Source organism: Chamaea fasciata, unplaced genomic scaffold (genome assembly GCF_029207755.1).
Source record: "Chamaea fasciata isolate MVZ Bird 193981 ecotype frontalis unplaced genomic scaffold, bChaFas1.0.hap1 SCAF_2, whole genome shotgun sequence".
Lineage (NCBI taxonomy): Eukaryota > Metazoa > Chordata > Aves > Passeriformes > Sylviidae > Chamaea > Chamaea fasciata.
The window spans coordinates 53,922,165-53,994,253 of record NW_027094087.1 but is presented as its reverse complement, the minus strand read 5'-3'; the positions used below and the strand labels follow the sequence as shown (position 1 = coordinate 53,994,253).

The 72,089-nt window shown below is 40.8% G+C and overlaps 2 protein-coding genes across 2 annotated transcripts in view; one reads left to right on the top strand and one right to left on the bottom strand.

The window, feature by feature from the left end:
* Positions 1-43,767: 43,767 nt before the first annotated feature.
* Positions 43,768-63,980, bottom strand: SUCLA2 (succinate-CoA ligase ADP-forming subunit beta). The gene is made up of 11 exons (XM_066176168.1): positions 63,845-63,980; positions 62,325-62,508; positions 53,923-54,022; positions 53,565-53,727; positions 50,762-50,890; positions 50,204-50,342; positions 48,651-48,812; positions 48,427-48,569; positions 46,023-46,143; positions 45,608-45,696; positions 43,768-44,576 (listed from the first exon to the last, which is right to left on the bottom strand). Exons 1-11 carry the CDS (start codon positions 63,929-63,931, stop codon positions 44,502-44,504), a joined length of 1,392 nt encoding a protein of 463 aa, XP_066032265.1. The 5' UTR covers positions 63,932-63,980; the 3' UTR covers positions 43,768-44,501.
* A 7,322-nt stretch (positions 63,981-71,302) lies between these two features.
* Positions 71,303-72,089, top strand: part of NUDT15 (nudix hydrolase 15) — a 4,190-nt gene continuing 3,403 nt past the window's right edge. The window contains exons 1-2 of the mRNA XM_066176169.1: positions 71,303-71,480; positions 71,575-71,765. Of these exons, the coding sequence (XP_066032266.1) occupies positions 71,326-71,480; positions 71,575-71,765 (346 nt within the window). The 5' untranslated portion in view covers positions 71,303-71,325. The remainder of the gene's footprint in view (positions 71,481-71,574; positions 71,766-72,089) is intronic.

Here is a 72,089-nt window from a genome sequence, read left to right as displayed (position 1 = left end):
ACGTGGTTTCTCCAAGTCCCCACAAGTCCTCTGTGCTACCATCACTGGGATGTGAGCTGGCCGGTTTAAGGCTGCAAAAAGTTACCTGAAGCAGACACAGTCACAAGTTTTGCTCATGAAGTCTCAGAGAAAAAGGGCAAATCTGAGGTAAAGAATTTTACCTGTTTTATCTTTTTCCCAATGTAGCTAGATTTGTGCTTAATCTGGACTGTGTACTCAGATGTGGAGCTATTCAGCTAACTCCTTTCAAAAAGACAAATGCAGGCAATCTTGCCAGCTAATTTCTTTTTTTATCAACCAGGTGGTTCTTAGGAGTAAGAAATTACCCACAGGGATGTCAGGCTGAGACAGAGGTAGTCAGAAAACAGAAATGGAGAGACTTTTATGATATATTGTACGATTTTGTTCACCACCTTTGGTAGAATGTGAACTTCTACTTTGTAACCTCCCTTTGCAGGCTGTTCATAGTTTGCTTCTGTTTTACTGTTCCTCTGTTGTGGGATGTTTAAAAGTTCCTGCCAAGAGGGAAGACCCCAATGAAACACACTGAGGTACAAGCACTAGAGAACGTTTGGATAGATGATAATCAGTAGTTAGAGGGCATCTCATGTATAAATAGAGGACCGAGGCACAAAAATTTAATGTTCTTGATGTTACAAATAAAGCTTCCAGCAGAACTGAAACAGAGTCCAAGGTCTTAAGCCAAAGCTTACCAGCTTAATCACAGCAATGTCTTCTCTCTCACTGACAAATCCATCCTGTGAAAGAGAGAAAAAATGATGTCGTTACTGCAGCATATCCTGGGGCTTTATCCTCTGATCCCTTTTCAAAACAACTGCTGAAGCTGAAAGATCATGTCTAAAGAGTTGCAAAGAAACCTAGTCAGTTTATCAAATATTCAAAGCGTACACTGAGAGCCAGAGCTACATCTTTACACCTCCTATTTCAAGGTATTGTCATAGGTTAAATAGTATAACTTAAACAGCACTAAGTGATCAGGTGCAAACCATCAGCTGAAGTTGCATGCTCAGAGCAAGCTGCCCTCATTCCCCTTAGTATGAAAAAAAAAGGAAGAGGCACCTAATCTAAGAAGGCCACTGGCATCCTGGCCTATATCAGCAATAGTGTGGCCAACAGGACCTGGACAGGGATTGTGCTCCTGTACTTGACTCTGGTGAGATCACATCTTGAATGCTGTATTCAGTCCTGGGCCTCACACTCCAAGGACACAGAGGTGCTGGAGTCAGAGAAGGGAGATGGAGCTGGGGAAGGGTCTGGAGCACAAGTGTGGTGAGGAGCACCTTAGGGAGCTGGGGGTGTTTAGCCTGGAGAAAAGGAGGCTCAGGGGAGATCAAATCACTCTCTACAAGTGCCTGAAAGTTGTAGCAGCGACTGGAGCCAGGTGGCGATTGGTCTCCCAAGTAACAAGCAACAGGAGAAAAGGAAACAGTCAGAGGAGGCTGAGATTGGATATTAGGAAAACTTTTTCAGGGAGGGTGGTCAGGCATTAGAACAGGTTGACCAGGGAAGTTGAGTCATCATTCCTGGAGGAATTTAAAAGACATGTAGATGTGGCACTCACAGACCTGGATTAGTGGTGGACTTGGCAATGTTGGGTTAATGATTAGACAGATGAGCTTGGACGTCTTTTCCAACCTAAATAATTTGATGATTGTATGGTAATCCCAAGCAGCAGCCCTTCTGCTCCTGTTTCATAAGGATCATATTATGCTACTCCAAGCTTAGCTCATCCTTCAACTGGTAACAACACTGCTGCAAAAACCATAAAAATCAAAGAATTGTGGAATGATTTGGGTTGGAAGGAACACTAAGGACGATCTAGTTCCAGCTCCTTCTGCTGTGGACAGGGACATCTTCACTAGACCAGGTTGCTCAGAGATCCACCCAACTTGTACTTCAACACTTCTAGGGATGGGGCATTCACAGCCTCTCTAAGCAACCTGTGTCAGTGCCCATGTGGGGCTACAGTCACCAAAGCAAGGTTTCCAGCCCTGAAATACTGTTATTATGTATTTTATTGCGTATGATATATTTTATTGTATATTACATATTTGTACTTTAATCATGTATTCAACTAGAGTAGGTCTGTACAATATCTTCTCTGGTTTTGCGGAGTGATTTTTGTACTTATAGCTCCAGGACAGAGGCTTGTCAGCTGGGCAGGAAAGAGATTTCTCTTGTTTTCCCACCAAGGACAAGCAGCTCTATGCCAGGTCATGGCTGGCCTGGGTGCCAGCCAGTACCACACACGGCTCCATCACATGGGCTCAGGGTTCACTGGGAAGCCTCAGTAGTGTCCACAGACACCATCAAGGCAAAAGGCTTCTTCATTCCAGGCATAAAGGACACATGGGGTCAGATTCAGGCATAAAAATTTTGCCCAGGTCACACTTGGGGTGTCTGAGATCTTCAGAGAATTTTGTGCTTGGCAGGTCCAGTGCTGAGGTGAAGAGGCATCTTTCTTCCCCTGCAGTTTGCTCAGCTTGTCCCAGTGCTGGCAGGGGGACTATTCACTAACCATGCACAGTTATTGTGCACTAAGCACTTTGTCTTTGGGGACATAGGACAGGGCAATGCACAGAGCCTATTGCTTAGAAAGTAGAAGTAGCTAATTTGGGGCTTTTCCATCCTATATTTCTATTCATTTTTTGTCATTCTGAGCCACAGGTGTTAAGTTACCTGAGCCATGTACATGAAGGTGATGGTTGTATGTGCTGGCAACTCAGGTCCTATTGATCCTCACAGCTGAAGGATGCTGCCCACGTGTGCCAGCCAGCACAGCTGTAGCTTAGCAACACTGCTTGCACCAAGGTGTGGACAGACAAAGTCCTGCTTGTTTTTTAACAAAGATAAATAGCAGATAGAAATACTCATGGTGTAATTAATATCCATCTGTCATTCCCCACCATTAATATCAGCCATTTCAACCAAGAAATGATGAGAAGTGATTAAAACTCATATTTACAATTAAATAGAGAAAGCGAGAACAGCTTAGCTGGGTCAAAAGAAATGCATAAAGCATGCAGACAGTGCCTACAGTAGTGTAATTATAATTAATCAATAAAAAGCTGGTATAGACAAGGAGGCCCTTTATTGAAACTATGGCACTTCACAGATCTTGAATTCCCAGCTCAAAAGCCCTCTCTAGTACCCAGCAGTATTTTACTGTGGAATGTTGTTTATCTTGCAAGGCACTTGGAACAACACGTTGTCAAAAAGCAGGCTGGGAAAATTACAGAGATAGAAAATTGCTTTACTGCATTAGCACTCCCCTGAACACTTTCCTTATTAAAGTAATTAGACATTTAAGACAAAGAAATGTAAAGCCCTTGAGGTGTGCAAATTTCAGATGCAGTTGACATTGTTTTGGTATGCAATAGGATTTGATTAGTAATTGCCACACGCAGACTCACTACAAAGCATGAACAACATTCATGATAACAAAATCCAAGAAAGAGAAGCTCTTGGCTTTAGTGGTGTTCTAAAATTCATAAGAAAAAAAATGATTTGGGAAATATTCTTCAGTGGATGCATCCTGGGAATTTAAACTGGAGTCATAATACATAATGGTAATTTTGAGTGGTGCTTGGCATGTTATAGTGCAGTGAATGTTGTTAATGTAGCTATAGCTGGAGAAGTGACCTACTTTGGAAACGTTTTCACCTGGAAATTTTCTCTCTGGAATTGCAACCAAAGGGCAAATCAAAAATAACAATCAGCACCCCTGTCAGCTTTCTTGTTTACCTTGGATATAGTTACAGTCTCCTAGGTACTAAGTGTGGCAAGTGGACCTGGAATTGGCCAAATTTTTGACAACATCACTTAAAATATTCAAATGTTTACTGCAATTTTCACTTGCTAGTAGCTAGTTATAAAGTGTGTAATTATATCCCTTGGTCCAGTGAAGTGAGAGGCAGTCATTCCAAGAAGACATTAAAACTATTCACCCATGTAGTTGCTGCACGTAAAACCAAAATGGAGCAGCAGCTGTGAATTGATACAAATTGTTCAGAAAATGACCAGGTTCTTGCTAAAATTTAGCTCCTATGCCTGTCAGCAAAGTGAAGGGCAAGTGCATTTGCAACTCACACACCAGTCCAACTGTTTGCTTCTTCCTTTAACATCCTTTTTGTGTTCCTGTAATCAGGTTTTAGCAATAATTAAAACCAAGCGAGGGCTTAGAAAATTTCCTGCTTTAATTGTATTTCTGAAGCATATAAAAGTACTTCATTTCTTTTTTAGAATGTATAATGAACCCATATTAATTGCTTACTGTATCACTTAATTATCCTAATTATTCCAATTAAAAATAAAAATCATTTTCTTTCCTAGAAAATAATCAGGTAAACTGAAAATGCCAGGAATAAATTGGTGTTTAGATCTACACTGATGAATCAGCCAGAGTTTTGGAGTTTTGATGTTCAGGTGTGCTCCCATCGGGAGATGTGGGCGTCTTCAAACACAAGCCATGATAATGTAAATACAATGACATATGCTAGTTATGAATACACAGATATTTCCAAAATTATGTATATATATTAAAGGATCTCTCTTCGCTTCACACTGAGCCTGCTGGAGACTTAAGTTCAGGAAAGCACATGGACTCACATGCTGAAATATTGATTCAGCCATATACCTTACCAGGTGCTGAACTGAGTAGTGCTCAGGAAGATACCTGAAGTTCAACCCACACTTAAAATCTTGCCACAGCTCTGTTCTTAACTGATGCCATCATAGTGATAGATTATCTGGGCTCTGGCAGGGGACTGATGAACTGTGAAGCTGTGAAACTCCAAAGGCTGGCAACTACTTTACCTGAACAAGGAGCATGGAAGTGCCTGCTGGATGTACATTTAAGAAACAAAGCTCGTACACTGAAAGGCATAGAAAATGCTGACGGATGTTTTTCTAAGTGTGATTTGAACATACCTTTTAAAAAGAAGATATACTTTTTAAAGTTAATTATATGTATAAAATTCAGAAGTAGAAGAAGAAATTTATCCTTTTCAATGGCATGAAGAGACACTGCATTTTATTGTAGCTGAAGTATTATTCTGTAAAAAGGAAGATTAATATTTTCCTGAATGTTAAGAAGTAAACATTCAGAGCATTAAAAAGAAAAGTGAAGATCAATGAAGTTCAAAATTGAAAGCTAGAAAATTTGCTTCTGCTTGTGCAGATTACATTTTCTTCGGTGCTTTGTTGCAAGCTGCAATTTTTGCAGCAACTATTTAGAGTTGCTCCTCTCACATCAGCTGTGATCTGGGCTCAGACAAAGCCCCTAGAACTCATGGCTCTCCACGCTGTGGTCTATACTGCAGCAAAAGAAACCCCAGCTTCCTCCACATACAGATGAATTTGTCAAAGTCAGCCCAGTTAGCTACCCCAGTGTGCTTGTAATCGTACTTGACTGCTTTCTATGTCAAATTATATCCCATTTATAAAGCTATACATTATTATAACACTTTATCTGCTAATAGAGCTGGGTGAAACACATTTCTCCTTAAAGAGGGTGCTTACCTTGAAATAAATTTTGAAGAAGGAGCCTGTCATAGCAGAAAAATATCACAAGGATTTTAAGAGACATCCTAGCTGCAGACAAAGAATAGAAATGATTATATTATTTCTGTTGCTTTCCCCCCTCTAAGATTACTTAAGACATCTGCTGAACACTTTTATAGGAGAGGGGAGGAGGCAACTTTACTCACATATGACTGCAATTATGTCATTACATTGAGATGGGCTTCTTAATACCTACCCAACCTCCACGCTCTTCTCCATTGTCTTCCTTTTGCCAAAAAAGAAACAAGTCACCTATACCCTCTTTCAGGCTGTTTATCTCATTTATCCTGATCTTCCCACTGCTATTCAAGTCCAGGCTGCCTCCAGTAAGGAGGTAAGGCAAAGCCAGGTGTTTTTTCAGGCATAGGACAATAAATTTAAATGAAGAAAGAGGCTGTTACAACTACTGCTTTCAAAAGTGCTTTCTCCTCCTTTTTCCCCTTGAAAATTCATGAACACAACATCCACTAAGAATTACATTCACTGCTGGCTAACTCAAACCTGTGATGTGTTATTTTTAATGTAACTGGAATGTTTTCTCTAATCTGGCTTTGAAGCTAGCCCTCCTTTTGAGCAGGAAAATGGACTTAATTCCTCCTGAAGTCACTTCCAACCTGAGATATTCTGCAGTTCTGTTTGTTAGAACTCTGCCATTAGAAACATCAGGAAGTGTCACGGTTTAACCCACCAGGCAGCTAAATGCCACACAGCTGCACACTCAATCAATCTCCACCTCAGCGGATGTGCCAAGAACTGGGAAGAAGAAAAAGTGAAATTCATTGGTTAAGAAAAAGGCAGTTTAATACAGAGAAGGAAGGGCTAATTCTAAAAATAATTTAAATATAAATTATTATAAAATAAATAGAGTATACAAAGCAAGTGGTGCACAATGCAATTGCTCACCACTTGCTGACTGATGCCCAACCAGTTCCTGGGCAACGACCAGATTTACTCCAGTCTCCATGCTGAGCATGAGGCAGAGCTGGATGCAGCACGGAGCAGGGCAGAGGGGCAGAATCACCTCCCTCAACCTGCTGGCCACACTACCTTTGATGCAGCCCAGGAAGAAGTTGGCTGTCTGGGCTGCAAGGACACATTGCTGGCTTGGCTTATGTCCAGCTCTCCATCCACAAGAATGTAGGAGAAAGCAAATGGTAACAAGATGATTAGGTGAAGGTTCATTTCTAGTTTGATCATTGTAGCAAAGCATGTATTTTGGAAAACAAGGAAACAGTTCAACAGCACTTAAAGCCAAACTAGAACAAATACCTGCTCAGTAATGCGATAAGGATGGATGAACAGAGAGACATGGTACAGAGCTGGGGAGGAAACCTTCGTCCTGCCTGTGGACTGGCCATATCAGAGCTTTGGGTTAGTGCTGGTCTTGCTGAGACCAGTGACAGCACTGTATTTCAGATATGCCTTTTTGTTGGATCAATTACGTGAAGAGAGGTTCTCATTCTAAGCAGGTCTGCATTAAGAAGACCTGGGAAGAAGACAAAACTGAACAGCTGCATCAACTTGTAAGTATTTGTGCTGAAACCTGTGTCAAGAAAGATAGCATGCAATGTCCAAAGTGGGACTGTTATGAAATATTTTCCAACCCAGTTAGCCTCTGGTTTAAATTCTTTTTGTAATAGCACAATTACATTTCATCCATGGTGCTTTCCTTTCATGCTTTTTGGTCTTCATGAAAAATTTGAGACCAAGCTCAGACATAAACTTTCTGATGAAGCAAAGCACTTTCCTCTCAAATTGTTCATAATAAAATAACAATACAGACATCACCGCCTATAATGAGATGGGAAACAAAATGATACGTGTCCCTCATGTCTGGTCTCAGTCCTTTTCAATAACTCTTGGCTGGGCTGCATGGTTTATGGTAGAAAGCACCATCCTGCCAGCTGGTCCTTTGCACTCCATTCACAGGCCCAGGCTCTCCTAAACTAAACTATTAGTTCAGAATTAAATTAATACCGTAGCCTCATCTTTGTCTTCCCCGTCTCTCCACATTTGTCCCTACTCTAAATCCTTAGACAGTGCAATGCCCAGCATACCAAAGCATTGCACAGCTGTCCTAAGGCAAAGAGAGAGGTGTTTTGTAATGTAGGCAGGCAGCACTGTGAGAAATGTGACACAGCTTGTATGTCCCCCGGGGACAGACATCATCTGTCATTCAGCTGCAAAAAGCACCAGCAGTAGCTGGAAGGGGGAGGGCTGATGGACTGTACATGTTAGAAAGAGTGTGCACCTGATGGTTCCTGCACTGAGAGCTTCTATAATTCTAAAAATTCCTTGGACCCTTGAAGGCGTGGACTGGCACTTTTTGAAGTCTACTGTGCGTGCTGTTTCTTTTCTGATGTGCCAGAATTCTTTCAAACCCACTTTTGAAACCTTGAATGGAAAGTATTGTTGTGTTGGAAACCCCCAATGTGAGAAAGGGAAAGTTCATCAGACCCTCTCCCCTCCCTGCCTCAGTTATGCCCTTGGCTGTAGATGATAGCAGAGGAACCCAGGATTTCAAAATCAAAAAGGTTCAAATACAATTCTGCTGCTTTTCTTACCATCCAACTCTGCAAAAATATCAGATGGGAAACAAGCCAGTAAATTGCTTTCCTGCTGTAGATACAAGGAAGAGGGGAGAGCAGACTGACAGCAACCATCACTATTTGTGTCATCAAACAACCTCTGCATGAGATGCAGCCTTCACACCTGCTCCTACCTGACAGTTCAGAATTTCTCCTGATTAGGAGACTCACAATTATTTTGTGATACAAAAACAGATCAGTGCATTGATACAGACTGATCATAATTAATTACTTCAGTGTGTGCTGCTTTTGACTGGGGTAGAGTTAATTTTCTTACTAGTAACTGGTATGGGGTTGGGTTTTGAATTTGTGACCATCAGAGAGCTGATAGCACAGGGATGTGTCTGTTACAGCTGAGCAGGGCTGACACAGGGTCAGGGCCCTTTCTGCTCTCACCCCACCCCAACAGCAAGAGGGCTGAGGGTGCACAAGGAGCTGGGAGGGGACACTGCTGGAACAGCTGACCCCAGCCGCACAAAGGGGTATCATCATAGTCAGCATATGGGGGAAGCTGGTGGAAAAAGGAGGAAGGGAGAGGATGTTTGGATTGATGGCATTTTGTTTTCCCGAGTCACTGTTACACATGATGGAGCTCTGCTTTCCTAGAAATGGCAGAACACCTGCCTGCCCATGGGAATTGGTGAATAAATTCCCTGTTTTGCTTTGCTTGCACCTGTGGATTTTGCTTTACCTGTTAAACTGCCTTCATTTCAACCCGCCGGTTTCCAGGTTTTTACTCTTCTGATTCTCTCCCTCAGCCACCGGGGGAGGTGTGAGTGTGTGGCAGCGTGGTGCTTAGGTGCCAGCCAGGGTGAAATCACGGCAGGAGAACCAAAACCTTTACGCTCATTCTTCAGGGTGTCATCTCCAGCACCACCCACAGGCTCTGCACTTCCGCAGCACTAAGACACAAAGACAGGTTGTCCAAAGACTGGGAGCTCTTGCTGTACCCTTGGAGAGGCCATTGGGCTGTGAGAGGTTTTAAAGTACAACATACATTATGTTCTGTTTCTCAAAACCAAATTATCCTCTTCTGTAAGGATGTAAACCTTTTGGGGGAAAAAAAAAAAAACACCAACACCTTTTTCAGTCTACAAATTTTTCCCACACACATAGTTACATGTTTATAGACAAATTCAACTGTTCACAACATAAAAGTAATTATAAACTTTGGATGAAAACACAAAGTACTGGGTAGCCAGTTGTATTAAATTCCTTCACTCCTCTACTCCCCCTGGAAGAACCACTATCCTATGTGGTTTCAGTGTGGCATATATGCCATAATGCCATGGTGTTTCTGCTTTCCCCTTTCAAGTCCCCAGGGAATAACCTACAGTTTTAGTACCTCCAAAGAGCTTGGGAGAATGCAAAACAGATGGGATGGGATTAGGATTGTTTATGAAATGAAGTGCTCAAAGATGAACCCTTGGCAGGGCAGAGCAATTCATGCTATTTGTTGGGTGAGTAAACTTGAAATAAAATGCTATTTAGGTCCTAGTCCACAAAATGGTCTTTCACAGAAATGTCAGCAAATATATTCATGCCAGGTTTTTAGCAGTCAGTTTAAACTACACCACAGAGCAAGGGACATTTCAAGAGTTACTCTGAGTAATGTCATGCCTTGTACCTGCATACTTTTGCCTAAGCTACTTCATTTGTGAGTTGATGACATGACATAACAGGAAACATATACAATATAAATCTTGCAAGGTGTGCACTAGATGTCTTCTGAATGTGAATGCCACTAAAATTTGCAAAGTAGATAAATGCTCTTAATAAAAGTTTGAAGGTCAAAAAAGGCCAGAGAAGCAGAGCACCAACCTCAGTTGCTTCCCAAACCCTGAGACAGAAATGGCTAAGGTGGTAAAAACGCATTTTCAGTTACTGCTGACTATACAGTAGGACAAACAACCAAGTAGAATCTGTTTGTGCCAATAAAAAAGTGTCACTTCAGGGGAGGTCAGATCTTTGTGCTATTTCTGACACGGCATATTGCTGAGTCATCTTCTCTGCTGCCCTCATTTTCCCTTACAAGCTCTGAATAGCTTTGCAGAATGCATTTCTTTCATCCAGTCAGAGGCTCTGCCATGTCTAGCTGGGCATCAGTGCTTGTTTCTCACTTCTGATGATTTTAGCAGTCCTCTCACTTGCATTTTCTTCTTGCTTCCAGCTTCCTCACTCCAGCCAATGGTGGCATGGGGTGAGGCTGAACAATACACTAATGTGCTTCATTAGAGTCAGCCCTCCTACTTTGCTCTGTGTTCAGCAGCTATCTGTCTGTATTACTTTAGGGCTTACAGTCTAGATTTTAGTCACTTCTGTGATGTCTAGATAACAATACTTGAATTTATTCTCAATAGCATTTGAGTCAAAAACACTTCATCTCAAGTACAACTGTCATTAGTTGCCTATGCTATGCAGCAGCTTCAAACTATTTCAGTGAGCAGGAAGAAATAAACGGAGCTATCTAATCAATATAGCAGATTGAACTTGAAGCACCTATCCTTTATTTAAGCTTCTTTGCTGACAGTCAGTGTTTTATTAATCTTAATCCTGAGAACTGTGGTAAGTTAAATAAAAGTAATTACTGACATTCACTACACTTAGCCGGGAAAGTATTTAGCTATTGGGAGCTCTGCAGGAATACAGACACAATTTGAGGAACAAAGGGTCATCATCAAAAGGTGTTTTTCATTTGAAAAAACCCTAAAATATCAGCAATGAAAACCAACATCAGGCTGCAAATAACCATGGAGAACATGGCCCATGTTTGGTGACTGTGTACAGCCACATCGTTGTTTCCACCCATACACAGCTCCCCATCTGGGAAATTGAATGAGAATCACATTGTGCAGGCGAAGAGAAAAATGCCAGGTGCTCAGATGTGTGACTTTTAGCCAGATGTTATGTTGGTGCAAGTTTCTCTGGAAAGGTATGACACCACCACCCCCAGAGGTGGCCAATCCTAGGAGTGAGCATTTGTGTAATTGCCAAGCTTATGTTTGAAAGTAAGAAGGCATTGTATCAGTTCTCTTCTTCTTCTCAACATTGCAAAAGCAGAGTAAGATCCCTTTCCTGACATTTCAGCCCATAGAAACACAGCCCACTCTGTTGTGGCTCAGCCTTGAACACGATGTCTCTCATAACAAGTGATGGAATTCCTGTGTGTGGGTACAGAACATAATAATTCTGCTAAGCAACTGTTTCCTGATCAAATCACACTGTAATTTATTTTCCTCCAGAATATTAGTCTAGAATGGTGTAGCAGAAATGCTTCCAAAATAACCGGTTACCTGCCATAGTAATTTCCACATGTAGCTCAGACCCAGGGTTAGGAAAAAGCTGAAGCCTGTCTGACCAGTGGTATCTTTTCCATAAACAAATAAGACTAAGTTGTCTATGGAATAGTATCATAAACAGAGGGCCACTGCTGTTACAGCACACCACCTCTAGCACTGTCTGTTTGGGATAGCTGGCTTTTTTTTCCTAGTGTTTCAGGGCACGGGTGCCAGGCAATACCTTTCCCATCTGAGTGCAGGCTGAACTTGCACTGGTTATGAGTGTATGGGGGTGGAATGTAAACCAAATACATTAAAAAATGCTTGAATTGCCTTCAGTTGTGTTTGTCTCATGCCCTTACAAATGACCTTTTTTACTTTCATATCACTGATTTTCCAGAGAAGCTGGAAGTCAGGTGGGAGAGGAAGGAAGGGCCCATCTTGGCACATCTATAAGCACAAAGAAGTACTGGTGCCCATTCCTCTTCATAGCAAAGCCTGTGGTACTCCATTAAACTGTGAGTGATGACAGCCAGAACAGAAAAGGCACTGTATGACTCACATTCCAAAAGGATCTTGAAAGCTTCCTTTTGGTGTGGATGTGTAACAACAAGCTGTTATCCAAGTGCTTGTCTCTCTGATAGTACTGAAGGCCACAGCTTGGTGATCACCTAGATATCTGGGACTGGGAAGCAGTTGATTTTGCAGAATTCAGTCCTAACACCATGGCTGTCTCTGCAACACAGACAAAGCTGGGAAACAGGGGACAAGATCATCAAAACTTACACAAGCTCACCTTTATTTCATTTCACTGGGGAATTCGTGCTTATGCATTTGAATCTAATGGACCACTTGTTCCAGTCCCTTTGTCCGGAACATTGTTCCAGTGATCTGGCAGCAACTTGAAGAAGTAAGACATTGGAAAGATTTCCATCACGCTGCAGCCAGCAGGATTCATAGAATCATAGCATAAATTGGGTTGGAAAAGACCTTTAAGAACATCAAGTTAACCTAACACTGCCAACTCCACCACTAAACCATGTCATTTTTATCCGTCTAGAAAGTAGGGGTTCAGTCATCCACATTTATCTAGACAGCAGGTTCTCATCTCATATCCCAAGACAGGTGGGAGGTCTTCTCACTGAAACTGCTCATCCCTGCCTTGTACTATGGAGGAGACGGAGAAAACTGGTAGAATGCAGCTGCCTGACCCTTACATAGAGCTGGCCAGCCAAATCTGATCTTAACTGGTCATTAAGTAGCTGAATGTTTCCCCATCTGAATGTTCTGTTCTTCCTGGCTATTTATTGCCATCCGTATATAGGAGCACAGCTCAAGCTGCTGCAAACTGAGAAATATGTGCTCATGCTGTGGAATAGGACAGGGAGAGAGGTTTGCTGCTATATTGGAAATACAGTTATGAGTGTTGATAAAAGCAACCTGGGTATTATCTTCAGCAGAAAGGTCTTATTCAGTGTCCTGCTTCTCCTGCCAAAGGCTGATAAATAAACCCCAGGGCTGCGTTGAAGGCAGACTCACAAAGGCATACCCACAAGGAGCTCAGTCCTGCAGTACAGTGCCATACAGCTCTGTTTGTGGAAAGCCAAATTCCTACCTTGTCTGTCTGCATACAGGGCTAGGAAAATCCTCCCTCCATGGGATGCTGAAGACAGAATTTTCTTCCTCTCCCTGCTCCAGCCCTCCACACGCTCCCACTCACATTTCACAGGTTGTCTCACCATCTCTTCTCCATCTTGCTGCCACTGGCTCTCTCAGACCAGTTCTAGTTTGCTGCCTGGTCACACCTGTAGAAAGAAAGAGTTAGGCTCTGCACTAGCACTTCCTGGGGCCAGATCTATGTGTTACAATGGGTGTGAAGCGCCTCTTAGTTAGGATAGCACATCTGTGATCCTAGAAGGATGAGAACAGCAGCAAAGACAGTTGTCAGGCCTGCAACCCCATCCTTATGTCTGTAGCCTTCTGGACGCCAGAAACCCAGCCCCGGAGCTGATCAGTCTTCCCTTTACCCATTACCCTAATCCCACAACCTTCAAAGAATAACAAGTCTCTCTCTCACTTTTGCTGTGTTAATAATTCTGTTTCTCCATATGCTGAATGTTTCACACCCATTCTGGGATCCAGGAACTAAGAAATGTTACACATATATAAAGTTTCACCCAAAAAAAGTTGGCATGCCACAGAAGCCAGAGCACAAAAATGCCCTACTTTGACTGTCGTGGGAGCCAGGAAGGAAATATGAAATTAATATTAAACTTTCCAAAGTCCCACATGGCACAATGTGAGCCAGTCGCCCTACAGGGCAGCAAAGCTAAATTTAATTGCAAATTACATGACTTTCTGGAGGAGAATGCGATCATACTTTACAGTATCCAGTGAATAAAACTGCCTGAAACACCCAACCTGATGCATCATTCCAGCATCAAATGTTGCAGCTGAACTGGATTCCATGTTGCAAAACATCCTATATCCTAAGTCACAGGATTTACCAACTTCAATTTTATTTTCCTTACTTTAGTGAGAGTGCAAGGTGCAAATCCATTCCAGCAAGCCTAAGTGTCCTCAATTAGGAGGCTAATGGAAAGGCATGAGGTTCTGTAGAGGGCAATTCAGACCTCCACTGAAGTGAACTGCAGTCCCTGGAGGAGCAGAAATAGAATAAGGTTTCATAAAAACTCCTGCAACAGATTAGGAGCTACTGTCTGGAAATCATCTAACAAAATCACCAAGAATTGTTGTCAGCATGAAATAGAAATGTGATAATAAGAAAAGCTACAATAACCTGTTTATCTTTATTTCTTACATTCCCACTTTCTGATTTTGTTTTTTATTCTAAGTTGTTCTTCCTTCCCTCACCCTCTTCTCCTCCTTTCTGACACTCCTTTATTTCTGTCACCAGATGCCTCTCCAATTTCTCATGTTCTCAGACATGCCTCTCTCCTCTCCTCCTTTTTCCTTTTGCCCTGAAAGCTGAAGGTCTCAGCTTGGTCTGGTGCACCTTTTCCTTAACAGTGGTTTTTGGAACAGTTTGTGGAAATGTGCACTAGAGAATACATAGTCCCCCTTCATAAAGCCTTCCATGGAGAAGAAATAGCAGTCACAGATAGAGTAGCAGGATGAGAGAAAATTTTCTGCCTAGCCACTGCCCCTAATGCACAGAAATTCCAGAGCTGATCTCCACAACAGTCCTTTTCAAAAGTATGAGGAAGCTACACAAACACTATCAAAAGAAATCCAGAGAAATTCAATTTTTCTGTCATCCTGTGAGGTTCAAGATAGGGGACAAGACTCTTAGGATTTTTTTCGCACATTCCTGCCATCATGCTGAAGCCAACAGCCCTCCTCATGGACAGCAACAGGGATCATTGTCCTATCAACTCACTGCCATTCACTCTCAAGCATGAGCCCTCCATAGTGCAGGATGAGTCAGCTTCTACATCTTTCTCTCATTCATGTATCACTTTTATCATCTTCATACTTAGACCATCACACTCAGAGACATCCTGCCATGGCATTACAGGCATGCACTTATGCAGGATCCGTACAGAGTACCACCATACAATGAATCCAGCTCCACTATTCATCACCAACACCTGGCCACACTGTGAGGATACTATCATTCTGGCAGGCCTTGGGCTTGTGTCAATACCATTAGCCCCTGTTTCTCTGTGACCCATAAAACTAAATCAGATGGGAAAGATCTTCAGCCTGAGGAATTTACAGACCACTTCAAGAAGCTGAAAGCAAAACAAAGCATCTGAGCGACAGTGCAGCAGTGCCGTGGAAAACAACATTTCTCATTTCAATAAGTGGGTTTTGATACATACAGGGCATCCTGGCAGCAGGCAGATCACACCAAAGGAGCTGAGACTGGAAAGTGCTCTCACATTGTAAACAGATGAGCCCACACCACAGAGAAACGAGAAGAAAGGCAGAAAGGCTGGTCATGTCAATGGTAAAAATGGACAGGAGTTAGGAGGAATAGGAAGAGGATGGAGAAGATAGAGACAGGCATATTGGTGGTGAAGCTCTCAGAATTGTGGCTTTCAAGAAGGTCTGCAATGAAAAGGAACTCTAGGCAAGGTCTATCCCACAGGAAAAAGGGTCCATCCACAGCACCACTGTGTGTTTGTGTTAATAGGTCCTGCATCACCTCACACAGAGTGGTGTGACCTTGTGCCACATTAATTACTACCCAGGTGCTACTGCTTGCAGTGCAATGGAGAGAAGAGATGAGGGCTGGTACTTTGTGGGGGAAAGACAACCATCTTCGCTTGTCTCCCAACAAGAGAGCCACTGTGTTTGCCAGATGGACCAACACTCCTCTCTGCCCTCTCAGCTCGTAACAAGCCCATTGGGGAAGAGGGCACAAAACCTCTCCTGGCAATGCCCATGAACTCACCAAGAGACCCTGCAGTTCCCACCAGCTTTGTGCCCTACATTCCTCAGGAAACTCCCTAATCCAAGGTGGCAGAATCCAGCAGAAAGCAGAGGACAGGAGGCAGCACATCCCACATGGACGCAGCACATGCACGAATGTGCCTTCAGCAAGGAAATCTGTTAGTGTGAGGAAGGAGTGGCTGAACTGGGTCCTTGCTGCCTCCACTACCAAGCCTTAACATAGCATTTGCTGAGGCTAAAAGTCGTCATGGAAATGATCAAAACAGAAAAGTTGGTGGAACTAGCAGGGAATCATCTTTCAGTACACATTAAAAATTAATGTCAGCAAAAAAGCTTCTCTCTTCCAATGAGAAAATAATGATGGAGGGCCAGATGAAAAATGAGTAAGAAGACAGAACAGAAATTTTCAGTCCCTCCTGCAGATCAGCAGTCAGAAGTCTTCCATTAATTTTAGTTACATAGAGATGATGTATTAATTAAGTTTTGCCCAAGGCATGTCAGTTTAATTAAATATCTATTCAAACTAGGAAAACAGGAAAATGGTTTATTTTCTTTCCTAATTCCTCATCAAGAGCTTAATATTTTCTTACGTAATTTCAAAGAATAACAAACAACTTTTATTAGAAGTGAAGTCTGAAATCCTTAATGAGGCACAGAAATTAAATCAAAGCACAGAGTTGTAGAATACACGGTTTACAAAGATTGGTCACATACTTAATTGAGAAACTATCAGCTTGTTTAAATAGTTGAATATTTTTTATTTGACATGAGCCGAAATCCCCCACAGGATTTGAAATATCCCTGTGCTTTCTGGGAGGCTTTTCTTGAAGGCTTTGTGAGCCTTCAATTGCAGGATTGTGTAATGACTGGTGCCATATAAAAGCTTCCAGGAGGACCTGACCTGCTCCAGAATAACGGGACAACCTGTCAGGTAGAAGCAGAATTCAAATTGCCAGGATATGACTCAGTTCCTTCATTCCTACAGCCCTTGGCTATAAAATACAGCAATACAAAAGCAGTGGGATGAACCATTTCACATCTGAATTGAAGGTGCTTGAACCAATCTCCCAAAACAGGGAACAGAGTTCCCTGACCAGAGCACAGAGAAGGCATGTATCAGAGACAGGTGTCTTCAAAGGTCTTCAGAGGAAGAGAATTTCATCTGCACATGTCTGTCTTATCACTGACACCAGGCAGAGGTAATATCCCTCTGGAGATCCTCAAATTAAAATATTACTTGACCTTTGGGGCTTCCCCAATCACTTTACAAGAGCACTTTGCTACCATCTCCATTCAACAGAGAGCAGAGTGTCTCAGCACAAGCGGCCTGCCCAAAAAGGCTGTTCCTGCCTTCCTTGCCCTATATAGCATGAAATACTGTTAATCATCCAGAAATTATCCATAAGAAGAGGAGAAGAAGGCTCCCATAGAGGAATATAATTGCAACTAAGATAATGTGTGTACAAGGTGCCCAAAAGCCAGACTGCTTTGTGAGCTATTCATTTGGGCTCAGGGGGAAGGGAGGAAGCTGTAAACTAATAAAACTGTTTTACATAGAACCAGGAATCCTACAAAGACATCTACACAAAACAAGTGATGAAGTCCTGAAACTGAATTTTTCCAGAAACCTTCACTTCACTTTTAACAGATTCCCACCTGCAGGAACATGAAAATACTTCAAATGGAAAATAAATGTCCTTTCTGGCTCTTCCTTTCCCTTTCTCAGGGGGAGAAAGGGAAGGACAAAAAAAACCCCTACATTAAATGTAGAAAAATTACTGTCACTGGTTAGAATAAAACTCTTCAGAATGAAAGCTGAAGAGAGCCTATCCAAGGAGTCTGGCTACATTGTCTGTGATAAATTGCATCTTTTCATACTTGGCATTTATTTTTGTAGTCCAACGTCATTCATTTGGCCCTTGTCATTCATGCCTTTCAGAAAGCAGTTTGATAGTTTGTGTTTATTCCTTAGTAGCGGGACTTCAGTAAAGTTCATGGAAAAGAAACTAATATAGTGATTTGATCTTTTTGGATAATTTAATCAAATCTGTTCTTGAAAGCTGTATGTGAAAAAAACTGGCAGCTCAAGGCTTATGAAGAAGATGAATACATTTTCCATAACACATCAACCACTGACATTTTTCCCATGTGTTTATCGAAGGGAAGTTGCATAAAATTTTGCTGTTTGTCAGTCTTATTAAACCAGCTAACAAAGAAAGCCACTTGCCAGCAAAGCAGTTGAGCTCTGAAACACTCCATGTCTTTCTCCAGCCATTGCAGTATTGTGAATTTGCGTGGGAAGTTTCCTCCTGAAGAATTTGATATATATACATATGTATATATATATATACAGACTTGTTCTCAATAGGGCTAGCCATATGCTATTGAGAAAAGAGAGGAGAAAATCAAGCAATGCCTTTTCTCTCATGACTTTATTGTATAAAAACACTATATGTGTGTATGATGCACCTAGCCAGCAAGTTGGCCAGGGCTGCCCCTAGTCCTTCCTGCTTTTGGTTATATCCACTTACTCTGAACTTCTAGTTTTTCAGATTGGTGAGCAAGAAATCCACCTCATCTCCCCAGCACTGCTCTCATCTCCCTGACTCCAGGTCAAACAGCAGACTAACTGGTCTGACAGCAAGACCCTTCAGCTGTTCTTCACCCTTATTCTCTCAACTACACTGCAAAGCATCAGTGATGAAAAACAACAAAGACCTCAATAGCATTGCACTTGAAGCTTCAAATGAAGGAGAACAACTGAAAGCAATGCTCATGTAGGATATTTTGCGGACTCCTGACTAGGCAGGGACAGCCTAGAGCTTTCTCAGGGAAGGAACCTGCTGGAGGGACTTCTTAGGGAGCACCTGAGAGAAGAGGGCTTGTGGCCTGTTCTTCAGGCAGCAAGCCAGGGAGGATGCACATGTACGCAGTGACACTGGGGATATTCCAAAGCAGACAAGGTTAGGTACCAGTAAAAAGACCTGCAGAGTTCCTCACAGAAAACTGCTGAAGAGCTGTTGTAGTTAGGGGTGAGGCGGTTATGTGACAAGCAGAAAATGAAGAGAGTACTCAAATGGCCAAAGATGGCAGAACGAGGGATATTTGAGCTGCTGTATGGTGCCCAGGTAAAATGGCAGCAAAACATGGCCCTCAACTAGCACAAAACCAGATACAAAGCACAGATGTAAAAAAAAGATGAATTAGTATGCATGCATCCTGAAGTGTCACTTTCTAAAATCTCTTGCTAGCATACATGCATGCAGATGCAGTAAGTCACTGGAGTTAGAAGAGATTGTGCCTACCTGGGATCACAGTGGGAGCTCATACCTATGTGGCTTTGCCCAAAGCACCTCAGTTTAAAAAAACTGCTGTAAAACCCCCATGGCTTTCCTGCAAGAGTGTTGTTTTGACCAGACATCTTTTCAGAAGCCGAAAGGACCTGGCCATCATGACAGGACATAAGATAAATGCAAATCCAGAAAATCTGTTCTGCACAGCAAGGTCAACTCAGAGGCTGAAAATCAGCATCAACAGCTGCACTCAGCTTCAGAGAGAATTTACTCACCTCCTCACAAAGTCATTGTGTTTGTCCTCAGGTATAATTGTGTAGGGGATCAATGCCACTGAAAATCCAAGACACCATGAGCACTTGAAATGGAGCCATCTCTGAGTGAAAAAAAGATTAGGCATCTTCGTTTTAAACACTTTAATCTTTGAACCTCAGCAGATGTGGTGAGAAAAGGGTAAATTGAGTGTTGGGAGGTTTTCTTTTTCAAAGCTGATTGATCAAAAAGTGTGGAATTGTCTGACATGGAGTTTCTTGCATTCTTTTTTAGTTCTAAAAGGAACATTCTTAGGAAACAACCCTCTCGGTGAAGATTCAGTGCAAGGAATTGCATAGTTAGGGATGTAATTGTGCTCTCTGAAAAAGTTACAGGAAAGAGGGAGAGAGACAACCCTTTTCTTTTGCTTAGAATATCTATTTTTAAAATTACCTACTACCTATAAGGAAAAATCCCTAATACAGACAAGCACAAGGGTCCCAGATATAACTGTGCTTGCCTCTTAAGTTAATCAAACCAGGAATGCTTCCTACTGAATGGACTATAGAATTGTGCAAAGGATTTTGTCAGATACTTACAGAATTGTTAGGGTGATATATTTGGACATGACCTCATTACATAAATGTCTAAGAGTTATGATAAGAAATAGATTCCTTGCTATAAACCACATAATGCTTCAAAACTGCTTTTTTTACTGGACACTGCTGATGATAATGTATAATCAAAGCTGCTTCTCCTCACCAGATGTACAAGAATCCTCCACTTCTGACATGTTGTTTGTAAAGCATTAGGGATCCAGAGTTAGGACAGCTATTCTTGAGACAGGTACCATCTATACCTTTACCAATAAGACACAGTTTTCCCTCCATTTACCTTCCACCTTCTGAACACTCTGTATGGAAGTAAAACAAACAGGAGACCTGACACAGCCTGCAGCATTTTTCCTCTAGTAACTCAGAGGACAGGAGTTTTACTGTTGAGAGATGCAAAACTTTCAAGAGCATGTAATTATCATGGCTATCTCAGCTCTTTGTGGCTGACTTCAGATTTCTTACAACTCTGATGCAAACATTTTGCCTTATAAGTCAGCCCCTCCAGCGAGTGCCAGATAGAAAGCCTAACTCACACAATGGAAATAGCTGCTGAATGGCAGTTGCTGCTGTCCTATGTGGTTGTCCACACGTATGCAGGGGAGATGACCAGTCTTGACATTAACAAAAAATTCCTTTTGAAAAATAATCAGTGAGGGGAGAAAATCAAGAACAAGCTAAATTGTGCCTAACATGAAAGTGTTGACCTTGCTTTGAGAAGTAGGTTGCACTGAAGAACTCCAGAAGTCCCTTCCAGCCTGCATCATTCGTGATTCTGCGTATAGGTCCTAGTGATATCTCTGCTCTACTCTCATGCTTACCAGACACAAAATCAAGGAAATTCACCCCAAATCACCTCAGAACAACAACTCTTGTTAGGCAGAGGGTTTGCCAATGCAAATGAAGAACTGGAGGAAATGGATGAGGCTAATTAAGCCAAGCTATGGGAAAGGACCTGAAGCTTTCATCACTCGAGACACATTTCCAAGGGTTAGGTCAGCTTGCAGCATGAGTCTCCTGAGTGGCAAATGGGTCAAGGGAGAGACAGAAGAAAGACTGCCCTAGACCTCAAGACTGCCCTAATGCTTCAAACTCTAACACTGGTTAGTGCTAAACTATAACACACACCTCTAGGTTTCCTAGTGAAGGCAGGTACTTTGTCTTCATTTGGCACTGCTTACTGATCTGCAGGGCTGACCTCTCCACAGAGGGAGCTGCATTTCAGCTACAGCTAGCTTATAAGAGAGAAAATAATAAAGCTGTCTTTATTTGAAAAAAAAATCATCTTCCTGAACAAAAAAAAAAAAAAAAAAAAAAATTATTCCACAAAATTGGCATGGGTTTACTTTCACACTGCTCTTCTACTTCAAGTTCTGTTGTACTTGTTAAAGTTTGATCCACTAGAGAGCAAATATGTGTTTTAAGTGAGGTGGAAACTAAAGCAGTGATTCCTAAACAACAAAGTAGCTTCTGATTTGGTTCCAGGCAATCTGCAGAAAGATGAACACCTCTGTGAATACTGTTGTTGGGAAAGCTGCTAAAAGGAAAAAACTGAAAACAATTGTTGCGATTGAATCCTGTCTGGCAATTAAGTACCAAGCAGCCATGATTCCCTCTATACCCTTCCCTTTGGTGGAGAGGAGAATCTGAAAGAAATGGTAAACCCTGTGGGTTGTGATGAGAACAATTTAATAACTGAAACAAAATATAATAATTATAAAAATAATTTTAATGAAGAGGAGAAAAAGAGAGAGTAACAGAAGCAAAACAAGTAATACACAGTACAATTGCTCACCACCCACTGACCAGTGCCCCAAACTGAGCCTGGCCCCAAACAGTGATCAAAACCCTTCAGGAAACTCTCCCAGTTTGTATACTGGACATGATGTTCTGTGGTGCGGAATATCCCTTCTGTCATGCTGGGTCACCTGTCCTGGTCATGTTCCCTCCCAGTTTCTTTTGCAGTTCCTCATTGGCAGAGAATGAGACACTGAAAAGTCCTTGACTTGGGATAAGCACTACTTAGAAACAGCCAGAACATCAGTGTGTTATTAACATAATTCTCGTAGTGAATCAAAATCAGAGAATTGCAGCAGGTCTTAAAAAGAAAATGAACTCTGGCTGATCCCAAACCAGGACAACAATCTAGCTGGTCTTGTTCACATAGGCCAGAGGTGGCCTGAGAAAAACTGTTGTATTATTTTCTGGAAATATTTCTATTGGAACTAGAATAGCTTTTAAAAAAATCAAAATTATAATTACTTCTCTTATTTTAGTAAATCCATCTTTGTGCCTGTGCCTGTAAGAGACAGATGCTTTATGCTCTGCTATGCCAGGGAATGCAGAGAGGACACACGAGCAGGTTTCAGGAAGAATGAAAACAAACACCCAAGGTTGGGGCCTGCCAAGCAATGCAGGTGCCACGTGTCTGCAAAACGAGGAACTGATTTGCAATTTGTAAGCGTTCACAAAAATATGTTAAAAGGGCAGCAGAGAAGATTAGAAAAATTTTAAGAAAAACTGAGATATATAAGAATATATGCATGTTGGCTTTTTTTTTTTTTTTTTTTTTTTTTAATTCTCTTCCCAATCCCAGCTCTAGGAACTGAGCAGCTGCCAACAACTAAAAGTTAAAGGTGTGCACCAAAGGGTTATCTCAAGAATACAGCTGCAGGGGAAAGCATGTTACACTTGCAAAACATTTGAGGAATACTAGTTTAGGCCATCAAACTCATTTGGATGCACACTTAGAAGTAGTGATGAATGCATCAACCTACATGCTTTGTCACCACAGGCAACAGAGAGAAAGTTGGAAAAAAGTTTAAGTCTTGTATTTTCTTAGCTGCCTTGATTACTGTTCTTCTGGGTTTATTATTAGAGTTATGTTAGGAAAGTCCAATTTAAGTGTGGGTTGCCTAGACAGTCCAATCTGCCCTTGAACTGGTCTGGCAGCAGAGTTCACCTGCTACTAGTGAAGTGGACACCCCATGAAGAGACTCTTCTGATATCTTTTTCCAGCATCTTTCTGAAAGGGTGTTGATTTCAGAATGGTGCCTGGGATTCCAGTGTGTGCCTGACAGGTAGTGACATGTCCTGACCTGCTGGTGATGTCAAGTATGACTCAAAGTCTCATCCCTTCCCTTATCTATGGAACATGATTGCTTAGAGCTGGCTTGTTTCTTTTCTAGAACAAATTGAAATGTATTCTTAAAGTGTTCCTTTGTTAGTAGCAGTATTCACGATTCTGAATACTCTAGTAACATTTGTAAAAGCACTAAAAGTAGAAAGAAAACCTGTAATTTCTAAACTAGTCAAACTATGTCAGCAAGTACTGTGGCACATCATTTTAAAATGACAGCAGTCTGTAAGGGCAAGGCATAGGGCCTTGTGGACCCTTCCACTCCATCCCAATTGAGGGACAAATCTTTATAACTGCAACAATGTCCCTTTTTTCAACTTTTTCTAAAGACACTCTGTAAAAGAAGTTCATTTCCTTCTCCTATCTTCAGCAGTGTTTCAGTGCAAATTGTAGCATAGTGCAGCTTTATAGGACAGCAACTTCAGTGAGAAATTTACTACAGATGGAAACCATGAGCCTCTTCCCCATTTAATATCCTTATTTGGAGAATCAAGAGTCTTTCTTAAAATACAAAGAAAACAATAATCCAGAAGAAAGTAGTCTTGTGCCATCAGGATAACTGGGAAAATGAAAGAGTAGCAAAATTCACCGAGGTGAAGACATATAAAGTGTTTTTATTAAAAATAAACAAACAAACAAATAAACAAAACCCACCAAACAAAGTCGTCTGAACAGTTTTAGGGGAAAAAGACTTCAGATGTAGATAGTCAAAAAAACCCCACAGGACAAATATGCAGCCATGTGCCAGTCTGCTTGTAGCCATAAGAACCCAGATGAAGTCACCACTAAGTAAATAAACCCAATAAACTAACTTCAGGATACACTTCACTTCCTCAAGCACATGTTGCTACCCTAAGGGAGAACAGCTAGGGAACACACAGCAGTATCCTGGGAAAGATGCAGCAGATAACAGAGGAACATGCAGGATGCATTTTACCTCTCCTGTTTGCCTTTGTTGCGTTAGTATTTAATCACAAAATTTTATGGGGTTTTTTTTCACCTTAGAATGCTCACCTCGCTCTCCACACACACTGGAAGGTTCTCAGCTTATGAACAACAAATCAACATGTTGATCTCTTCCTGTTGTGCAGAGGTCAGCCCCTGACGTGATATTTGTGCTGTGGCCAGCAAGATATTTGTATGGATCCACCATCATCACCTTCATTTGTTCACACAAAGCCCCTTTGTGTCAAGGGAACATTTTCCCTTTTCAAAGGTAGGAGGAAAAGCCACAAGACATGACACCAAGACACATTTGCAAGTTTCAAGTCCTCATACTGAGAGACTCAAAATCATACCTTTGAGCAGTTGGTATTAAATAGCAATTTACATGCACAGCCTGAAAAAAACCTTGCCCCCTGACCAAAGTTTTGGCCCTTAGCATGCTGGCTCTGACCCACAGCCATCTAGAAAATAAAGAGCATAAGAACAGGGAAAACTTGACTGAAAAACATACACATGTTGCATCTATGGCAGAGACAGGGCCAGGATACAGCTCTCCAAGGAAGCACTCTGTTTTGCCAGTTGTACACCAGCCAACATTTCTCACAAAATGCAGTCTATAATCCCAACCTTATGGGCTTTTCAGAAAGTATTGCAGACATTTAGTCTTTAAGGTTTTATATGAGAAATCTTAGAAAGTATGTATAAACCATTCCCTGCTGACTTTCAGTGAATGCAAATATAGAGTTCCCTGGTAGAATTAAACTCTTAATGCACAGATAAAATGAAAATGGGGAAACACTTCTCCTAATATTTGGAGAACATGGGAATAACTTGGAATAATTCTACCTGGGTCTCTAACAGAGCATTAGTCTTTACCACTGTTAAGCAGGCAGGTGGTTTTAGCATACCAGCTGTACTTTCTTTCTGTGGCAGACAAAAATAAACATCTTCAGTCTTTCAGTGGCTGCTGCTCAGTTCTCACTGCGAGATGGTGTTCCCTGTTTGGAGATGGAAAGGATCCCAATGTCCATCCTGAGGACACTTCAAAGGCCTCTCAGCAAATAGACATTTGGCACCTCTGTATCCAGATCTACAGTGCCTTAAAAGGCAGGTGATCACACTTCTGCAATAACCCAAAATTTTACTCTTGCCTTTGCAACTGCAGGAGAGTGAAGCCTTTGCCTGGACCTTGGTGTGTTTTTAAGTTGCGCAGATATCCTGGGATTTGTGTGCTGTAGTAGATGGCTTCTTTGTTCATCCATTTGTGTGAATAATACATGAGTGAAGGACACTTGAGGCTCCTTGTGCCCTAATGAAAATATGTCCATTATAGCTTGCTGATTGATTCTTGAACTTCAGCCTGACAACCCAAACACACAGGATAAACAGTGCAAAAACAAAACCAAAGCTGATCAGTTGGCGCTCCTCCACTGCCAGCCTCCCCAAAAGAGAGCTGACATGTATTATTGCTGCAAGTCTCTCTCCAAGCCCAAATCCAAAGTTATTATGTAGACTTTGGAATGTTTTCAGTGATGCCTTATTATTCACGGAATTAACTACTGAATAGCATCCTCAACTGCCATTGTATAAACTTTGCATCCAAAAGCATCCAATTAATTATTCAGTCCAATGGCCCACTCAAGCACATGGCAATGCCTCTCCTCAAGTGTTTGCAATGAGACACAGGAGAGTTACTTTGAACTGTCAGCCTTGGATTCCCACTGCTGTTTTAAAGTCCTAATGTGAAAGCAGGGAATTGTATAATGCATGGCCATGAGCTGTCTCCATTTGGAATTTTCTCCCGAGGATGAGGATGCCACTCAGGCAACAATGAAAAAGGCAAAGCAGTTGCTGTTGCAAAAATTCATATCCTGACTGGATGAGGAAGGTGCTTATCTCCTTCACCCTCCCACAAAGGAATGAACACAAAGGAGCTGGGAGTGCTCGGTTCCTTCAATGAGCCACTCACCATCGCTCTTTGTAAAAAAAAAAAAAAAAAGAAGACCCACTTCCTAGTCATGTGATTTTCCTTACTACTCCACACTGATTGTGTTCTTTGGCATGGTTGGTATCCAAAGCTGCATGTTGTAAATCAAGTCATACTACATGGGCAGTGAATCAAAAATGTGACTCTGATTAATGGGTCAGTGAGCCCACACAGCATGCTGGAAGCTAAACTTAGGTTTATAATCCTTTTCAACTGCAACTGTGTCTTACGTTTCTGTCATGAAGGTATGGTCATGCAAACCTTGATCTTCATGTGTAGGAGAAGGGAATATAGGTAACCTTGCCCCTGATAAGTAACAGCTGTGTTAATTACCTGCTTCACCCTTGCCCCTGATGAGTCAGAGCTATAGCCAATAAAGATAAGTGTGATAAAAGGAAGGGGGTTAGTTGTTGAGGGGAGGATCATGAATGGGGGAATCATTAAGAGGATGGATCTGAGAAGGAGAAAGGAAGAATTACTGCTGTGAAGTCAGTCTGGATCTGCAGTCAGAGCCTGTTGTTGGAACCTGCAGCCATAGTCTAGCTGGATAAAAGCCTGCAGTCAGAGTCTGCAAACCAATACAGTCATAGTTTAGCAGGAAATAACCGGCAGTCAGAGACTGCAGGGGAAACCTATAGTAGGAGCTCACTGCAGCCAGAGTCAGTGAATAGTTGCAGTCAAGATGGCTAAGCTATAAGAGGAATAAACCAGGACCCTTCTCATGCTGTGATAAACAAGAAGTCTGTGCCTTGGCTCATTTCTACCCTCTAACAAGAGGGCTGCTGCAACATTCATGCAAACTTTGATGGTCAAGCAGAGGATGCTGATTAGCCATCTTCACTAGAGAAGTGAGTCATTGATTACACTCACCTTCCAATGTTAAATTTGCTGCCTGTGAAAATCAGACAAGGGTATAGCTGCATGATGTAGCACTTATTTCCTGTATTGCCCACAGCCAGGTTGCTGCTTTTCAGTCAAATATTTCTGCCACAGGATGTTCATGGGAGCCTTGAGCAACTAGCCAAGGCCACAGGAGATGCAAATGTGGCCTTCTTCCTGACCCCACCAGGCACCTGTGTCAGAATCAATGCTTCCAAGCAGCTGTCAGCAGCACCTTCCTTCTGTGGCTGTATCCAGCTTAGAGTCAGTCAAGGCAACAGCTCCTGCTCAGGCCCACAGCAGCTCCTGAGCCAAGCCCTCATTCCAGCAGTGCACCCTGTATCATATTTTGTGGCTTAGTCATCCTGTTCTACCCCCTTAGAACTGAGAACTGTCAGGTTTTGGGTTAAATATCCAAATGGATGTAGATGTTGAAGAAGGTCTGCTCTTGGATAACACAGTAGATCTCCTGAAGGCAGCTTCTGTCTCCTGCTGTCACAAGTTTCCATCTCTTGAAACCTCTTCATAGTTGCAACAGTATCAAAGTGCAGCCTTTGGAGTCAGCTTTTCGATGGAGTAAATGGAGAGCTGTGAGTGGACGCTTTTTTCAATTATTGTTGTCTGAAAGTTTTAGCAAAAATTAGAAAGGGGCAATAGAGGTTCAGGTCTTCACAGATGGAAGAGGATGCACAAAACATGTCTCTTGTTTCCTGACCAGGAACTCAAATATTCTTTAGTAATATAATCTTTTCTCACACCCTCTCTTCTAAAGAGCAGAAGAGAAGGTCATAGTTTATGCACATCAAATAGCCAGTAAAAATACCGCAGTAGCAGGTAGAGAGTTATTTCAGGAATAGATTCAGTTCTATCTCATTTCCCCACTCAGACTGATGAAGGATGCTAATCCCACTTTGAGGCACCCAGCTCTCCCTCCTTCACTGCCACTCAGACTCGTGAATTCCCCTCCTGGAGACATCAGTTCTGTTCTGGGCACTGCAGCACTTGAATATCACACCATGAAAGTCTGCTTTTCACACCATTCTGCAGAGAGCCACAGGAAGAGATTTTTTTTATTTTTGATGCTAAAGATGCTCTAAAGTCTTCTGGCTTGAAGCATGTTGGCAAGGTCTACCAACATTCATGCTAGAGAGACCCCAGAATAGAATATAAAAATTCATGAAGTGGCTGAGAAATATAAAAAAACTGCTTTAAAGGAAATAAAGAAGCTGGTCTAGAAGAATAACCTGAGCTCTTCTGGGTGAGTAGGTTCTTGCTGCATTTTTTTGAAAAATGAAAATTTTGAACATTATTTCTAGCTATCAGGAAAATAATATTGTAAACACTAAGACTTCGCCAAATAAAAAAAGGGCAGGTGGCCAAAGCAGGTAGAAGAGGGAAGAATCAACAATAATCTTTGTATCAACAATAAACTTCGTCTCAAGAATAACCTCCAATAAACACCGAAATTAAGCAAGAGAATTTCTAATTGGCTTATATGAACTCCCTTTTTCCCTTGTGCTGTGTCACAGCAATAGCTGCACATTTCCTGATGATGCTTCCTCATGTCTTCCTTCTTAATAATGTTGTCTCTGCGCCATGGTTTCAGTTTTCATTAATTTCCTTCCTTTCTCCAAGGGAAGTTACATTCCCACTGCCTCTTTTCAAAGCATGCATTAGGTTATTGTGCCCATAATTTCATTTTGCACTAGTTCTTTCAGACTGTGATCCACAGTCCCCTTGGAATGAAAGAACTCTTTGAACCATGTTATTTAGCTCTTGCTCGGCTGCACTTAAATGAAAAAAAAAACCAAACTGAAGGAGCACACAGCCTCTCAGTCCCAACCTCATATCTCATGTAGTGCTTCACTGCATTATTCATAAATAATGACCTCCTGCAGTGTGGTCAGCAGCAGAGCTGTACAGATAATGGTGGGATGTGTCACGGTGAAACAACGAGGCTTCAGCACCAAAACCTTTAGAAAAACCTTTAAGAGGTGAACTGGAACTTTGCTGATGGACAAAACTGGTGGAGGAGCAAGAAAACAAGAGGAAAGGTAATGAATTAAAATTAATTCATTTAAATATACAGGAATTTAATCTTCCATGTTTGACTATTTCCTTTCAAGAAACCAGAGATGTGAGACTTCTCATTTCTTTTACTGATTTGGGATCTTTTAAGGCTTGAGTGAAAATTACATTGACTTTATATCCAGAACCTGAGAAACCCTGTGTGCCATGTAACTCTAGCAGAGCAGAGTAGAAATCCTCCAGTAATACTAAAAGCATTAAAAATTGAGTTTTTACTGAATAAAATATGACAATGAATAATGTAGTCTGCACAGTATTTCTTGTGTTATTAATTTGATGGTAAGTTTAATTAACTTAATGCTGCCCTAAATTTTAATTTTCCTTCTGCTGCAGAATCTCAAGCTGGAAATGCCAAAGGGCTTCACAGAAGTTTTGGAGAAAACACTGAGTATTGATGAGAGTGAAAAGAGGACAGCTGGAGTTGCTGGGGTGTAAGGCATGGGCAAATATGCAGGAAAGTGGAGCAAAAACTTTGGTGCCTGGATCTTCCAAAATCACCAGTAATTAAACAAAATACAAGGCTAATATTGGGAAGGCAGGGAGATGCACACCACAGAATTTATTTCTTATGCCAGCTGCAGCAAGCTGAGATAGACTAGGAGGATATGGAGTGCCTCATGAGCCTAGGCTTAAGGAGGGTTGCCAATTGAGATGCATGTTTTTGGAGTCATATGACAATTCATGTTCCAAGGAAAATTTTAATTTCTGACCCCAGTTCAGTGGCCAACTCATCATGAACCCCATAAAGATGACAGGTGTCAGCAGGCAGCATGGTGAGCCTTCTTTATGAGGAGAATCTCCAAAAGGAAGCATGCTCTAGCAGTGGGGACTATCATTGATATCATTAATAAAATTCTCTCTTCCAGTTGTTTGGATGTGAGTGTCCTGCTGAAGCAGCACTGAGTTCTTGGCAATGCTGTGATCTGACAGGTTTTATTCCCCAGAGGATTTACTCACAGGGCTGAAATTGTCCTCCTGCAGCTCACACTGGTGTCTTTGGGTATGTACATGCAGGCACTAAAGGTCTGCTGTGGGGAAGATTTTTTCACTTGTTCTCTAGGCACTGAGATGCATCCCAGGAAGGAACAATCAGAAAATTACTTTTTATCTACATGTTTGTTTGGTAGGGCTCCAGCTGTGTCAGGCTAGAGCAGGTCTACCCTCACATAAAGAGCAAGAGGCTGACTGCCTTAAATCCAAGGACGCCCAAGGTGGTCCAAGAGCTGGCATTCAGAAGAGGACCCTCAGGGACTGAGGTAAATGCAGAATTACTCTGTGTACTCTATTCTAGCCACTAAATTTTATATGGTTCAGTAAATCTGAGTACACAAAATATATTTATGTGATCCTGCAAATCTTTCTCGGATTTTCTGTTGCAAGGAGAAACACAGCCTGCTGTATTGCAGGCCTGCTTTCTAGCAAACTTCTCCTATTTCTTCAAAGTTTTCATTGGTAAATTAAGTAGCTGTGCTGCTGGCTGCCTGCCAAGCAGCTCTTTGCATTCACAGTTACAAAACAGGTTCCTCCTAAAAAGGAGCTGTCACTGACAGCCAAGAAATTACTTTCGCCTAGAAAACAGTACATTTGGCTTTTTGAAGAATCAACCCTTTTGCCCTGGTTTTCCAAGCCAGTGGAGCACAATTCCAGCATTCTCATGTACATCTGTCTTGCTAGGTTTTGATTTCCAGCCTTCATCCTTCCACATCACATCAAAAATGCCTGGTCCCCATCTTCAGTCAGTTGATGGGTCTCTCTCTTCCAGATGCTTGCAGAACTGGAGTTTTACTGTGAAGGAGAAAAGCCACCATAGTCATCTCCCTGTCCCTCTCTGTCATGGCACATATCCCTCTGAGACAGACATGGCCTGGTTGCTACTTCCATGAGCGAGGGGATAATCAACATGCCTGCTCTCAGCCAGAAAATAGTGAAAAACCTCTCATACGAATTCCTTGTATCACATATAGCTTATAGCTTGTGCAGTAATAGGAAATACTAGGTGAAGAGCTTAAAAAAGTTGAATTTTGCTATTTCTACTTCGCTTTCTCAGGAACAGAAGAAACTTTCAGCTCTCAGTGGATTAATGATTTGTTTGTGATCTCATCAAGAACTTAAGAGATCTGCCGCAGCAGTGTGAGCATTTCCCATATGGACGAGGCATGACTTTCCCCATGCTTAGAGATCCTTCAGGAGTGGGGGTGAAAGAGGGGTCTGGGGAAAATTAAAATCTAAAGGGGATCCCACAAAGACCTTGAGAAGGAGTTTTAATACTAGCCTATGTAATCTGTCTTGGAATGTGAAGCATGAGCTTGACAAGCAAGTGTGGCCAAGTACAGAGCAAAAAGGAGACATGGTTTTGGAATAAATCAGCAAAAATTAGTTTTCTCCTGTTTTAAATGTATTTTTATAAACCCATATGATAGACTTTTCTAGGTTAGATCCATTAACTAACTACTTTTATTTGCTTTAACCATAACCTGACTTCACTTTTAGGGAATTTCATTTTCCACTAGCAGAGGGACTGACATTTTGAAAGTGTTCATGCAAAGCTCCTGAGGTCTCTCCCAGACATACAAAGGCACCACATTACATCTCCACCTGGCCAGATGACCTGCAGGGTTACCCCTGCTCCAGGTATTTGGTGTTTCCTATTCCCAGTAAGTACCAGAGATGTCTCCAGTAAATGGGTGGAGTTCACGGTAAAACTATAGAAGAGCAGAGGGCCTCCTTGTTAAAGATACTTAGCAAATAAGCTGCCAGGCACTGGTGGCTGCTGAAATCAAAGAGAAACACTAAGTCTAATGCTGACAGTCTCTCATATCAATAGAGGCAGGCTCCTCTTAAGCACAGATTGAGAACAGGGGCCTTCTGTAAAACCCCAAAATGAGGTTTCTGCTCCCCTTGATCAAGCCCAAATTTACGTGCTGATTATCAACAAAACCAGGCACTGGCCTCCTGCTGCTGAAATTATCTTTTTGTCTCTTGCTCATCCCAGTATGGCACCTTGCAGGTACAGAGCTATATGCATATAGCTGCTCTGTGCAAACAGCCCTCACAACTTGAAAGCAAACTTTGAAAATCTGTAAGGAATATGCTTTAACTCAGTAACTTTAATTGATCCTTGTCATTAAGGGTCACTTTAATACTAAATTCAGTGTAAGCAGGTTCCTTCCAGAGGAGATCTACCCATAGCAGTGCTTTGCTTCATGTATTTTAAGCCATTCTTTTTTTAGGGCTATAATAGCAGTGGCTTTCCCTATAATAAATGACTGCTACTTCTTTTAAAATTTATAATTTTCATTTAGTTCCTCTTTCATGAAGCTGGTCGGTATTCCTTCTCCTCACCACTTCCACAGGAAGGTGAATAGCTCCCTCAAGTGCTCAATTCAGTCCCTCATCTGATGGAAAACTAGAGCTGACACTTTCCTTTGGAATCCTTCTCTCTGTTCTGCAATTCAAACTGCTTCTTATACTGCATCAGACAGAATATGAATCAAAAACATAGCCCAGGAGAGCAATTACCATCCAAGCTGCAGCCTTTCTTTCTCTCCTGTTTACATGCAATAAAAATTGGGAAAATGCTCATCCAAAAACCTGGAATTTTGAATAAGGTGGGTTGGCCCCAAAGTAGGCAAAAAAAAACAAAAACAAAAACAAACAAACAAAACACCACTAGGGTATTTTTTCACTGCAAGTAATTTTTCTGCATCTCATTTTGCAAGCTTTCATTTTGTGAAAGTGACATTACAGACATAAGTGGTGTGTAAATCCCACACTTTAGGCTAAACATTCTTGGTTCAGTAAGAAATACTGGGAAAATAGATATAACAAATAACAAATACTAACAAAAAATAGTAATTTTTTAAAAGCCATTTTTCTCATTGGAAAATTGATTTCAAGATGAATTTACTAGGGTGCCAGTAACTCTTTTACACAAAGATTCCTTTCAGCCAACAACTTCAGAGGTTGCTCAGCATATATCCTGGCAGGTATTAAATACCTCCAAGACTGAACCTCTCTGGGCAATCTGTGACAGTGTTTGACCACTCTCACAGCAAAAAAAGTCTTCTGTTTAAACAGAATTTGCTGTGTTTTAAATAGAATTTGTATCTATTGTCTCTTGTTCTTTACCTAAGCACTAATTAGACCAGCCTGACTCTGTCTTTATTCCTCCAATCTGGCATTCATCCATATGGATAAGATCCCTTGAGCCTTCTCTTCTCCAAGATGATGTGCCAGCTCTCCAAACCTCTTCTTAAATCAGAGATGCTCCAGTCTCTCTATCATCTCTGTGGCCCTGCACTGGCCTGGCTCCAGTATGTCCATGTATCTCCTGTACTGGAGAGCCAGCACTCCAGATCTGCCTCAGCAGTGCAGAAGAGAGGGGAAGGATCAGCTCCCTGAACCTTCTGGTGACACCCTACCTGTTGCAGCCCTGGAGGCTGTTAGTCTTTGTTGCAAGGGCAAAGTGCTTGTTCATGGCCAGTTTGTCATCCAACAGGAGGCCCAAAGCCTTTTCTACAGAGCTGATTTCCAGTAATTCATCCCCCAGGGTGTGCTGGAGATTGGGCCTGTTCCTCCACAGGTGCAGGACTTTGCATTTCATATCACTGAACTTCCAGAGGTTCCTTTCAGACCATTTCTCCAGCCCACAGAGATCCTCCTGGATGGCAGCACAGCCACCTCAGTTATCACTGCTCCTCCCAGTTTTGTGTCAGCAGCAGACTTTGGTGCATAAGAAATATAAAAGTATGGGCACAGGCAGTCAGCTCAACTCAGAGCCAAAGAGGTCCTATGCTTTTTTCCTTGACTGATGTGTATAGGGCCACAGAGATTAAGGATTGTAGAAGCAGGCACAGCTTTGTGCTGTTCAGATACTCTACATAAGGAGACGAGGTATGTCTCTGCTTTTTCAATTGCTGCCTTGCTGCTGTGTGAACTTGGAGTTTTTGGTTTATTTTCATTATCACTCCCAAATTTACTCCATTTGCTCACCATGCACATGTGAACATCTCCATGGATCAGACTTGGTATAATGTCAAGAAAAGGCAGTTGCTGACAAAAACCTGACTGTGGAATGTGATCAGAAGCACAGTCTTGAATTCAGTCAGGATTTCAGTTGTTTGAACAAGACAAAAAACACAGATGAGGCAAGTGTCAAAATTTTGTTCTGGCCTTAGTCAGTTTGAACAGTTATATTTGCAAACCTATTAAAAATTCATTTGAGCAGCATTGTGTTTTGAGTCACTCAGCAACATATCATCTCAACTCCTGTCTTGGGGTCAGTCTCTCTCTTCACAGCTCTCATGTTTTCATGCCAGCTGGCAACAAAGCACCACACAGCTGCTCACTCACTCCCCCCATGTCAGGATGGGGGAGAGAACTGGAAAAGTGAGAAAACTCATGGGTTGAGATCAAGGCAATTTAATAGCGAAAGCAAGAGCCATGCATGCAAGCAAAGCAAAACAAGGAATCCATTCACTACTTCCCAAGGGCTGGCAGGTGTTCACCCACCCCTAGGAAAGCAGGGCTCCATCATGTGTAATGGTGACGTTGGAAAATAAACACCATGATTCCAAATGTCCCCTCTTCCCATCTTCTTTCCCCAGCTTTATGTGCTGCGTATGATGGGACACCCCTGTGGTCAGTTGGGATCAACTCTCCAGACTGTATTCCCTCCCAACTCCTTGTGCACCCACAGCCCTGCTTCCAGGCATGCTACTGGAACAAGGGAAACCTGAGCCTGGCAGCTGCTCTGTGCAGAGGGCTACGTGGACAGAGAGAACTGGGGCAGAGGCAGAGCCCTCAGGGAGAGCCAGCTGCCCTCAGACACAGTCACACATTCCCACACTGAAGGACAAGGTGAGCTGGGAAAGCAGGAAAAAAACTACAGTAAAACATTTGGATAGTACAACCTGAATATGAAGCAGTTAAACCCAAGGGTCATCCAGCTGTAGTTCCAGCCCGCTCACCTCAATTTTTTCTGCATTATTTTCTTTTTACATCACAGTGGTTCTCTCTCCCTTTTAATCCTCTTTGATGAGGGAGTGTAGACTGGATTTTTAAGAGCCGTAGTCTCAGTGGACTTGAAGGAATTTAAATTTTTTAATTTTAATTTAATTTCTGCTGTCAAAGATGCTGAAAATTTGAGGGAGAAAATGAGCTTTTCTGCCTGCTAGAAACAAGGAAGCAGAATCATTTTTGAAGAAAGAGGGATGTGTGTCAGGGGAGAAGCAAAATCTAATGTATATCTGCTCTGTTAAACCAAATCAAGTTGAGGACCTCTCATTGCCCACCCTCCTTGATTACTTTTCAGACCGCTGGCTTTCTGTTTTGGACTGCTCTGACCAGGTTTCTCCAAGATGCATCTGCTCTGGAGGAAAGCAGCCCTAAGAAGGGTCAGTGCAGAACTATCCCTGACTTTTAATAATAAGCACAGACATAAATATGGGGGTCAAGCTGTCTTCAGCCCACTCTGGAAAATGAAGATAGTACAGGATAAAATAAATACAGTTTCATGAGGAGGTTGCTCAGAACCTCTCAGCCCTGAGCTACAGGCTCATCTGAAGGATGGAGACAAATCCACCCCCACTGCTAAGAACATTCTACACATCCCATAAAAAAGGAGGTAAGGGATGGTTGTCTTATCAGCACCAGCAAGGAAACAGTTCCTCACTGTAGTTAAACACAGAAAAACAGGGTTAAAGAAAATTTGGCATGGTCTAATCCACCTCCCCTCTACTTGTTACTATAGGTCTCTGCATGAAAGACCCAGCAGCGTCTCAGTCAAGCTGTCCTTACCAGGAAAAGCTCTTCCCAGTATCTACTCACAACCTGAGAGGTTACACTTTAAGCCCAGTGCTCCTCATGCCATCTACCACAAATATGGAGGACAGATTATTCCTTAACCCTCTTTCCAACAGCCTTCATAAACTTTGCTCTCAGACACTTCTTCTCTATCCTAAACAATTCCAGTGTTCTCCCTCTCCTCCCAGGTCACGTTTGCCAGACCTTAGATCACTCATGTTGGCCTCCTCTTCACTCTCTCCCACTGAGCTACATCTTTCCAGGTAAGTTGGAAATTGCCTATGTTACCTCAATGAAGATAACTGAGTAGAGTTATACTGAGCATAACTCTACTCAGTAGAGGAATACTTCTCGACTCATCCCTTTAAAATGCATTCCTTTTCCACAATAATACGCCTCAGCTGTCCAGCTCTCCTCCTTTTCTGCAACTGCCATCTGGCCACTGGTTCCCTAGTGTTTGTTACACTGTTCAGCTGAAACACCTAATTTTGTTTCTCATATTTCGCCCTTTAAATTAATTTTGAATTATGCTCTCACCTTCAAATGCACATGTGGCACCCCCAGCTTTATGCCATCAGTACATTTAATGTGAACACCCTCTCTTCACAAATGCAGCTGAAGTTAGAGTCAGGACAAACCAGGGCATGACCTTGCTCCCTCTTCAGCAGGATGTCTTCTGTAAAGAGAATACAGATCACAACTACTTCAAGCAGTTACCCACCAGCAAGGGAGGCCAGGTGGGATTTTGGGTGAGACAGCACTTCAGAAAGGTAAGTGACCTGGATTTAGCTTTACTTTTAAGAAAGAACAAGGAAGTGGCTGATAAACAGAGGGTGGCTGGGAGATGCCTTGACTTGTGAAGATGAATGTTAAAAATTGAAGAAAAGTCATCTCCAATGAAATCTGAAGAGAGCAGGAACAGCTAAACGAAAGGGGCTGGGAAAAAGGCACCGTGCTCCTATTATTGTCGTTTATCACTCCATGGCAAATGAACCTTTTGCTCCCCCTTTATTCTAGTTGAATTGGAAATAAATGAGCAGGAACTATGTATTCCCATCTGTGTGCTATGGTTAAGTAATACAGAGCCCTGATTCCAACTAGGACACCCAAGCAACTTAATCACAAAGATATGAAAGAAATGAATAAGTGATGGTGAGGTCAAGCATACAAAAAAGAAGAGAGGAAACACTCCTGACACCACACCATCTAGCACAAAACTCAAGCACACACTGAGATGGATGGGTCATGTTCAAGTGTGGGTCAATTGCTACAAAAATAAGCAATTCAGATCTCAATGGCCCACTCTGTGCCAAGTCTTAGGTCAGGGGAGTAGTAATCATTTTCCTGTGAAACACAGCCTGTGACTTCAAAACAAATAGACAGCACTAGCGTCTAGCAGCTTAACCACTTACAAAAAGCTAGGTGGAAAACAGGCATCTTTCTTTTGACCTGAGGATCACACCAACAACTGCTGTGTAACCTAACAACTTTAAAAAACAAAACCAAACAAAAAAACCACCAAAAGCCAAACTAGGAACCTTCACTTTAAGACACAGCTGTACATATTTAGAAGGAAGCCTTTTTTAACTTAAATGGGTCTTCGCAACATATCTATTCCAAGTGAGCTTTGAATAAACAGTCTTTTGGATTGGTAGAGCAACACATTTCAAGCAGGATCTTTCCACAGTGACACAGCATCCACACAGCCGCTCAGGCCCCCTCCCCAGTGGGAGGGGAGAAAGGGTAGGGTGAAGAAAAGCAAAAGATTTCATGAGTCAGCATAGAGACAGTTTAATAAGTGCTGCAAAGGCAGTCTCTCATCACCTCCCACAAGCAGACTGATGCCCAGTCATGGAACAACAGTCAGCTTGGAAGACAGAATCTTGACAGAGAGATGTGGGGGGGAAACAATCAATTGACAAAGCAACACAGAGGACGCATAGAGGAAAGCTGCCAGAAAGCAGCAGGGAAGTCAAAGAAAAAGAACAAGCAAAGGAGGAGAGTAGTGTGCTTTAAACACACAGAACATGCAGTGGAGCTTCTACAAATGCAAGGAACTAACACCAGAAAACTGTAATATGGGAGGGGTTGGGGGTAGAGAGGTTTTTCCTGGTTATCTTTTTTAAAGTAGAATAGTATCAAGCTGTCACTGTGTCTGTCAGAGAGCTGTGCTGTACTGGCATTAGTTTCCTTACAAGAGCACCAAGAACAGGAGCTGCTTTTAATCCATTTTCTTTGAAATGGATTTGCTCCAAGTGATTTTATTTCAAGGACCCAGTCTGATTAGAGGTCATGGTTGCAATTCTCTTGGAGGAAAGGAAGTGGCAGGTGTCAGAGGTAATCATGTGTGATCTACAGACACTGCTCATGGGGCTGCTCCAAACTGCAACAGACCTGTCATGACAATGATAGGTTGAAGTCATGCCAGGGAGACAAGGAGGGCAAAGGGTACATCAGTTTTCTGACAGGAATGAGGGCACCACTCAGTATCCCACAGTTGCATATTCCAATAGATATAGCTCCTTTCAATTTTTTTATTTGTCTTGCTTCTATTGCAAAGACAACCCTGCAGCTCGCTTACCTTTAGATTCATGGTAAATTAAAGGGAATATAAGGAAAACATCAGAAGCACATGTGCTATTTTCCTGAACAAGTTACATGATTAGTTCAGAGAAAAGGGAAAAGCAGCTAGTAAATACTGAAAATCGCTGCTGGAGTTTGCCAGGCAGGAAGCAGCTTTAGGCCTTCCATCATCAGCCAACTTTGCAAGGACCATGAATACTGCCCACCTGCCCAGCCACACTGGGTAGATCCATCCAAGCCAAGCAATCAGGTCACAACCCACACCTGGTATGACTCGTTTTATAGAAAAGACTTGATGTTGCCTAGTTCAGGAAAGGTCAAAAGTGTAGAAAAAAAAGAGGTGAGCACTCTTACTACTAACTCATGGAACTGAGGACCCCCAAATCTGGCTTTGTCTTTCATGAATGATGTTATTTTCCAGTGAACTCCATTCTTGCTACAGCCTGAACTTCCCAAGTGCTGAGCACACTGAAAGCTACCAACAGCTCTGCCAACCCAGGCCTGCTGCAAGCAGCATTTAATTGGGTAACAAAGTTATTAGGAGCAGAGCGCTACAGCATGCAAACGGATACACTGTTCACAAACTCCTATGTATTAATCTCAGCATGTTTGTACATACACATGCACATATATGCACACAAACACACAGAGTTATGAAACTACTGGCATGTTCTCACTCTCAGAATCTGGATGAAGTATAAAAACAACAGCACAAATACAAACAGTAGTTTCACGTTATTTGCAGGTAAGTCTTTTAATGAGGCTGTACCCACTCAGATCCCTTCTCATTTCCCTTGAATGTTGCAGAAACTGGCCATCATTGCAAAGAAAAGGACAGACTAGTGAAGATTTCTATCAGCAGCAGCAGAAGCTACAGCAGGAGAGAAACTGCAGGCAAACAGGAACACAGACAAGGCCCCTCAGTGTTTTTGAACTTGGGTGCAGATGGAGCCCAAACAAGATCATTTAAGTCCAGAGCACAAGTCCAGAAGAAAGTGAGGGTAAGGGGGGAAAAAGACCTTAACAACAACAACAATAACAAATTCCCAAAACAAACAACAACAACAAAAAAAATTCAACACTGTGAATTTCCCTTAAGGAAACTGAATTATCAGAAATGTTGGAAAGTTCAGCACACAGTGCCTCAGGCTCTCTTCCTGCACTCTGAATTTCTGCCTTCCTGGAGCCAGGGAGCTAATTACTGCCTATTTCAAGACACCATCCTGAAATAACCTGCCCTGCAGACAGGTAAGACCACAACTCTTTGTCAGGGAAATACTATCCCCCTTGCTGTATATCTATTGCTGGCACACTTGCTCTGTCTCTTAGACAGCTGTAAAGTTTCTTCTATTTTAACAAATGAAATTTGGAGTCAGGTAAAAACAATTAAACCAAAAAACCCTTCATCAAAAATCAATTCTCAGTAAGTTCTGTCCTTCAGATTTTATTCTTGTGAGTAAAAATTTTACTGGCCTCATATCAGCCACCACAACTGAGCAACTTTACTTCTTTGTTCCCTGTTCCATATGGTAAAAAACACAACTGCCTCAGGATTTCCTGTTCATGAAAGTTGGTTGCTCAGTTGTAAATGAAGAGGGGGAAAAAGTCACAAACCAAGCAACAGAACTATGTGCATGGGCCCTTCACTAGGTTCTGGCACTTTAACACGTTTGAAGAAAAATCTTTCACTGCATTTTAAGAATTGCTTCATTATGACATACTAATCTCACAAAACTATTGATCCCAACTGTCCTTTAAAAGTGTAATTTGGTTTTCAGGGTGTTTCAGCTATTCACCTAAAATGAAAATAAATGTGCCTAATGTGCTAAAGCTCACCTGCAGAATAGAAACTCCAAGGTGTAGCTACTGCCAGTTTTGAGTGGGTTTTGCCTCATTTATGTCAACCTCTAACAATACTCTAAACCCCAAATCACTGTTGAACAGGAGAGTATATTTGTGAGGCATCATTTCTACTTATCTCTATCTAACACCTTTCTGAGGTATCCCTCACTACTTCACCTGACCTTGAAGTCAGGCCCTGTTATGCAGAACAGCAGTAACTGAATTTCAGTGATATTTACAATTCATTTGAAGTTTTGCAGTCAGTATGCTCCAAGGCCGCCAAATGTCTACCTAGACAGGCTGGAACAGCCAGGCTTCAAATTAAATCCAGTGATGAACTCTTCCTTTCTCGGGTGTTTGGTACTTTAACTGCCAGCAACTTGCTGGGGAGAACAGTTGGTGTCTCCTGCTCTTCGGCCCCAGCCTCTGTTCACTAAGGAGGTCAAGCTACACCATTTACATCTTCCCTATCTGCCCTCACAAGATGAAAACCATGGAACACATCTTTCTCAGAACACTGGCCAGTACAGACATTTTCTTAAGCTGCAGCTTCCCTCAGCTGGGGTACAGCAGTTGGAAAACACCACCTGCAAATGATAGCCTCTGTTAGGCAAAGAAGTTCACCAGGCAAACTGAAATCAGGATTTAGAAGCAAGCCTTGGTAGACTGAGGCACAGGTTCCCTCACTAAAAAATAGCAGCAATTCACCACCTTATCCCTGCAGCCCTCACACAGCTCAAAGGTGAGCTGCTGCTTCACGCACATCCTACATTAACTTTCTCCTTTGTTTGTATCAGCCTGACATCTGAATTTCAGTATTTATTTTTCAATAGGGTAGTCTTAGCTTCAATTAAGCCTCCATTAAAGCCAGGGTGACACTTCCATCTGCACATGGTAAGAAGCCAGCTAGTTATTTGAAGTTTAGCAGTTCCATTTCCATGAAATCAGAGTTTTCCTCCTAGCTGCAGGGAGTTTTTTTTTCAAGGTGTTTACATACAGGCCTTCTGCCACATTAACTGCATTAGACCCATTAGTAGTTTGAAACACAGCTTTATTCCCAGCTCCTCCAGAGCTTCCATTTTTTATACTTTTCTTCACAGCTGTTCCAACAGTGGAATCTAGCATAAGAATTGGTTTAACTAAATCTGACTACATCCCCCAACAGTATCTATACTGTCACTACTTAAAATTCTACTGTGTTTTTCCATGAAGGTCAACTATTTCACCAAAGCATCACAGTGGAAAGTGGATTAATACAGTAAATAGAATTGGTGGAGTAGACAATACATTTGAAAAAATACACTTAATATTTTAGGAAGTAATTTAATACTTAATATTTAGGAAGTAAGTTTGACCCTTAACTTTCACCAGAGCTGTCTTCAAGCACATTTGCCACAAAGTGCCCTGAGTCCAACACTTGAGGTTGCTGTGGAACATGAGACCAGCTAATTTCTGAATTTCACAACTAGTAGTGGTTACATTACTTTTATGAAAAGATGTTTACTTTCATGATATTTCAAAAACAGTTACAAAAGTCTGCACTGGTAACAACTGCATCAAAAGACAGCAATTCATCTAATATAAACTACTGTCATTAAAATTCCTGCTCCTCTGAAGCTCTCATCTGCAAGAAGCTGCTCACACATTTTTCATGTTGTGATTCCATTGTTAGGAATTTTGCTTCTGGCTTTACAAACTACTTTTAGCAAGTCTCCATTTCTACGCACCTTTTGATTATTAACATTGCAACACAGTATGGGTAAGGAGGTTGTCTATAAGGCTTTAAGTAGATTCCAATACATCAGCTTTCAGACTTTAAATTATCAACTAAATACCAAATGAACTAGCATTGTTTGGTTGCAACATGCTTTGATTTAGGCAAAACAGCCTGAAGAATGTTTAAAACATACATGTAATTAAAAGATCCCATAGCACTCTCATACCTTAACTAAAGCAATCTCCATATGCCTAGTTAGTTTCAAGATACTTACCACCAATGAGTCAACCCTTAATGCTGTTTATTCACTATGTGAAATAAAAGAGAATGTTTCCAGACCCATCATTGGAAAGGGCCATGCCTGACACCTATATACACCACATACGCTGTCCTGGTCACAGTCTTCCATATTACTGGTCACACACTTCCCATGTCTCCCATCCTGTCTGTAACACCATCTGCAGCCCCTTACTACCAATTCCAATGGGAAATTCCACTTTATCCAGTTAGGAAGTATTTGGACTACAAATATTCCACATTCATTGTTAAAGGAATACTATGGGCTTGCTTTAGAAATGGCCTAATTGCAAAATACTGCTTTGACAAGTCTGCTACTAGTAAACACATTACTGAGAACATCAGTATTTTACATTCCTCTCAAAGATGGACGTGACTTGGCCTTGGCTCCCTCTCTCCTACTCAACTACATTTAACAATTCAAGCAGGGTATAAGCAAATCCTGGATCAGCAGCAGGATCTAGTTTTGCCTCCATTCCACTACAGATTTTTGTGAAAAGATGATTTCCATTTAACATTAGCAATTCACAAAGATTTTGAAGTAAACAGAAAAAAGCTAGAAGCAAACACACATGCTAAAATTTTATTATGTTCTCTAAATTATTCAATGCTTAACAGATGTATTCAAGCTAATCATCTCTGTAATTCAATTCAAGGCTACTGAATAAAAGTAATTCTAAGCACATCCACAAGCCCAATTTAGCATGCTGGATCAACAGCACACAGTATTCAGTTGTGAGAGAACAGCTAGGATCAAAAATAATCCAGTTTAAATTTGGAGATAATTTAACTTCTGCTGATTTTCTTTACTACTGCCAAAAAGATTACTGAAATACACTATGCTAGTATAAAGTTTTTTCATTTAATACCCCACTTCTTCATAAGCACACTACTGATTTTCTTACATTTCATATAATCCTTTTAAGCCCTTAGTTCATCACTGTATGATTTCCCATTCTGAATGCCCACCACAGAGGTGGCTTCATTATTTCCAGATAAAACTACACTATCATTAGCCAAGAAAATAACATTTCAAACAAAAAAGCCTACAAAATACAAACACAAAATGAGTGCTCATTTGGAAACTAAGCAGCAAATGGATCATCATCCAAGTTCCAAGTTCAATGTAATGTGAAAATCAAGTAAAGTGACAAAAATTAATGGTCATTTGTTAGTAGAAGCAATATTTCCCCAAGAAGCAACAATTTCCTGTGTATTTATTTATGCAGAGATGAGATATATTTTAGCAAGATATCACATGATGATATCTGTCCAAGCTTTTCAACAAGAGTTCACGTGGTTTTAATCACACAGCACATTTCAGGGAGGAAAAAAATTAACATATGCGGCACTACAACTTTACTTCTAAAAAGGTTTTAGTTTGCTGTCTTAAATTACAGCTGTATCCCTGACTATATGCAATTTATCAAAATGGTAACATATAAAAGCAAGAGAGTAAAAGTTTTGGGAGATACTTTATTAATGTACAATTTTATTAGCGATGTACAATAGACATTTTAATTCTCTATTTATCCTGTCTTCTTGAAGCTTGGTAAATGCTTGTTTGTATATAAAACTACACAATGCTCTTTCGTGAGGACCAGAAATTGTGAAAATCTAAGTGCTACAGTATATTTTGTAGTGATTTAACACGTTGTCCAGAAGAGTTACCAGCCACTTCAATGAAGGACTTCTAAAAATATTTCTGATCAAGTTCAAATGCATCTGTTCATAAATAATGATTGGTTTGCTCATGTCCATTATACTGCTAAGTACAAATGTCTCCAACATAAAATACCGTTTCAATACATTCTTCCACATGGACAACTAGATAATCCAGTCATATTTACTTTTAACCAAGGCTAATACAAATTTACAAGTAAAGTAACTTCAAAATTTATTCAGAATAATTATTTTTTCAACCAGAAGCTTTACCCTAGACAACGCAGAAGTATATTGCAAGTGACATTCTGCAGCAGAAGCTGGAGGCTTGAGAATAACAACTAAAAAGACTAAATATCAGCAATACACACTTTTACAAGAATTCTGACCATTCTGAATGTTAACATTAAAGACCAGATGCTTCAGTTTGTGCGCCTGTCAATCAAAACCTCCACACAAAAGAAAAATTAAAAATTTCCCACAGAACACAGTATTTCAGAGAACTTGTTAGACACTGGCATGACATTTCCCAGCTCAAATTGGCAACTGAAATTTAACATCCACCTGAGCTTGTTTTGCTAAGCTTACTATTTCAGACAGCTTCACCACCTGAAAAACAGAAAATAAAAGCTTAGTTTCAAAACAATCCTAACTTGACTGAGCTGGATCAATCTTATTAAACAAAATTAAAACCAGGGAATCATCAGTAAGTTATTAGAGGGGATTAGGAGTGGGGTTACTATTTAGCTCAGTACTTCTTAATCATTTTTAAATGAAAGATAATCAAGTCTTCTAGAAAACATCTCATATAGCTAAAAAAGTCTGCTCATTTATAACAAAGTATCTTGATAAAATGCCAAGTTTTAAATTTTATGTGCCACCTTGTTATTTTATGAGGTGTTGAGACGGCCACTCACAAGAAATTCTATATATCTAGAAGCTATTTCTGTTGCAAGCATTTATGGATCCTCTTTTGATACCTTAAGGAGCCTCACCTTCTCCTGCATAACGACTCTAAATCTCTCTGAATTATTTCCTGCTTAGAATGGAATGTTATAACTGAGTAAGTGGATCTTTGGAAAAAAAAAATTGTAAGTTTCCCCATGACACAAAATCCACCAGGTATCTTCTAATTTTTTCGCTATACATTTCTAGTACAACTTTCTTTTCCACAAACAAAGCCAAGCAACACACACAAATCAGTGTATCTGAACATCTGAATATCTAATTTTCTTACGAGGCCACAGGATGATCAACCATAGTTTTAATCATGCACACTGAAATACAGTGGTTGATAAAAGGAAGTGCTACATAGCATTTTTCAGCCACCTCAATTTAACTATTTTCTCCCAATTAATAAAGCTAAACTCTTAGCCATTCCCTCACCAAGGGGAGTGGTAGACCTGATCATTGTTCTGGTTCTGGTTTGTGGGGTTTAATAGCTTCTGACTGCATAGCTGTACCCCTGACAAATTATGCACTTACTAACTTGTAAAAAATATCTGCTTCAGGCACTGGTAGCAACTGGCACTGGGATTTATCCTAAGCTACCTGTAGTTGATCAAATGGAGTTTTCACTTTTCAATACTCTGCAACAGATGCTATGTTCTGAAAAGAATATTCATAACTAGCTATCTTACCATTTTTGCAGCTTCATCCAAGTCATCACACGCAAGGATTTTGAGGCCACTAGCTGTTATTAAAGCTTTGGCATCATCAACTCGTGTACCTTCAGAAACAGACAGAATGCCACTCTTATTGACAGGAGATTACTATTACTTCTACTACTACTACTACTACTACTACTACTACCTACTAGTCCCTTATATTTGGAAGCCTGTTCCAAAAGTTTGTGAATAAATCTAGAAAATAACATCAGTAGTTAAAAAGCAGGAAGTCTCTTTTTATTAACTTGCCAATCCTCACCATCTAAATTCAAGGTTTTTTTTTCTCCGTTGACTTCAACTCACAGGCAGCTTGCTACACAGTATACAAGCTCAGTAAAACCTGTCAATTAGAGAGAAATATAATCAAATATAGATGAAGTACACTCACCTTGCAACCGTACCACAATAGGGATTTTTAGTTCCAAATCCTTTACTGCCATAACGATGCCTTGTGCTATAACATCACATCTCATAATGCCACCAAAAATATTTACTAGAATAGCCAGTACCTACAGAATCAATGACAAAATTCACATTAAAAATGGCCAGAGACACATCAGATGAAAGCAGTACATAGCCTTCAGCCTAAGGATAATTCAAGCTCTTTAATTTTATTAAGGGACTCTGCAAAAGACAGAACATTTCTGTTCCACAGAACAGCAAACAAACTACAGTTCTATAGAGTCACATACAGCAGAGCAGTTACTTCAGGAAACTATCTGTCAACTATTTATCTTTCCATTGCTAACAGTAGTCCAGCAGAGGTATCCCCACACCAGTAACTTCATGTACTGAAAACAGGAAATTTTAAAAACTCATACACAAGACCCTGTTTACACAGTTCACTTAAAAGCTAGCACGCTTAGAGATAAGCTACTTGAAATATATTTTATTCAGGAGGATTAAGCTAGCAGTTAAGGGAACTAAAGCGGTAGAAAGGAAGGGTAAAAAGAACCATGGTCAGAGGTGGAAGATGAAACAAAGCAGGAACCAAAATGGGTAGACAGCTTTAGATGACAAAACAAACTTGGCAAGACAAAACATTCCTGTGCAACTGGTTCCTAAAGAGTAACTTGGCTCCCATTATCTTGCAATTAGATTAGCTCCTCTGTGTGGCATTGTTCTTGCTCCTGCAACTAATGGGCAACTTAGACTGGCACCTCAGACGGCTGTTGCAAACAAGTCCTGAACTGAACCCTGAGCAGAGTCCATGACACCAATGGGCTGCACTGCTCTTTGAGTTACAGCACCAGGAATCCCAGCTATTGTCACTGTTTTCTGATAAAATAGGGAGCAACTGAAAGAAAGAAGAAAGCAAAAGTTGTCCTAAGTAGTCTGTTTGGACACCCTCTGTCCATACACCAGCAGAGAATTTGCATTGCAAAAACTTTTCCCAAATCAGCAACCCTCAGATTCCTCCTTGTTTCTTCTCTTCTCTCTGCAATTCAGGTGCTCTGCGACTGTGTCCCTCACTGTTCCCTCAATTTGTGTGAAGAACAAGTCTTATGAGGATGGAGCTGGGGGTGTTTAGCCTGGAGAAAAGGGGGCTCAGGGAGTACCTTATCACACTCTATACAACTGCCTGAAATTATGTAGCAAGGTGGGGTTCTCTCTCCTCCCAAGTAAAAAGCAGTAGGAGGAAATGGCTTCAAATTGCACCAGGGGAGTTTTAGATTGGATATTGGGAAAAATTTCTTCCCCAGAAGGGCTGTTAATCATTGGCACAGGCTGCCAAGGAAGTGGTTGAGTCACCAACCCTGAAGGTATTTAAGACTTGTAGATGTGGTGCTTAGAGATATGGTTTAGTGCAGGACTGGGCGGTGTTAGATTTATGGCTGGACTCAATTTTAAAGGTCCTTTCCAATCTAAATGATTAAATGATTCTGTAACACTCTTGGAGCATGTTACAGACCCTGCATTTCATAATAAGTGTTTCCAATAAGAAAGAGACTAAGGTCCTCTGGAATATCACTCACTACTTGTTTTTGGCCCTTTCCAAAGATGAGCAAGTGGTACACAAAATTGTGGTGCAAAAGCAGCATGCTATTAGCAGGTCTCACAAATCATTCCCACCTTTTACAGTTACCCTTTTTAAAATAATTTTCTTTATTTTTAAAAAGCCCCAAACTGTCAAGTTTCACCTGGGATAAGCATTTCTGTGCAGACCATCAAGCCAGCCTTCACATTATTTTTGTGGAAAAGCTCTTCCTCTAGTTTCAACCAATTTATTATTTTAATAATATTCAGGCACTTCTGTTAAATTTTTAATAGGAGAAACATTAAAGCCCTTCCAAGCCCCTTACAAAGTTATTTTTATCTTACATTATAGATAATCAGTACCTTAGAAACTTGTTTGTGCACAACACAGCAAATACTCATCTCTACAACTCTATGCAAAACACAGATCCAGCTGCAAAACTGGTCCAAAAGAAAAAAAAAGTGGAAAACCAACTGAATACTGCTTTCTGTTTAAACAGCAGACAGTGAGAGTTTCTGACTCCAAGATTTCTGGAAAGATTCAAATGCAGCTGTAACTTCAACCAGAAGACACAAAACTGCCTACTCAGTACACAGCCAAAAACCCTATTATTTAAAAATGTTTAAAAATTCAGTAAGATTATTAGGCCTCCTTCATCTGCACCAAGATTAAGCTAAGATTTCTATCTTCTTTCTTTCTAGTTCTGTGCTTACAAAAAAACATGTTTCTGGAGAACATGCACTAAGCATTGTCTTCCAATTCACAGCCTGTTTTACCACTGTGTAGGACCTCGATATACCAACTCTTCCCTCACCTTTTTATCAGAGGTAATAAGCTTAAAGGCTTCTGTCACTTGCTGCACTGTAGCACCACCACCAACATCAAGGAAGTTTGCTGGAGTTCCGCCGTGAAGTTTAATTATATCCATTGTGGCCATAGCTAAACCAGCACCATTGACTATATGAGAATAAAGATAACATTTAGGAATGCAGTTTACAAATCCATTAGGTCATTTAAAATTCTTTAAATAGCGCATACCTAAGCAGCCTATGTTTCCATCCAACCCTATATAGTTGAGATCTGCTTTTGCAGCATCCTTGTCTCTTTGGTCTTCCTGTGTCCAATCCTGCAGATCAAAGATCTTCTTCTGACGATAGGCTGAATTGCTGTCAAAGTTTATCTTTGCATCCATACACATCACTGAAAGGGAAAAACCCCACCATTATCAACCATCATTCAGCAGAGTAACAACTCAACTGCTACATGAACGTGTTAAAAGTATGTGAAGTCAAACTTGGCAGCTAGGTCACGCCGTCCAAACACCAAGTTTTGCTAAAAAGACATATGAACCACTGTCAAAAATTACAAGATTCTCTCCAGTTTCTCCATATAATCAGTTATGCACAAAAAGGAAAGACAACTATTTCTTGAGACACTCTAAACCCAAAGAAGCTTAAACAAGCTGTTTGATAAATCTGGGCAAATTATGTTTCCTCAGATCACACTGCAGCCTGGAAAAGGGGGGAATGCACCACCACAAGTAATTACCATAAAACTAATCCTTACAGAAGGTCTAAACCTGATTTGAGTTTTTTTAATCCATCTCAGTTTTTGCTTTTAGAATAAACATATATAATGTGTGCATGACTATAAGCACACAGGAACACAATGAAAAAGTGTCTGAGTTGGAAGAAAAAGTGTCAGAAAAAAAACACACAGAAGTAAATTTACTTAAGATGTAGCAAGCAGAAAACCTACAGTATTTACATTGGAATTAAGTTTCTGTCTGTACAAGTGTATCACTTAATTTCTATCCCTCAGTGAAAATGATATAAAAATAACAAGGCACAAGAAACAGATGGAAAAAACTCCTCTATACTGATCATTTAAGTATTATTTTAAAAAAAACCACAAAAACCACCCCAGTAACAGTAATTACACATTTTGATTAAAATACTACATTCATATTTAAATTTCAAACTGTTGTATCTGAGTTCAAGTACAAATACTCTCAACAGGCTTTTTTTTTGTAAAGTGGAATTGGCTGTGATTGAACATTAAGTAACTATTCTGCAATTGGATATGCTAAAAAACTGATAAACATCAAGATATTACTTAAACCTCTACAGTCTTTCAATACATCACACTCCATCAGTTATTCCTAATGCCCGAGTCATAAAGGCAGGAGATTTCTAGTTGTTGCTACTATTCTGGTTACTGTCACAGTACTAATTTTGGATACACAAGATGGCTCAAGTTTCAATTTATGTATTTTGAAAAGACCTGATTTCCAAGAATGCCTTATCCTGGGAAGATGTGCTCTTTACTAAAAAAATTTAAAAACTAAAAAAGGAAGTTACTTACACATAAGATCATATTTCAATTACTGCAATTAAGAGCAGATTCCTACTATATCTAGATTCTCAAATTTATCTGCTTTATTAAATTTGTTTTTCAACATACCATGTTGAGTTGAGGAGTTAATACTAACTCCTCTTGCTGTAGACAGCTGAAGTTTTGTCAGTGAGAAGCAACCAAGATTTACAAAAATGTCAAGGTGTTACACTAAGAGTATGAGTAAGAAACATTACCAACTCCTGATGCATCTTCCACCATAGGATTTATTTCTATCATGGTAGCATCATATTTCAGAAAGAGATTATATAATTTGATCATATTTTCAGCTGCTTCATCCACCAGATTAGGAGGAAACCCCATTTTCTGGGCAAGCTGAAAGTAAAAGAACGGTTATTGTTAACTCATGTTAAGGTGTCTCAGTTTAGCTATTATGTCAATGTCATTTGAATTTGTAGATGTAGAACCTGCCCTGTCTACTAGGGGAAAAAACCAAACTGACACTTCAGTTTGAACAGATTGTTTTCCATACAAAAGACTGCATTTATCCTTAAAAAGCACTAATGAAATTTTTTTATGATATGCCTTAGCACAGCTGTATAAAAACTAGACGAAGTACTGCCATGCAGTTTGATTTACACTGATGTACCTGAAAATACTTAAATATCTAGTTCAAATATGTTTTAAACAAGGGTTTAAGACAACTCAGCAGGTTGAACGCACACACCCTATACAAAAATTAGAAGCAACCCTCCCATCCTCAGTAATGTGCACCTTCCCACATGAACAGTTACCCTAACAGCTTGTTCCTTTTTTATGCCTTCTACTATATCGATGGGCTCCTTAATTATCGCCTCAGGATTCTCTGCAGCAACATCTTCAATATTAACACCACCCTGAGAACTGCCTATCAGCACAGGACCCTAGAACAAAAAGGAAAAAAAATCATAAGTACTTTTATACCACACAATTGAAACTTAGCTCTTCCCGTAAGATAAATAAAACCTTTCTTGTTGGAAATTTTTTTATTTGAGCATTTTTCTCCTATGCTCTGAAGAGAGTGTTACTACCTACTCAATACCTCCACATAAAATCTTTTAATAATACTTTCCAAGCATTGAAGTATATGTCAGGTCCACTTTCTTCTAACAAGGAAAGATTTCCTCTGTAAAGCAGCAGCAAAACAATTAACACAAACATACCATTTTAAAAATCTTGATAGAAAGATTCAACTTCACAATCCCACAGATTTCATCTTTTAGGTGCCACCGGAGAAGGTTTCACTACCTTCGCACCTCTACCTTCTCCACTCACTCCTACATAAACACAGATCAAATGCCAGGCACCCATTTATACATTCTGCCATGCTCCAACTCCAAGAACAAATGGAGGTCTCCAGAACTTAGTGATAAATTACTGCAAACCATACCTGTTCAGTAGGATCACAACATTCAATAACTAAAGCCTTCACTGAAAGTAAGTCATAGCAACACAAAACTGCACTCAACTATTCATTAATAAAAGAAATTAGGGAAAAAAATTGACAGCATTTGCAGCTGAGTTTATTTTTTAAAAAACCAAATCTCAACAAAAACATGAACGACTCGCTACCATGGAACCTAAAAATCTCTCCTGCAGTTCACAGGATCCAAGACATACTTGGATCCCTTCAATCAACCTTCCCTTATCACCACTCATGCATGGATTATGAACGTGAATGTACTAAGGCAGCATTTCCTATCAGCAGAACTCAAAGATTAAACAGCCTTATAATTGTTGACAATTCATCATAGGAAATGTGACCCTGGTTCAGAGAACATGCTTAATAACCACACCACTCCCTTCCCATTACCATCCTTCCAAATGGAAATACATAGCTGGCAAATTATCCTGCATCTAATAGCAAGGTTCAACTCAATGAACATTTTTGGATATTCCTCCCTTGAACTGGCAGTAAGCTACAAACTGATCATAAAATAACTCATCATTCCACAGAATTGACCAAAGTGAACAGTTTTGCTTAAAACACAAATCCCTGCGGGCAAATAATATCCAAGTCATAAAGCTCCAGTCTGAGCTGACTATTTTAATCATTTTTCCCCTCCTTAAAGGAAGAGGTTTGCAACACCAGGAATAAACACTGTGCTTTTCAGTCTTGACACTACCTTCTTTTGAAACGCAATTCCTCATTCTAAGCATTCTATACAAGTTACACTAATTACAAGCACATCTAAAAACGCGACTTATAAAGTCAGCAGGAAAAACAAAGCACATCCCTATCAAAAGGCAACAGCCTACGGAGTATGATCAATATATGCTAATAAGATTTACCTTTTATACAAGAGCAAGAACAAGTAATGAAAACATGTTTCCCCTCTTTATCTAATTTGCTTCAGTCACAGTAAGTTTTATTTCCATAAGCATCCTTGCTTATTGCTGACACAATTTTAAGTCTAAAATCTGTTCATTTACAGCATTTTAACGCCACCTTGTGGTGCATATGGTAACATTTGAATCTTCCCTGCTCTTTTCCAGTACCCATCACAATGGACATGCTCAAGTCACATAATTCAACCCAACTGATACTTTCCTATCAAAAAGAACACTACAGAGGAAGAAAAAGGAACGAATATTTAATTTGTAATACTACTATCAAAAGAAAAAAAAAGTGTTAGACTAGTTTCTTCATTCCTCCACAGAAGACTATTTCATTCATACTTAAATATCCCCTAATTACCAAAACCAGTGCCTCTGCAAATTCTTAAGCATCTGAACAGACCAAACCCAGTTTTTATGAGCTTCAGCAAATAAAGTTCCAAGATCTGCTCCAAATCCTGGCTTCATTAAAGTTACTTAGCAATTCATGTTCTATGCTCCAAATAGAACACTTGTCTGTCAGAAAACACTGACAAATTTCAGTAACCACATTTGAATTGTAACCTAAAAAACTACATACCCACACATACAGCCCATACATGCAGAAAACACTGGCTTTCATTTTCCTGAAAGCTCTGAAGACAGACCTCCAGGCCCTAATCTTCCTATCCATTTCCTGGAGAGCATTAGTATAAGACAGCTACCAGCACTCTCAAAATCAAGGGACACACCAGTACACCTCTAGGAGCCGTCACACACTGGAGAAAAAGGATGTTGGATTATGCTGGACCATTTGCTCTTCCACAACACTGTCACTTATCTTCTTTTTGACACTCAAAAATAGGGCGTATATTTACATGCACACATATAGCTGTGTTTTTAAACTAAGTTGCATAATCTGGTAGGCAAATGCAAATTAAAACCAAAATGAAAATTACCCCCTTATTCTACCCATCTCCCCTTTGGCCATGTGACTCTGAACTTCAGCCGGGGCTACCAATACTCATTACTATTCTGTAAATTCAAATTGTAGCATTACATCTTTACAGCATTTAAAAACAAAGTCAATCATATAATCAGATATTTTGGAAAACAAAATTTAGCTTGTATACTTCTGATTTTCAAAAGCAAATGAACAATACAGTAAACAGTTTTGTTGATTTTTTTTAAATTCAGTTGTAACAAGTTAATTAGCTTACTTCTATTTCTAATATTACTCACTTGAAATGACCTTTCCATTGTTATTGCAAAATAGTATTCTCTCCTGGGATATCTGCGCTCACAGATAAATACTTGATTGCATATCCTGCCCTTCTCTCCTGTCTGCTTGGTAAACAACTTCTTTCCAATCATTTGGGAGGAGACAGCTTTTGCTTCTTCTGGACTAGAATAAAAGAAGCTCAGAATGTGACAAAGAAAATGCTGCAAAACTAGAAATAGCATTAAAAAAGTCTTATCTAATTTTTGTTATTTTAAGGTTAATAATTAAAACACTGGTTTTAAAGAATGCAATAGGTTCAATCCATAATGTGAAACACTGGAGTTTTTCACTCGGTTGGATAATTTAGAAAGAACTTACGAAAAGACTATTTTCACTCCACCTTTGAGGCCACCTTCAAATGTTCCTTTTCCTCTACCACCAGCTAAAACCTGTGCTTTTACCACAAGATCCTTTGAACCTAGAACGAAAGAAAACCCAAAAATTTGTCATCTGTGACTATTAAAACAAATTGCTTCAGGTAGAATAACAAAGGCTGCTTTAATTTTATCCCCCCTTCTCCACACCCACCATTCAAAACACACACATTGAATCAAAGACTATATCGTAATTCACACAGATTGTTCCAAGAATCTCAAACAATCTGCAGCTTTAGGCTGTTCTGTGAACAAACTTTGGTAAATTAGAATCCAAAAATGCGGGTGGTCTGAACATCTTTAGTAGGTGTTGGGAGTCTTGGATGATTAAGCACCCAGTAAGAAATAGCACCTCACGGATTATTAACAAGATGAAATTGAACATCTGACACACCATATGCAAGGTTTTCCTCAAACAAACCTTGTACCTGTAAACCATAACCTTCCCAGCAATGATATGTAATTATAGTACTTACCCAAGTCAGCTTGCCAGGTCAACTCTGGCTTCCATCCAGCAGAGAACTAATGCAAAAGCTTGAGTGCTTTGCAGAAGTCAGAGGGCTAAACAAACCCACTATTCTTCCCAGAGTAGGCAAAGTAAGCCCTTTAGTTGGCTTTAACTGTTTAAAAATCCTTTACAATATATTCTTCTAGATATGGGAAACTGGGCATTTGAGTTTAAAAAGTAAAGTGTGAGAATATAACAAAAATCAACTGGGATATTCTGAATTGTCATTGAAAGACAAAAAACAAAACAAACAAAAAAAAAAACAACAAAAAAAAAACCCAAGAAACAGAGTTCATCAAGTCATTTAGGATGATAAAAGAAAAAAACCTGAAGTTCTAGTTATTATTCAAGTTCACTCACACAGAGTACAGACAGCACCTAGACTGCAAGATGTTAAGAACTGTCCCATTGACATTTATCCATCACATCCCATTTTTTCTAATGCTATCATCAGCTAAGCCACTCTGATCTATCCAAGCCAAAAAAGAACTTTCTGTTCCTTTGGATGTTAAAAGGGAACCATGGAAATGCATAAGAAAGATTACAGTACTCAAGCAAAACTAGCCACAGCATAAACTGAGGAAGGTTATGACAGACACAAAAGTTGTGTTGGTTCCTATTTTGGCCTGTGTCCTGCCTGGACAGGTGAAACTAAACTCAAACCATATGACAAAGCTAGGGTAGCTATGAGTAGAAGACTCAAGTCACTCCTCCCAATTACCTATCTGTTGATTTTACTTCTTGAGTGTCTACCTAACAACAGATCTCTGAATTCAAACATGATTTTAAAGCTCTTTTGCAGAAGAGGCATGAGGGTTATAAACATACTAGTATATATTGATTTACTACAGTCTATGATCCTAATATTTAATTCAGTTCCTAAAGATAACTATTTTTTTACTGGACAGCAATCAAGTCAACATACTTCATAGAAATCACACAAGACAACATTTATGCAATCACTTTAAGTACAAAGCTTGTTTTCCATTTCCTACACTAAGTCCAGAAAATAAAAAGCTGCAACTACAGAGAAGTTTTCAGAAAAGCCATGAAGTTCACCCACAGGCACCTTCTTTGTAGCAATTACTTCCCCTAGCAACAAAGAGCAGAACCTGAGCAAGTCGAATGAGATCACAACTAAAGCTCTAGTAAGATCTTAGCTGGAACATATTCAGCTCTGGGCATAAAAGTAAATTCATAACTAAGATGATCACTGAAATTAAGAGATTCCTTACAAGAAATGAGCTCAGCACATCCTTAAATCGATCAAAGGAGAAGAAAGCAACAACATGATTACGGTCTTCAGCCATACCTGTGATGGACAGAGCAAGAACACACAACTACATGTACATCATTCATTCTGGTTTCTGCTCTACATCAGCCAAAAACAAAGGCCACCTACCAAGGAAGTCAGTTTTTTAAAAGTGCAAGAAAAAAAAGACCCTTCTTTACACAAAATATAAGGAAGCCTGCCAAGAGGTGGGAAGAAAGAACAGAAGAGTCAAAAGGGACTGGGCAGAGATATTCTCGCTGATATTCTTAAGACAAAAAATATGAGTGCCGAAGGGAAATGAGGAGTAATGGACTGCAGAAAATAGTCAGGCTAAGAATTGCCCTAAATAGTATGTTATTTTGTTCTCAGGCAGAGTAGTGGGCTAAATGTGACACTGCCCTGATCCTGGAAGATATTTCTTTAAAAAGTTGTTATTATTATGCATTATAATATTTTGTCAAGATATAGACATCCAAAAGAGTGTGAGAAAAACAACTTACAATTTTTCACAATCAGTTTTGCCCTAACATCATTGGACTAACCTTTATGCAACAACTGAGTCATTAAATGCGCAGATTACTAATGATCTGCAAATTGTTTTCCTCTAGGACTGCAAACTAGCTGCTTGATTGCATAAACAAGTTCAAGGTTTATTTGAGCAGCTATGCTTACAAGCAATTAAGCTGCACAGATGTAACTGAAACAAATCTAAGATAGTACATCCCAAGAAAACCACAACCCATCATGCAGAAAGTTCACTGTTCAACAAACTTTTTCCCACAGCCCCTCTTGAAAATGACTCTCAAACAAGAGCAAGTGTTTGGTCACACACCTCATCTGCAGTGTTCCAGCAGTGGCACTGTCACACAACCTGACACAACAAAGAACTCCTGATACACAGTAACCCAAGAAAAAAATTTGGAAACCAGCAGCTCCCATGGCTTTCTACTCAGTATCAACAGTTGTGCCCTTGTTTTTTGCTTATGTGGCTTTGAAATACTGCTAGGCTTGTGCTTCAATGAAAAATAGCAGTTTCTGTTCTAGAGCAGATACCCACATACAGTTTATGCCAGCAAACACACCACCACAGAAGTCCCATCCTGCCTCCAGCCCTCAGTTTTTCACTCCATTCTCATTTCTTGCGCCAGAAGAAGCACTTGTGCTATCATGCCTTGAAGCATATCAGAACAGTGATTCCCTGAAGGCAAAAGCTCATCCAGCACACAGACAGTGCCTCTGCAGACTTGTGCACCATATGACAGGCACATGCATACAGCAACTTGATTGAGCAGGACTCAGCTTTCAGCAGCAGTAACAAATTGTAAAGCCTTAACACAAGGCACTAGAACACCAGTACAATTCATGTAGGCAAGCAATAAAAAGGCCAATGCACAAATCTTAGAACAAGCATTTGGTAAACATCACAATTCCATGTTAATGGCAGTCAGCCCTTATAAGCACATATAAGTACAACAGCCTGAAAAACTAGGAAGTGGTTAGAAAATTAAGAGTAGATACCAATGAGAATAGGTGTCTGAAATCAGAACACTGACTTAGCACTCCTCTGTTCAGGACAACAAAAATCTATACATTTACTAACACCACAGGTTTCACCTTCAACAATCATTTATTAACCAGAAAGTGAAAGAGTTACACAGTCAGCAAACAAAACCATCTTCACTTCTATCAACAGTAATATCTATTTTTTGGAAGGAATAATTTCTGATTCCGTAACTTATGCTTTCAAACTGGAAGAAAGATCAATGCATGCAGGCAAACAGAAAGACATCCATGTAAAATATAATCTTCTATTAAGCTTATTAAGAGGTAAGAAGGGTCATAGTTCCACTGTATCTCTGAAGTTTTCTGTGCAAGTGGAAAGTCCAATGATTACAGCAGACAGGTATGATTAAAGTGTTCTGCTTTACAAGCTTCCATTTTGACTTTTGTCAAATCACATTAATTGCCACTTCTCTGCCCAATACTATAGGTAGCAGAGGTACTGGCTTCCACATATTACAGACCCCTTCTGAACAACCATGCAAGCCTGATCCATTCCAACAAGACAGACAAGAGTAAAGGGCAGCAACAGGTTAGTAACACAAGCGTCAATCAAGTTCTGAACTACCATTCATGCAAACTTGTCCTGAGAGAGACAGGGACCTGTAGCTTTTACTTCAGTCTGCATTTCAAAGTTCTCGTACCTGAACAAGTAACCTTCCATTTATAACACAAGCTAATTTTTTCTTGTTGCATGGATACAAAAAAACCCAAAGTTTAAACCACACAGGTGTATTTACTGTCATTAGGAAGAGAAAAGATGGGTTTGTAACTAACAGAAGTGTCAACGTAAACAATATGCTGACCCCTAATTCTGTCCACAGAGCAGAGAATCTCTTCAGAGTACACTGTCTGCATTTTATTAGTAAGTATAGCTATCAGTAATTTTAACTTCAAAATCACATTATTCAGTATTTGAAATTTTTGAGTGTTAGAAGACTCATTGCATGCAAATCAAAAGTATAACTATTGAAATAATTATGTGCCAGGAATAATCATTCTTTCACTGAAAGGACCATACCAGTCAGGTAAAAGAACAGATGACAGATGTTTTGCTATTACAAAATATCTTCTACACAAACACTTCCTGACATTAACCAACTGCATCAAGTTCGTCATCAGCTCACAAGACTGGTTTGGTTTTGGCAACAGCTTAAGTCAAGCAATTAAAATACAGAGGTCAAAATTTGAATGTGCTGATTATACAAATTTATTTTAATTAGTGGATTATCAACAATAATATGTTTTGATATTTTAACTTCAAAGGAGTGAAGGACTACAGAAGAAAGCAAAGGCTGAAGCAAAATGTAAGATTCAGATGCCAAAGAAAATAACATTTGCTAGAATGTAGGTAAATGCTTGGTTTCTAAACTACTACTGCTGTTTATCTAGAGATTTTGACCAGGTAAGTAGGAACATAATTGCGTGACTTTTTAACACCTGGGGCATTTCTGTCTAAATTTGTCACCTTAGATCATCATTTATCTCCTAGATAGATGCATCATGTATCTATCTCCTAGAGCAACTGAATAAACGTTCTGGAGTTTCAGACAACCTAAAAGACATCAGGAAAATAGATAACTGCCCAACAAGGAAAACTGATAATGGCAAAACAACCAAAGAATACTATAAATAGAAGTATGACAGACATGAGTTTTCACTATGACATAGACTAGAAAACCCCCAAAAAATCAGACAGCCAAGGTGGGTGTGGCATACACTAAGGAAAAACCAACCCAGCGTTTTGCAACAGTGCCTGGAATTTGTCGTTTGAAGAGCCAATAAAGCAAAAGCTGGCACTTTACCTAGAAAAATAATTGCACACATGGTCCTAAGCTTTGATTTCTGACTAAATCAAACCTTTTCCATTTATAAATCTACCCAGGTTTACACATTACTTTTTAAAGTTTTTTTAACAGAGACAAGTTGTATGTTTAAGCAACATACAGAAAAATAAATAACACTGAAAAGCACTTAAAAGATCTTAGTAACATTGAAAAAAATCTAAAAGGTCTGAAAAAACCATCTACTAATCACATAACTGTCAGCAGGAATAGAGCCAAATCAGTAACTGGAGCTGTTCTATAGAAAGCATACCAAAACAGAACATTCTTTACAAACCACGCAGACACTGAGCTGCACTGGACCTCTTAAAATGTAACAGCCAAAGTAGCAGACTCAATTCCAGGAGCTTTCAGTCTCCTTTCAAGAATTCTGATATAGAAAGATGAAATGTTTTGCACTCACTCTCCCAACATCTCCTATTTTATACAGCTTTATACTTTACAAAAATTTGAGAGTCTGCCGTGCATAAATCTGTGGGATTCATTACCTGAAAACCCAACAAAACCACCAGCACACAAAAGCAGCTTCAAGATATTAATGTCTTAAAAAGTCTTACTTCTCAAATCATCATGAATAGAAATATATGCTATTAAAAAAAAAACCCAGACAAGCACACAATATGTCACTGCCTTCCACTCAACTGTTACCAGAGGAAGGTATCAAGAAGCATCAAAACCTGAGTTAAAACAATACATTCCCAGTATGGAAGTGTCTCTTAACAAACAGCAATGTTCATTTCAAATAGTGCGTTCTGCTGAGCTATCTGCCATCACACTGATCAAGCATTTGTTCACTGAACAGTCTTCAGGTTCATTGTTCATGCTCTTGATAACACACACATATCAGCTTCTCAGCCAGAACTGGTCACAGTGCTAGCTGGAACACACACATGGCCAAGAGCAACCATAAACTTGAAGACAATCAAGTCACGCTGCAGTCTCTTATCAAAGCTTTGGAACAGAACTTACTCAGCTCACTTTTTTTCAAAATTTAAGCAAAATCCTTATGTAACACTGATTTAGCTACAGCCACAGCTAACCTATTATATTCTCTGTTAACAAGAAGTTTGCATTTGCTATACACTGGGATAAAAACTGAACTATTTCTAAGTGAAGTATTTGCAAAAGGGCAGAAATTCAATGCCAAATCCAACCTTTAGTCAGAAAGTCTGCTTTGTGTAAATTTACCAGGAACATGCGAATCAGCACTAGGGAAACAGAGCAGAGTACTACCAACTGTCTTTGTAATGGTCTAGACAAATGTTTGATAAAGTATATAAAAAGAAACAAAAAATAATTTCATATCTACTGGCAACTACTCCCACTGAACAAAAATCAACAAGTGGGTGGATCAAAAAAAGTGAACTCTTCATTCTGATAGAAATTGGTTTGGTTTGTGTTTTGCTGATTCTTTTTTAAGCACTAAATGAAAGCTAGCAGCTAAATGCCTACAAAAACAAAGAAATCCAAAACACTGGAGCAAAGAATAATATGTCAGCACTCAAAATGAGTTTTCAAAACCTCAAGCTCCTCCAGTGTGTGTTCTCCCTTTGGGAATTTTTCCCTTCCTCATCTCAAGTATGAAAGAAAGCCACAGCATCAACCATGCACCGACTCCAACAAAATATTTGGCTGACAACCAGAAGCCCTGAATTCCTTTACTAAAGGATGCCAACTCACACACTTCACAACTTTATTCTTTTGATCCCCAAGAAATTGCACAGAGTCGCATACTCCAGAGAAGAGGCATACCTATGATGTCACAGGGATGACACAGAGCTATAAATCAGCAGCCAGAGATACCCACACTGCTGTAGGAGCCCTCTGAGCAAGAACAAAACAAAGGAATCCTGACCTATGGGTTTCTAGGCTGCTGATTAAAGAGCCATAAACAAAGGTTCTCTCATTTTCCTCCAGCAATATCTGTGCAGATATTAAAGCAGAGAAAAGGGGTATGCCTGATTCGGGAAGTTTTGATCATGCTATAAATTCACTCTTAACAGAAGGCAAGGTTCTGAAATGTAAACCATTCTCAGAAGTATTTTAGCAATTTCCTTTCATATTAATGAAATTATTATAATTTCATATCACTTACTCTCTAACAGAAATGAGATAAAGAAGGTATCTGACAATACCTGAATTTCTGGGACATCATGTCGGAAGGAAAAGCAGCTTTTCCATTCTTTTCTACATTACAAAGCAGCATAACTTGCTCTAGGAGAAAAATTATCATTTTTTTCAGATCTCGTTTCTCACATTAAATCTACATATAAAACTGAAATGAATCCAACAAAACCTACAACCTCAGGAATCACTATGAGCGTATCCATTTGGAGCCAAATAGAGATTTGAGCATTTGCACAGGAGAATACGACAATGTCCAATGACCAATGTCCTTCGCTAAAACTCTGCGACAAGCCTAATACGTTTGGGGAGGAAAAAAAAAATCCTGGACTTTAAGAAAAGCCCCCAAACAAACAAATCAATCAACCAAAAAACCCCACACCATCTAATGCCTGACACAATACAAGCTGACTTCCATATTAAATCCAAATTAGACAAAATTTTACTAGGACACACAGGTAAAGTGGCAAATTAATAGGCAAAGTCAAGTCCAAAATTAAAGCTCAATTCTAAATTAAGTATTTAAGCAAACAGCAAATGAGATTGGATACTTTTCATCAACAAGCCAGGAATCTGGCATATAAGAACAAGCCATCAAAGTCCTCCCCTCCTGTATGAAGCAGCTGCATTCAGCTAGAAAAACACACTCACAAAGGAATAGGATTTTACTCTTCTTTTGTAGCCTAAAGAGAAGTATGGTTTGCATCTTCTGTTCTCTATATGGTGAGCTGTCACCACCACTGAAACTCTTCTCACAAGACTTCCTCTATCCTTGCTGAAAGTAGAAAGAAATCCCGGATTTGCAGAGTCTATTACTCATCTCAAAGAAGTTTAAGTAGTTATATTAGTCTAAGCTAATAGAATGTATACCTGACCTACTGCTTCTTAACGAGAAGGTTGCTTCACAGGGAAGGCTCTCTTAAAAGAGAAGGTATATTCAGAACTCCAAGCAACATCTTACCAAGAAAGACAGAAAAAGCAGGTACACCTTGTATCAATCCCATGCCCATTTGTCTATTTTCTCTTTAATATTATACCTATTTCTTTTGCTATTTTGTAAGCTTCATCTGGCGAATTGGCGACCACTCCATGTGGAACAGAAATGCCAGCCTCCTTCAACAGTCCCATGCTCAGGTATTCATGAAGTGATAGCCTCCTCTGTTGCTGCTGTTGCACTTGAAACCCATGATTATTGAGTATTCCTGGACCTCCAGCAAGTACCTGAAGGAAAAGGGCAAAAACAAAAAAAAAATAAGGAAAAAGAAGAAGAAAAAAAAAAAAAAAAAAAAAAAAAGAAAGACCGTGACTGTTGTGAAAAACTCCCCCCCTTTTTTAGGTTAAAAAAAAAGCCTGCATATTAAACAAGGCCACTTTGGTGTACCAGTGCAAACACCTGAACATTTAATCTTACCCTTCCACATTAGTCATTCATATCAAGTTTGGTATTTGATTTTTTGAGGTTTTATTGGGCAGGGGGAAAGAGCTGGTGAAGCTGCTGGACTGACAAGGACTGTAGCACAAAAATTAACAACAACAATCAAAAAATCATTTGCTGCATTTTTCGTATTTCACTATATGCAAACAAGATCTTAATTTTATACACACACAAAGCAGGAATCGTACAGAATTCAGCTAGCCCATGAACACAGAAAAGCACCAAAAGACTCATGGTAAAATGATTACAAAAGAAACTTACATACAAAGCAAACTTTTGCACTTGTTTTTATTTTTTCAGTATGTACCATTGGCACAAGCACTGCAAAAAACGGCCTGAATTAGGAAGTTTCTGACCAGCTGGATTTTTAAGGCTTCATCTCACTTCAAATACAGGAAACAAGCAGACGACACATGAACTTTACTACAGCATTCCAAGCTAGCGAATAGACAGGGCCTATGCAGCCTCCAAAGAATTCCCTCTCCAAGCAGGACGTCCTTTCCTTGGCAGGACCCCAAGGGAGAGGAGCTGAGCTGGCCCCGGGAGGTTGCGTGTAACTGGAGAGGGGCACTCACGGCGACCTTCCCCAGTACGTGGCAGGAGAAGGCGGCAGCGAGCGTCACACACCGTGTCACACACTGCAGCCTCCCCAGCTCCTTCGTGCCACCGCTTCCCAGCGGTGCTGCAGCCAAAAACAAGCCCGCACCCCCGAATGGCATCCACAACAACCAAGAGCAGAGGCTGGCGAGGTGCGAGCTGGAAGAGGAGTTTAACCGGCACAGCCCGACCCCTCCTAGGACCAAGGTGACGGCGGAGACGCAAACACGGGGATTTCCAAACAAGATAGGAGACGAGGGCGCTGAAAAGGAAGGGAAAAGGAACCACGCAGGGAAGACTCGCCACAGGCAAGAACAGCAGCTGCGGGGGCCGTACACCAAAGGTGAGCACAGGGCTGGCAGCGCCGCCGCAGAGCAGGGCAGGACAGAGGCGGGACTGGGCTGAGACGGACGCTCCTCTCGCCGGCGCTTCGCAGGGAGCGACCTCGACCCCCACCTCAGCCGGCGCGCCCCCGCTTTAGCCCCGGCCCAGCTCAGCCCACCCCCGCTCCCGAGCGGCCGCTACCTTCCCCGCGGTGGAACCCAGCGAGGCGCGGAGGCCGCTGCCCCTCAGCCCGGCCGCCACCCGGCTGCAGATCATGGACGCCGCCATGGCCGAGCCCCTTCGCCCTCGGGTGCCCCTGGCAGCGCGCACGCGCCGCACTCGCGCCGGGGCGGGGGCAGGAAGCGCCGCGCGCGGCCCCGCCCCCGCAATGACGCCCGCCCGGCGCCGGGAGGAGGGGCCCTGAGGGGCGCTTCCCGGCCTCTCGTTCTTCCCACCGTTTTGGTTTTAATAAAGGTTCGTTTTGCTTCGCAAGGATCCTAAGTGGGTTGTAATCCGGCCACAAGCTTCCGACCGCATCGGCCTCGGCTGGCACCACCTGTGTTAAAACGGAGGAAAGGGGCACAGCTCCCTTAAGCCACGTCCACACTCTCTCCCAGCTCAGCTTCAGAATGGAAGAACTTTCAGTACTTTCACCCTTGAGGATTACTTTTTTGGTTTCGTACTTCGAGGTGTTTCCTTGCAACAACGCAAACACACCCATTCTTGCATAAGACAAGGGGGAATGGTTTTAAAGTGGAAGACAGCAGGTTTAGATTAGACAGAAGGGAGAAATTCTCTGTTGTGAGGGTGGGAAGCACTGGAACAGGTTTCTCGGAGCTGTGGGTGCCCCATCCCTGAAAGTGTTCAAGGCCAGGCTGGATGGGGCTTTGAGTAACCTGGTGTCTTGGAAGGTGTCCCTGCCCATTGCAGAGGGTTGCAATTAGATAATCTTTAATGTCCTTTCCAACCCAAATCATTCAGTGGTTCTATGACTGAAATGAAAACTTGTATTTCTAGGTATCTTGCAGCTCCTTCCTCCCACCCATTCCAGGCCCCTTCCCCATGCCAAAACCCCCATTTCTGCCTCCCCCAGCTCCACACTGCACCTCCCCCTCTGCAATTCGGTGTCTGTACTTTTACTTCGGTGGCGTTGACTCAGGTCACTAAGGAACTGAAGCAGGGGACAGGTGTCCCTGCAGAAACTTGTGACCAGACCTTGTGATTCACAAGGAGGCAAAGCTTTTTCCTTTAAAACAAAATGGTAATTAGGAAAATAGCATTGGCCTGGGAAATTGGAACAAGAATGTCATCTACCAATAATAAGGGAAAATGCAGTTATTTTCATACAATGTAAATATCAATGCAAGATCTGATGTGAAGGAAAACCATGTTGGAGCTGTGATTCTTCTTGAGTCTTGTAACTTGAATTATCCAATAAAGAACTGAATGAGTTGCCTCTTTTTGTTCTGAAACTGAAAATGCATTATCATAACTTCTCCTTGGGTGAGTATTGCAAAAGATGGACTAATTCTGGTTCAGTTATTTTGCTCCTGGTCCCCCGCTGACCTAGTGTTATTGTCACCTGTTAGCACTGCAGTGAGCTCTGCAGAGTGCTTAGCTCTGCACCTATGTGTTCAGACACACAAGGTAGGAATATGTATCACTGAACCTGTAAGCAGCTGCAAAATTTGGATAGACCATCCAAGATTTCCCACCACAGCTGATAAAATATTTCTTCCAGCCAAGGGGAAGAAAAAGCACTTGAACTCTGTTCTCTTTCTGCTCTCTGTATACACGGTGGCTCTTCACTAGTCACAGGACCTGCTGCAGTTCGTCACAGGGCAGTACGTGGATGCCATTTCCACATACAAAGAAATCTCCTAACTCCAGGATACTCCCCAGAATGACCTCCGCCCTGGAAAGGATTTGCAACAACATTTACAAGAGGATGTAATGGATCTTGGCAAAATGTTTGGCAAAACGTCAAACCTTTACCTTAAAAGCCCAAAGCTACTGTTCAGAGATAAGTACTGGCTGCAGGTCAGGAAACCGGGATTAAATCCTGACTCAGTTGCTTGCTACTGGAAGTAAAATTAGACAACTCTCTCTGGGCTCATAATTCTTGCCTTAGCAAATGGCTGTAAAACATTCAGATTACAACTACTACTGTATCTTCTTCTCACTAGAAGTGACTTATCCTTCCAGTTTGGAGATGAAGATAGTTTTTACCTTATACATCAAAAGAAGAAATGTCACATAGCTGGCAATATTGAAGGACTTCTAGAAAGACTGAGGCAGCTGCTGCCATTATCTAGAGTTTGATACACAGCTGTATGGAGAACTTTATCTGAATGTTTTATTATCTGATATCCTCTTGACTGTGAAAACTTGTTTAACTGGGATGGACTGTAAAAATGCCTGGATTTCTGTCTGATCACCAGTGCCACCGCCTGGTTCTGATTGTCAGCACAAAGGTGGTTGTAAGCCCAACTCAAAACCTTAAAAACAACAATTCTTGGAAATGACACATTCACCTTTTCTTTACTTTGCTAGACACACCAGAAAAGAGAACACTCTTCACTACAACCAGACAAATTCCTAGTGAGTCCAGGAGAAACTCACTCAGGTTTGTATAGACTCAGCCTCGTTCAGTATCTGACCCACAATTGCAGAGACTGCACAAGGACTACATTGTAGGATTCCAGCAGATATCCAGAGGTTTTGCTAAATCTCCAGAAATAGATTCCATCCTATTCAAAGTTTAAAATTGTGAGATTCCTTTCTAAAGTCGGAATAAGACTTTTAACCCAGGATCAAGGCCCTCTCTGAAAAGCTGTATTTAAAACTATAAAGAAGCAGGAAAAAAGTAATTACAAATGAGATAGAAGGAGCCAAGAAGTTTTAACAGACAAGCAGGACAAATAAAGCATCCTATTTGAGACCAAATAAAGCATCCTGGAAAGCTCGGGCACTATGAATAGACATGAATTTGCTTTATTATGAATTTATCACATTCACCTAGTGACAGTGGTGCAATCTGATTTATTTCCCAGATCTTGTAAGTTTCACTGCTTGATACTTTATAGTTGAAAAACATCAGGAGAGAGGGTCTTGCCAAGAACATCAGAGTGAAAAACTGAAAGCCTCTGTCAAGGCCATGAGCTCAGAGGGTAGGAAATTTCCAAGAAGAGATTTATCAGGAGCTTAAAAAGCATCCTAGTACCTGTGGAGAAAATCGCCCTGAGCTTTCCAGAACACTTTTCCCTCCAGACAGGAGGGAAAAGCCCACTTTTTGGTATGGTAGATGAGTAAACAGGTTTAGCTGAAGAATCAGCCAAGGTCAGAGCAAAAAAACTGACTTTGAAGCAAAGAGAGAATAATCCTTCAGTGGTGTCTACGTTGCCTTACATTGCACATCTTACAGATGGTGAATTCTCTCTGCATCGCTTGTCTGCAGGAGTACTCATCATGGTTGTCTCTGAACAAACTGTAGGTTGCTAAGGGCATCCTCAGGCATATCTAACAACACTGCACCCATCTGCAATATGAACAGGTTATTCCATCTCTCCTCCCAGTCACACAGAAAAGACAATCCAGGGTCCTTCCCTGAAGGTTATCCGGTGTATCTCCTGCAAGGATTCTGACATCTGTCCTAGCAAACAGGCCTTTAATATGTGCACTCTCAGGTCTGGATAGGTGCAGTTTTCTACAGAATACAGTTTGAACATTAATCACTAACTCACCATCTCTTCTCAACCAGGGAAGGCTGGTAGGTGAAAGACTCAATGAAAGCAAAAGGATTTGCTTTGCAAAAATGATCTTTCACATGTGGAGCACCTTGCCACAGATGCTGCAAATGATGAAAATTTACATGGGCTCAAGAGGAGTCTTGGTAGGTTGAAGAAGAGAAACATGAAGAGGATTAATAAATACACAGAAGCCACCTCTGCCTTGAGAAGTCACTGAGCCACAGATGGCTGTAGAATAGTAGTCAGAAACCCTGTCACGATTTCTTGCCTATTGTATTCCAGACATCCATTCTGGACCTCCAGGTACTATCCTAGATGGGTAAGGAACAGATACTTTTATATTCTTCTGATTCAGGGACCCCCAGGATTGAGCACACCCAGAAGTTTAATCGAAGCTAAAGCACAATTCATCTTCACCCACCTATGTACTGCCCAAGGTTACTTAAAGTGTTAATGACAAAGCTACAAATAAAACAGAATTGTCTCAGCACCTTCACTCATTCCAATGACTCAGTCCTGTCTGTACACACCAAAGAAATAATTAACCAGCAATGAAGACAGCACACCTGTAGTACAGCTCTAATTTGTCCTATCGCTCTTGCACACACCATTATTCTTTCTATATGTAAATGTGATCAGAGGTGATTTACATTTCAACATAAAAACTACATATAACACTTTGCCTTATTTCCATTAATAATGCTTATGAAGCCATATTACAGCAAGCAATGATTTATGGTAAAAGAGAGCCATTTAATGGAAGCATGTGGTTTCAAGGAAATAATTCTGCTAAAATAAAAGCAAGGAAACAGTTGACAATGTTACATTTTCAGTATCAGTGTTCAAGGTTAACAACCAGCTGCTTAAATGCAAGAGAAGAAAAATCTTTCAAGTTCAAGTTTCAGCCAGGTTGCTGGCAGGACTTGGTGTCATGCACTGCTGTCACATTCCACCCAGCTTCTGAATGCCATCTTTGCAATGTAAAGTATTTAAATATAATCCTTACATCTTCCAGTTCATACTTCTGCTAAGCAAATGCAAATATACTGTAAATTCCACAGCTAGGGAACCATGTGTATGAAATTCTCAGGAAGATGGATGTTTTCTGCTTGTGTAGCTGCTTTTCAATAAGCTGTAATACACTCTGTGCTTTTCTAACCTGCTTTCCCTATGAGTGCTTTTCTTAGGGAACAGCTGTGTAGTTATTTAAATCTGACATAAATCTGGCCTGTCTCTAACATGGTTAGTCCCACCATTCTTGTTCCCAGCTGCTCTGACTCACTGCCTCCCTCAGTTATGTACCTGAGCTGTAAATTGCATCAGGGAACACAGCTTGCTTTACAAAGTAATCTCTCTCCCAGTTTGCTGAGTCAGGTTTGGCTTTGTGCTGTTTAATCTGATCGAACTCTGTCCCATCCCTTCCCTGTGCCACCCACAGCATGCTAGAAAACAGCTTAATGAAAAAAAAAAAAAAAGTTTTTCTTTTTTTAATCCAGATCAGCTCACACATACAGTTAATTCAATAACAGTGCCATTCAATAACACTTCAATCAATAACAGTGTTAGCATAAGCAATGAGGGATTGGAACATAAGGAACAGCTGCCTCTTTTCCAGTAGCTGCTGGACACATGTTTGTTTAAATACACTGTTTTGGCTGTTTGTTGCACAGAAGTACTTTCTCAGATGAAATATTAATAAACAAGTTTACAATAACTTGTTTATTAATATTTGCATATACTAATTAATAATACCCATTATTAATATAAGAATTGATGATAATAATATTTTATATATCAGTTAGATAATTATCTGTTATTAATTATTATAATTTAGTAATAATTACTATTTAATATTTAATTAAATTATTAGTACTTGACTATTTATATTAATAATAAGTATTTATTAATTTACTTCTAAATTAATGTTATTAGTTTACAAGTGCACATAAATCATAATCTTGCAAGCTTTTCAACATATTACTGTGGCAGAGGATTTTGCTACTTTCTCATTCTTGGTTTATTCCCATATCTTTCTTCTGTGGATGTCTGCTCACCACCAAACTCAGAAAAACAGCCTATATCTACTTCATGATCTGCAAAACCTGGCTGCATAGGCATGTCCTAAATAAATCCTAGAATGAAACCAATTGGAACAGATTCAGTCAACAAAATGCTTATTTTCATACCGTATTCTTTATATTAATGATCACAAATGTAAAGTGAAAAAATTGAAACAAATCTAAACATCTGCATACAACCAGATTTCAAAACCTTAGCAAAAAATTAGCCATTTTAAAGTTTTGTAAAAGGGTAATACTTCTCATCTTTGTTGTGATCAAGAGGATGGTAGACAGGAAGGGAAAATCTTAGCGTACTGACAAAATAAAAATGTATTGTTTGTAAAAACATACTTCTTATACTGTACATCATCATCTTCATATAATATTTTCATTGAACTGTATCCTGCAAATATAGTAAACAACATAATGACCATGTGAAATTCTTTTTTTTTTTTTTTTGGTATTTAAAAATAAATCAGTAGAATGACAGTGACTCACTCTCAAGACTTGTTACTAAATGCTGTTTGGTAAAAGGTACAGGAAAATGGTGTACACAGAAAGTAGAATATTTTCATTGTTCAGGTAAATGACTCTGTGGGGTTTTAACGGATTGGACCAAAATGAGCTTCGTGGGTGAGAAGGAGTGTTTGATCTGGCTTTTTTAAGATCACTGTCTTCTTAAAATGTAAATACAGAAGTGATATAACTGATACGTCTGGTGTTTCACCTGGAGATTAGGATACTCCAGCTGTACTGGGGAGACAGATACAAATGAATGAGCTTGGTTTATGAAGAACCTTGTTAGCTTGGCAATTTGCCCAAGATTATTTAACACTGTTATTATTGCTATTATTTTCTAACGTCAGTGATTCAGGGTATGGGCTGACATCACAGTTACGCAGCAGAGCCAAACACTGTCAAACGGGCAACCTTGCTTCTAGCATGCCCAGCTATTCGCTCCTGACATGCCCTTCATGCCGACACTGGGACCCATCTGATGCTGTATTGAGCCACTTCAGGCAGTTAAACCCCAGAAAACTCATCCCAGAAAACGTGACTGAGTTTCAGCCAGTTTGGCCCTGTGACCTTCATATGTAAATAAAACCATTTGCACATAGATATTTTAAAACCTTACCAACAAAAATCCCAAAACCAACCAAATAAAAAGAGAAACCCAAAACCAATTTGAAAGGTCTGCAAATAAAAAACTCCTCTCTCTTTTGTGATCAATAGCCTGAAGAAGGGGAAAATCTGACAAACTTTACAGTTGTGTATAAAGAAAATGAAAGCTTGTATCTTGTATTCTACATATCTCTGTAATTTATAAAAATGTGAGGATGAAGGTAAGTATTTGCCAGCAGAAACTGTTATTTCTTCTTTATCAGTCAGGAACTGTTGCTCCGCCTGTGGAGCTCTGTTCAGCTAAGCTTGTAGTTTCCTTTTTAAATAATTCCAACGTGACGCTTCAGAGCTAGACTTCACAGACCAGAAACTGTGGGCTAACCAAAGAAGGGCCACTTTTAAAATTCCGAACGAATCTGCAGTCAATGACCGACTGGCTCCCTGACCTTCAAAAACCGAGTCGTATCTTTTTAGTTTTCAGCTGCCCCCCATTCGCACAAACGCCTTTTCTGTTCCCGGTGACCTCTCAAGTCCCTGCGCATTCAGAGGCGAGGAACCCAAGCCAAACTGCAGGACACGGCACTCCTCCTCGAGCCTGCCTTGGAACCTTGCCACCACGCGCATCTTGCGCGCTCCGGACACATCCCCCTGCCAAGGGCCTCCCAAAACCCGGCATCCCAAGCCCTGATTGGAGGACCCGCGCCCGCCCGCCCCCGGCGGGACGGAGCCTCGCCGAGCGCCCGGGGCTGCCATGGGCGGGGAGGCTGTGCAGCCGCGGCGGCCCGGGGTCGGCGTGGGGGTGGTGGTCACCAGCGCCGCGCACCCCAACTGCATCCTCCTGGGCAAGCGGAAAGGCGCGCTGGGCGCCGGCACCTACCAGCTCCCCGGAGGCCACCTGGAGTTCGGGTAGGAGCCCCACGTCCTCCCTCCCCGCCCTGGCCTTCCTTGCCCCGCCGTGCCCTGAGGCGGCTGTGCCTTGCCTTCCCTTGCCCGCCCTCAGGGAGAGCCTGGCGGAGTGCGCGGCGCGGGAGACGCTGGAGGAGGCGGCGCTGCGGCTGCGCCACGTGCGGTTCGCGTCGGCCGTGAACGCGGTGTGCGCGTCCCAGCACTACCACTATGTCACCGTGCTCATGAAGGGCGAGGCCGAGCCCGGCGCCGAGCCGCGCAACCAGGAGCCCGACAAGAACGAGGGTGAGTAATGATCTAGTTCTAAGCCACGTGCCGCGGGCAGGGACACCTCCCATGTGTCCCACTAGATCAGGTGGCTCCAAGCTCCATCCAGCCTGGCCTTGAAGGCTCCCAGGGATGGAGCAACCACAGCTTCTTTTGGAAACAAAAAAGCTGCTCAGGCAAAATGACTGTATGCAACAGAGAATGTGTCTTTGTATTCTGTATGATCTATCTAGACTCGCAGAGGAAGAATTGTTATATCACAGAAACAAAGAATATCCTGAGTTGGAAGGGACCCCCAAGCATCATTAAATACCATTCCTGGCCCTGCACGGGGCAACCTCA

What these genes read in the sequence shown, in the direction of transcription:
- SUCLA2 (XM_066176168.1), bottom strand. Translation starts at nt 63,931, where the DNA reads ATGGCGGCGTCCATGATCTGCAGCCGGGTGGCGGCCGGGCTGAGGGGC. An exon ending in TTATTACCTCTGATAAAAAG is followed by an intron (nt 46,144 to 48,426) that starts GTGAGGGAAGAG and finishes TTGATTCTGTAG; the next exon opens with GTACTGGCTATTCTAGTAAA. An exon ending in TGGATGAAGCTGCAAAAATG is followed by an intron (nt 44,577 to 45,607) that starts GTAAGATAGCTA and finishes TCTGTTTTTCAG; the next exon opens with GTGGTGAAGCTGTCTGAAAT.